This window comes from Eubalaena glacialis, chromosome 9 (assembly GCF_028564815.1).
Source record: "Eubalaena glacialis isolate mEubGla1 chromosome 9, mEubGla1.1.hap2.+ XY, whole genome shotgun sequence".
Taxonomy (NCBI): domain Eukaryota; kingdom Metazoa; phylum Chordata; class Mammalia; order Artiodactyla; family Balaenidae; genus Eubalaena; species Eubalaena glacialis.
In genome coordinates this window covers 24,002,387-24,074,475 of record NC_083724.1, presented here as the reverse complement: position 1 = coordinate 24,074,475, position 72,089 = coordinate 24,002,387, and the positions used below count along the sequence as shown (strand labels likewise).

The 72,089-nt window shown below is 41.1% G+C and overlaps 2 protein-coding genes across 3 annotated transcripts in view; both read right to left on the bottom strand.

Annotated features, from left to right (window-relative positions):
* TXN (thioredoxin) overlaps window positions 1-6,004 on the bottom strand; it is a 21,774-nt gene extending 15,770 nt beyond the window's left edge. Inside the window, exon 1 of the mRNA XM_061201056.1 lies at window positions 5,809-6,004. Coding sequence (XP_061057039.1) covers window positions 5,809-5,832 — 24 coding nt within the window. The 5' untranslated portion in view covers window positions 5,833-6,004. The remainder of the gene's footprint in view (window positions 1-5,808) is intronic.
* A 33,353-nt stretch (window positions 6,005-39,357) lies between these two features.
* LOC133098282 (thioredoxin domain-containing protein 8-like) lies at window positions 39,358-70,732 on the bottom strand. 2 transcript variants are annotated; one of them, XM_061201054.1, is made up of 6 exons: window positions 70,709-70,732; window positions 67,815-67,919; window positions 61,862-61,921; window positions 59,146-59,211; window positions 40,343-40,408; window positions 39,358-39,420 (listed from the first exon to the last, which is right to left on the bottom strand). In XM_061201054.1, exons 1-6 carry the CDS (start codon window positions 70,730-70,732, stop codon window positions 39,358-39,360), a joined length of 384 nt encoding a protein of 127 aa, XP_061057037.1. The 2 variants fall into 2 exon arrangements, with proteins under 2 accessions (XP_061057037.1, XP_061057038.1); XM_061201055.1 differs by lacking the exon at window positions 39,358-39,420 and adding an exon at window positions 39,509-39,532.
* Between the last annotated feature and the right edge of the window lie 1,357 nt (window positions 70,733-72,089).

Sequence of the window (72,089 nt, the reverse complement as noted above, 5' to 3'; positions counted from 1 at the left end):
TTCCTCTAAGATCAGGAACGAGACAAGGATGTCCACTCTCACCACTATTATTCAACATAGTTCTGGAAGTCCTAGCCACGGCAATCAGAGAAGAAAAAGAAATAAAAGGAATACAAATTGGAAAAGAAGAAGTAAAACTGTCACTGTTTGCAGATGACATGATACTATACATAGAGAATCCTAAAACTGCCACCAGAAAACTGCTAGAGCTAATTAATGAATATGGTAAAGTGGCAGGATACAAAATTAATGCACAGAAATCTCTTGCATTCCTATACACTAATGGTGAAAAATCTGAAAGAGAAATTATGGAAACACTCCCATTTACCATTGCAACAAAAAGAATAAAATACCTAGGAATAAACCTACCTAGGGAGACAAAAGACCTGTATGCAGAAAACTATAAGACACTGATGAAAGAAATTAAAGATGATACCAACAGATGGAGAGATATACCATGTTCTTGGATTGGAAGAATCAACATTGTGAAAATGGCTATACTACCCAAAGCAATCTACAGATTCAATGCAATCCCTATCAAATTACCAATGGCATTTTTTACGGAGCTAGAAAAAATCATCTTAAAATTTGTATGGAGACACAAAAGACCCCGAATAGCCAAAGCAGTCTTGAGGGAAAAAAACGGAGCTGGAGGAATCAGACTCCCTGACTTCAGACTATACTACAAAGCTACAGTAATCAAGACAATATGGTACTGGCACAAAAACAGAAACATAGATCAATGGAACAAGATAGAAAGCCCAGAGATAAACCCACGCACCTATGGTCGACTAATCTATGACAAAGGAGGCAAAGATATACGATGGAGAAAAGACAGTCTCTTCAATAAGTGGTGCTGGGAAAACTGGACAGCTACATGCAAAAGAATGAAATTAGAATACTCCCTAACACCATACACAAAAATAAACTCAAAATGGATTACAGACCTAAATGTAAGACTGGACACTATAAAACTCTTAGAGGAAAACATAGGAAGAACACTCTTTGACATAAATCACAGCAAGATCTTTTTTGATCCACCTCCTAGAGTAATGGAAATAAAAACAAAAATAAACAAATGGGACCTAATGAAACTTCAAAGCTTTTGCACAGCAAAGGAAACCATAAACAAGACGAAAAGACAACCCTCAGAATGGGAGAAAATATTTGCAAACGAATCAACGGACAAAGGATTAATCTCCAAAATATATAAACAGCTCATTCAGCTCAATATTAAAGAAACAAACACCCCAATCCAAAAATGGGCAGAAGACCTAAATAGACATTTCTCCAAAGAAGACATACAGACGGCCACGAAGCACATGAAAAGATGCTCAACATCACTAATTATTAGAGAAATGCAAATCAAAACTACAATGAGGTATCACCTCACACCGGTTAGAATGGGCATCATCAGAAAATCTACAAACAACAAATGCTGGAGAGGGTGTGGAGAAAAGGGAACCCTCTTGCACTGTTGGTGGGAATGTAAATTGATACAGCCACTATGGAGAGCAATATGGAGGTTCCTTAAAAAACTAAAAATAGAATTACCATATGACCCAGCAATCCCACTACTGGGCATATACCCAGAGAAAACCGTAATTCAAAAAGACACATGCACCCGAATGTTCATTGCAACACTATGTACAATAGCCAGGTCATGGAAGCAACCTAAATGCCCATCAACAGACGAATGGATAAAGAAGTTGTGGTACATATATACAATGGAATATTACTCAGCCATAAAAAGGAACGAAATTGAGTCATTTGTTGAGACGTGGATGAATCTAGAGACTGTCATACAGAGTGAAGTAAGTCAGAAAGAGAAAAACAAATATCGTATATTAACGCATGTATGTGGAACCTAGAAAAATGGTACAGATGAGCCGGTTTGCAGGGCAGAAGTTGAGACACAGATGTAGAGAACAGACATATGGACACCAAGGGGGGAAAACTGCGGTGGGGCGGGGATAGTGGTGTGCTGAATTGGGCGATTGGGATTGACATGTATACACTGATGTGTATAAAATGGATGACTAATAAGAACCTGCAGTATAAACAAACAAACAAAACAACTAATACTAAACTTTCATTGGGTTATTTGTATGGAAATATGTTAATATAAATGTTTCAGACATTACATGAAATTTCTAAAAATCTTATATGTTCTGGTATAATGTTATAAGTCATAATCCTAGTTATTACTTTAAAATGTATATCTCAGAAATAACTAATTTTCTTGTCAACTGCATTATTATGAACCTTCATCAAATCTTTAACCGTGGTCATTTTTAAGTCTTTTGTCATTTACAGACAGTTCTGGGTGTACTCTGATGCTTTTGTAAATATGTTCCTATAAAAGGGTTTCATCTTCAGGAAATTCATGGAAAAGACTCTGACAAGTACAGGTTTCTGGTACCTGACTGGACTGCTGAACTGAATGAATAAGCATTTTCAGAACTCTAATGAAAAACTGATGAGCTCATAAAAGTGCTAACAAAAGATCAAGATGAAAAAAAAAAATTAATTACATGGGACTGAGTGAACTGATGAGGATGAGTATAATTTTTGTGACTTTCTGGTTGAATTTAAAAAAAGAAAAAATCCCACAGGAACTCAGAGGCAAAGAATATACAAATCAATTTTCACTGCAAAGTAAAGGAGCTGTTACAGTGGAGGATTACTGGACTGAATGTCAATATTATGACATAGTATGAGTGTGTTTCATGTTTGGTAATTGCAATCATTGTTGCTTTTGTTGTGGTCATCCATGTACAATGCTTGGTGTCAGTCTATTTATCTCTTGTAAAAATAAAATACAGTGTGTGTGAAAAAAAAAAAAAAAAAAGACACATGCACCCCAATGTTCATTGCAGCACTATTTACAATAGGCATGTCATGGAAGCAACCTAAATGCCCATCGACAGACGAATGGATAAAGAAGTTGTGGTACATATATGCAATGGAATATTACTCAGCCATAAAAAGGAACGAAATTGGGTCATTTGTTGAGACATGGATGGATCTAGAGACTGTCATACAGAGTGAAGTAAGTCAGAAAGAGAAAAACAAATATCGTATATTAACGCATGTATGTGGAACCTAGAAAAATCGTACAGATGAACCGGTTTGCAGGGCCGAAGTTGAGACACAGATGGAGAGAACAAACGTATGGACACCAAGGGGGGAAAACCGTGGGGGGGTGGGGATGGTGGTGTGGTGAATTGGGCGATTGGGATTGACATGTATACACTGATGTGTATAAAATTGATGACTAATAAGAACCTGCTGTATAAAAAAATAAATAAAATAAAATTTAAAAATTTTTTAAAAAAAGAAGAAAAGAAATGGCAGTGGCCATTCTTAAAAAAACTGTTGACTTCTTCCTCCTCACTTTTATAGTCCATTAACCCACTTGGAGCTGAAATGGATCCCAGTGGCTCTAAACTACCAAAACCTCAGAGTTGTCTTGGATGGCCCACGGCACCAAGTCCATCAGGATGAAAATCTAAAGTGTACTCAATATTTACAAGAAACATTAGCTTAGCTTTTGATTGACTCTGGATCATAGTTTTGAAGATCAACTGATTATCAGGGATTTGGGCCGCAGGCCATAGTGCTTTTCTGGGTAATGAATTTCCTGTCACCCTTGTACATCTTGGTACTGATGAGGGGAGGAGGGTGCCACAATTACGACAACTAAAATAGGGAAAGACCGAAATGTGCTCCAGGAACCAATTTTCTGCTTGTAGTGTTTGGATTCTGAGACAATTCATATAGACCAAAGATTTCTCACTCCTTTCATAGGTTTTCACATGTTCTACTGATGAGGTCACCAGACTCTGCAGAAGACCACCTGCTCCTCCCCTCATAGACTGTTGTTTGTCACTCAGTAGACACTGAATAAAAATATGTGGAAAAAACTCAATATTAAGGCTCTCTCTTTTCTTTTCTTCTTTTTTTATAAATTTATTTATTTTTGGCTGCATTGGGTTTTCGTTGCTGCACATGGGCTTCTCTCTAGTTGCGGCGAGCGGGGACTACTCTTCGTTGTGGTGCACAGGCTTCTCATTGCGGTGGCTTCTCTTGTTGCAGAGCATGGGCTCTAGGCGCGCGGGCTTCAGTAGTTGTGGCACGCGGGCTCAGTAGTTGTGGCACACAGGCTTAGTTGCTCCATGGCATGTGGGATCTTCCCCGACCAGTGCTCGAACCCGTGTCTCCTGCACTGGCAGGCGGATTCTCAACCACTGCGCCACCAGGGAAGCCCAAGGCGCTCTCTTTTCAACCAATGAAAAGGTTGTTAATAAGTCATAAAAGGTTCACATCCCTTGACCCTGCACTGAAGACCCTAACCTGAGAAAACAGCCTGAACTCTGTATAAAGCCTCAGGAACAGAAACATTCACTGAAGCGTGGAAAACTGCCTAAATGTCCAGCAATGTCTTCAGATATTGAAATGATTACAAAAAGCTTCTAATTACACGGAAAGTGTTCAGGCTAAATTAGACGACAAACACACAGCTCGGAAATAAAAATAACCTCAACTATTTTGTGGTTGCGTCTAGGAAATTGAAGATCTCTCTTCCCAAACCTTCTACAACGATCTTTATGTTTTCTGGTTGTAAAAGGAACAAAAAGATAAGGAACCATTAACAGACAAACTTCCATTTCCAAAGCTAACCCCAGCACCTAAACCAGGTCGGGGCACTCGACCCGCCTTTCTCCTGCTTTACTGGGGTGGGCGGTATCGCAGGGTAAACGGTTTCGTCCCACTGTTTGAGTAACATCAGTTTTCTCCCACTCAGTTTTGTGCCTCTGCATTTAACATCCACTTCTTGAGGGGCCACAGTACACCAGACACTGTTAGGCTCTGAGTTTTCCGAGCAGGAGGGTATTAAGTTTGCAATAACTCTCGACATGTAACACTTTTTGTCTTGGGCATTCCTAAAAGGACAGAACGGCCGTCTGGGTACCCGAAAGCCGACGAGCACACAGCGGGGCGCGGCCGCTCTCAGGGGCACTCCTGGCTCCAGCGAAACCCACCGACCACGAAATTCACCGTGGGTGAATCACAGATAGGGCAGTGAAGGTCCCTGGGCCCAGCCTTGGGGGCTGAGTCATTCCAAAGCCAGAGCTGCCGGAAACACGCCCTGCGCCGCAGGAGGAGGAGTCCCGAGGGCGCGGTCCGGACTTCACCTCCTTGCCGCCACCTGGGCCCCTAGAGCCGGACTTGTACAAGCGAAGGGGTTCGGGGGGTGTCTCCAGCCCGGAACCGCTCCCTTCGCGCGGATGCAGCACGCGTCAGCTCTGCGGCCGGGCAGTGCTGGAGGCAGCCGGGGGTGTCCGGCCTAGATCCACGTCCCAGGGAGCTCACTGCACCCAGCGCGGGTGGATCACGCCGCTCCCCGGGGAAAGAGTGGCAGCCAGCAAGCCCGGGCTTTCTCCAAGGAGCCCTCCACCTCCTTGCCCGGGCCCGTGTCGGGGCCAAAGGCAGACTCCCTCCATCCTTTACCCAATCGCGGTTTCCAGGCTGGGGTGGGGAGGGGGCGGAGGCGCAGTGGAGGACTCCAGGGCGCTCCCCACGCGCGTGCATCCCCCGAGCGCATAGGTTACGCGGACCTAGCCCTCCAGGGCACGCTCCACCGCCCCGGGAGCGCCCAGGCCCGGGCTTCTCGCAGTCCCAGGCCGAGTCGCCGCGTCCCCTTCCTCCAGGGATGCGAAGGGGCGGCCTGCCCACCTCCGGCCCACCGCCTACCCCACCTGCCGGGGCTGCGCGCCGCGCCCTGGCCGGCCCCGGAACGCTTACCTTGCTCTCAATCTGCTTCACCATCTTGGCTGCTGGGGTCTGACTAGCGACCTTACACTGGAATATACGTAAGCGGATCCAAGGCGCCACACGAAGCTTGGAAAGCGCGCAGCCCGCTTTCCCTTTATAGCAACGGTGGGCGGGGCGGGCGGGCGTGCGCGGCGTAAGTGTGGCGAGGGCGCGCCCGCTGGGGCCTCCCGGGCCCGCCAAGGCGTCTGGGCTACGCCCCGCCTCCCGGATGCGGCCGGACGGGGGCGGGACCGCCGACAGGGGCAGGGCTGGGGCAGGGCTGGGGCGGGCGTGGGGCGGAGCTCCTGGGAGTCCTCTGGGCTGGAGACCTTCGGCGCCTCCCACCTGTACCCCACCTGGGAGTGGGGCTGCGTGACGTGAAGGGCGCCTGCACTGTCCATGGCGGGCGGAGGCCACCCCCAGAGCTACAGGGTCACCTGGGAAGGGGCCAGCCAGGCCTTAATCGGACGTGCCCAGGCTCGAGAAGAGGCCACCTGCGATTCCTCGGAAAGGCCCGTCGCACCCCTGCCCGCCAGCCCCGCGAACCCCGCAAAATGCTGAGTAACGATAACCAGGAAGTGTTTCTGCGTGTGCACCTCCGCCTCCTTTCCGGAATTTATCGCGAAGGTTCTCTTCTCTTCCCTCCTTCCTGTTTTTTCACTTTAACGGGGAACCTGCTGCTCCAGCGTGACACAGCAGTTTAGTGCGGTAGTGACGGCCGGGAAGTGGCTGGGACCCTGCGAAGCAGACAGCTAATGTGGGTTGAAAGTCCCGCCAGAGTGACGCAGTTGTGACCCTGAGCAGGCGTTGACCTCCCGGTGCCTCAGCTTTCCTTTCTGTAAAATGAGAATCATGATGGTCCCTAACTCCTGGCGGTGGTGTTTTGAGGATTAAATAAAGTGCTTGTAAAGTGATTAAAAGAGTGCTTGGCACATGGTAGGCACTCAGAAAGTAGTTATAATTAAAGCAGTTGTGAGCACTAATTAGTCGTGCTTGGTGTCATGTGTTGGCAGGACTGGGGATTGTGGAAGGCGAGTATGTTAGCTGGCATTGTGAAGCCAGGAGGGAAGCTGGAAGTGGAAATGGGCAAGTTGTTGAGCTGGAATGAGAGCCAGGAGGCTGGAAAGGAGTGGGATGCTGTTGGGGTAAGAGGGCGGAGCATGAATTTTCAGGTGGAGGCACTCTGGATGCAGCTCATCTAGGTGTGATTGGCTGGGATGGTGAAACTGCTCCCTGGCTTCCTTCTGTCTGCTCCTTCAAACAGAGAGGAGGGAAGGAAAACAGAGGTTTTGAACCTCTTGTGCAAAGTTTCTAGAAGGTTGAGGAACACAGTCCATGCGTAAGGATATAGACAAGGGACACATTCTAAAGACAGTCCTAGACAGAGGGAGGATGGGCTGGCCTGAATGCAGCAACCTTCCTGTAGAGAATAAGGACTAGTGGGGCAGAGAAGAGGCCTTACGGGGTACCAGGAGCACAATACAAAATTTGCTTTGCTACTGCTGTGTCTTCAGCCCAACTTACATCCCAGCTTCTGGGCCTATTAGTTGGTACATTTACATGGGAGATGACAATAAATATTTGAGCTGTAGGAAGTGGAGGTACAGATCTCCATTGGCCATCCAAACCACCCTCAGCTGACATCTCCTCTTCAAGGACCTTCCAAATGTCCAGGACCAATGTAGAGGGGGGATTATGGGGGATGCTACAATTACAGGGAACAGGGAACTGGCAGGCGAGCATGTGTATTAAGAGCCTGGACTCTGCAATTAGATTCCCTGTCCTCATACCCACTCTACCACTTAGTGTCTGGGTAGCTCTAGACAAGTCTAAACAGCCTTCCTATGCCTCAGTTTCCTCACCTATAAAATGGGGATAATAATACCCTGTGCTACTAGAAGGGTCGAGTGAGCTAAAATATATGTAAAGTGCTTAGAACCATGCCTGGTACACAGTAAGTGCTACATAAACTATGTTTACAGGCTATTAATAAGATGGTGACATCCCTGTGGAATGATGGCAGAGGTGGAAGGGGAGACTGTAAAACAGGTGTCAAAGTCCTAAGTGAATTAAGTTATCAGGAAGTTCGTAATGAACAGTGAGCTCGGTAACATAATCTCAAAGGAAAAGGATTTTTCCCCCCCTCAGAGGGTGAAAGAAAACTGGGCTAGACTTGGCCCTACCCAAAGAGGATGGTCCCCTGCTTACAGGGACATGGGAAACTCAAGTCCCTAGGATTTCAGTTGGGGCAAGGAGGTAACATTCTGTGGGGAGAGTGAGATGCAGGGGAATCGCTGGGACAGCCCAGTGAGGGAGGATCTGTTTGTGCAGAAAGGTAGGGGTGAGAAGAGAGAGAGGGGGTGATATAAAGGCCTTTCTTTGGGGGGTTGGTTCTGTGTATTAGTCAGAACTCTCAGTTGTAAGGAGAAATTCCAGCTCAAACGGACTTAAACCAAAAAGAATTAGTAACTTACACAAGTAGGAACTCCAGGGGCCTAAAGCTGTCACAGGAGCACCATAGTTACTGTTTCATTCTCAGCGGGTTCTCCACCTAATGCAAGACTAGCCCCTCCAGGCTTAGGTCCCTACCATTTTAGTATCCCCGAAGAAAGGGCACTCTTCTCCCCTGCTCTAGTAAGTGCCCTGGAGGCTGACCTTCATTGACTTGAGTTGGGGGTAGAGGAGGGAATCAGCCTTGCTTGAACCATTTATTTCAACTAGGAGTGAGCAAATTCCAGGGGGTTACCAGAGAAAGGGGAAATGCATTTTGGACAGACTAAAATGGTATTTCTATGTTGTCAAGAAAAGCAGAAATGAGGAGCTTGGGTGATGAGGTTGCTTCAAGTTTCTGGGTCAGCTCAGTCTGAGGGGCTCCCTGAGGGACTGGAAAACTAGGTTTGCTGTCTTTGTTCAGGTTCGAATTTGAAGAAGATGCAGCTCTAGGGCTTCTGAGCAAGCTTCTCTCAGATCACACATTTCTCTAAGTATGAACCCTGACCGCCTCATTCAGCATAGCTGAAGGTATGTGATGATACCACAGACTCCTGGACAACACCCAGGATCACAATCTTTTGAGGTATATCCCTGGACTCTACATTTTAAAGCAGCATCCCAGGTGATTAGATACACTAAGATTTGATAAACTTGGCCTTGGGATCTCCAAAGGGAGGCCAACAATTAGTGAAGCTTAAAGATTGTCTAGCAAGAGAGTTGAGATGATGACACAAAAGTGAACATGTAAGTGATATGAAATTGGGAGCTCAAAATACAATGGTAAAGAAGATGGAGCTCAAAATACAATGGTAAAGAAGGAAAAGGAACAAATACAAGTGTCAAACAGTCATTCAGTGCCAGGCCTGGAGCTGGGTATATTGCATCATTCTTCTCAACATCCCCTAGGAGATAGATTTAATTCTTCCCATTCTACAGAGAGAATGAAGGGGAGAAAGTGCCAGCACAGTTTTCAAGCCAGCCCATCTACATGTCTTGAATTTCCTCATGCCACCAGTGACAAATATCTAACATTCCTTATACTAATTTATGAACTCTATAAGAATATTTGAATAGTTTGCAGAAACTCCCTCTAGAACATCAGTTCCTATTTGGGGATTTTCAGATGCTGATTTAAACACCCCAGGAGTAGACTCCTGATTAGGTACTTAAACTGTTAACTGTTTAGATTTTAAAAACTAATACACATATAAATACATTCCACAATTTCAGTGCTAAGTATTTTAATGTAAACTTCAGTATAATAACCCCTGTGAGTAGCCTGCACACCACTGCTCTTTACCTCCCTTCATCTGGTGCAATCGCCCCCCTCCCTGCCCCCTCAAACCCTTTCACTGTGTACCTTGCTGAAACTAGCTGGATTCAGCAGCACCGATATATTGTTAGCCTCTTCTCAGATGTTTCTTTTACCTTATCTGAAACTTCTGCTCTTCTCAAGTGTGGGCTCCATGTACACCAGGGCCCAGGAAGTCAGGCAAACCCCTCCTCTTGCTGCTTCCAGATTCCTTCTCCTTTTCCAAGAAGCCCATGGATGGCTCTATTTAAAAAAAAAAAAAAGAAGGAAGAAACTTGACCCTTACCTCACGCCATACAACAAAATAACTCAAAATTTACTATACAACTTCTAGAAGAAGATGTTGGAAATAAATCTTTGCAACCTTGGGGCAAATATTTCTTAGGCAGGACACTGAAATTACTAACTATAAAAGAAAAACCTAATAAATTTCACTTCATTAAAATTTGAAACCTCTACTCTTTGAAAAACAATGTTAAACAACTGGTAAAGACATGGCAATAACTGGAACACACACTTCTCAAAAGAAGATATCTGAGTGACCAATAAGTGTGCAAACAGAAAAATGCTCGACATCATTAGGCATCAGGGAGTTTCAAAACCACAGTGAGATACCACTTTGTCCCCACTAGACTGGTAAAATTAAAAAGACTGGTAACACCAAATGGTGAGATTGTAGATTAACTGGAAGTAATTTTGATACATTGCTGATAGGAGTGTAAAATTGGAAAACAGTTTGGTAAATTTGTTTTGTTTTCCTTTTTTTGAAAGTAAAGTTAAACATACATTTAACATATGGTCCAGTAATTCCACTTCTAGATATTTACCCAAAGGAAATTAAAACACAAATCCACACAAAGACTTGCATATGAATGTTCATAGCAACTTTATTCACAGTAGCCCCAAACTAAACCCAAATGTTCATCAACAGGTGAAAACTATTACTAATACCACGAATGGAAGTGATATATCCAGATGATAGAATACTTCTGAGCAACAAAGAGAACTACTATATATACAATAAAATGGATGAATATCAAAAATACTATGCTGAGTTGGAAGAAACCAGACAGAAAAGACTACATACTGCAAAAATCTATTCATATGAAGTTCTAGAACAGCTAAGACCAATCTGTAGCGACAGAAAGCAAATCAGCAGTTTCATGATGCTGGGGTGAGGGGACTGCTGAGAGGATTGGGAAACTTTTTGGTGATTATATAGATCTACACATTTTTTACAATTTATGGAACCATGCACTAAAGATGGGTACATTTTATTTATTATGGGTGCAAACTATATCTGCAATAAAGTTGATTTAAACAGCTAAACTGTAGTCTCTGAATAATCCTTTCTGGTCACAGAAGCCATCCTTAAGAAATTAAAATACTCACAAAGCAACAGAGATGGGATAAATTGAAGCATTTAGGCAGTGCTCTAATTTGCACCACGTAAGTTGTAAGCATGGCTAACCAAGACAGTGCATGCAAAAGTAGATATCCTTTTATATGAAGTAGGCTTCATATAGGATATAAGATGTTAAACATATACAATCTAATTGGTGTGACATACCCTACTTACTCTAAATCCAGAGACATGGAGAACCACTGAGGGAAAAATACAAGTAAAACCTGGTGGACTCTTTATAAAGGGCCACCTTGGGAGAGTCTGAGCCATCCACAGTGAAGAAAGCACATAGTTAAGAAAGGTAGGGTAAGACTCCTCACACCCCCAAATGAGGTAAAAAACAAGGACGTCCACTCTCACCACGTCTAGTCACCATTGTACTGCAGGTTCTAGCCAGAGCAATTAGGCAAGGAAAAAAAAAGCATCCAGATTGGAAAGGAAGAACTAAAGCTATCTCTATTTGCAAATGACATGATCTTGTATACAGAAAATCCTAAAGATCCTAAAAACTATCAGAATAAGCAAGTTCAGCAAGGATGCAGGATATAGGCTCAGTATATAAAATTCAAAAAGAATGAATTACTTGGACATAATTTAATAAGAAGTGTGACACCTGTACAGTGAAAACTGCAAAACCTCATTGAAAGAAATTAAAGAGTTAAACAAATGAAAAGACATCCCATGTTCATGGATTGGAAGACAATATTATTAAGATGTCAATACTTCCCAATTGATCTATAGATTCAGTACAATCCCTATCAAAATCCCAACTGCGCTTTTTGGCTGAAGTTGACAAGCTGATCCTAAAATTGATATGGAAATGCAAAGGAAACACAGAATAGCTAAAAGAATCTTGAAAAATAAGAGCAAAGTTGGAGGACTCACACTTTCTAATTTTAAAACTTACTACAAAAGCTACAGTATTCAAAACAGTGTGGTACTAGCATAAGGATAGACATATAGATCAGTAGGACAAAATTGAGAGTCCAGAAATAAACCCATAAATTTATGGTCAACTGACTTTCAACAAGGGTGCAAGACCATTATGGGGAAAGGACAGTATCTTCAGCAAATGGTGCTGGGACAATTGGATATCCACATGCAAAAGAATGAGATTGGACCCATACCATTGACAAAAATGAACTCAAAATGGATCAAAGACCTAAATGTGAGAGCTAAAACTATTAAACTCTTAGAGGAAAACATAGGTATACATTTCTGTGACCTTGGATTAGGCAATGATTTCTTAGAGATGACAGCAAAAGAACAAGCAACCAAGTAAAAAATAGACAAATTGGACTTCTTCAAAATTAAAATTTTTTTCTCCAAAGCACACCATCAAGAAAGTGAAAAGACACACAGTGGGAGAAAATATTTGTAAATTACATATTTGATATGAGACTTGTATCTAGAATACATAAAGAACTCTTAAAACTCAACAGTAAAAAGACAACTCATTAAAAAAAAAATTGGCAAAGGATTTGAATAGACATTTCTCCAAAGAAGATAGACCAATGGCCAAGAAGCACATGAAAATATGTTCAACATTGTTAATCATTACAGAAATGCAAATCAAAACCACAATGAGATACTACTTCACACCCACTAAGATGGCTATAATAAGATTAAAACAAGTGTTGGTGAGGATGTGGAGAAATTGGAATGCTGATGCACTGCTGGTAGAAATGAAAAATGGTGCAGCTGCTGTGAAAAACAGTTTGGCAGTTCCTCAATAAATTAAACATAGAGTTACTATATAATCTAGCAATTCTGCTCCTAGGTATATACCCAAAAAAGTTGATAATATATACATACACACAAAAAAACTTGCACGTGAATGTTCATAGCAGCATTATTCTTAAGAGCAAAAATGTAGCAATAACCCAAATATCCACCAATTAATGAATGAATAACAAAATGTGGCATAGCCATACAACAGAATATTTTTTGGCCATAAAATGGAATGAAGTTATGATACATGCCACAATAAAGATGACCCTTGAAGACATGCTAAGTGAAAGAAGCCAGACAGAAAAGGCCACGTAGTATATGATTCCATTTATCTGAAATGACCAGAACAGGCAAATCCATAGAGTCCATTAGTGGTTCCAGGGAGTGGGGGGAGTAGGAGATGGGGAGTGGCTACTAATGGATATGGAGTTCATTTTTTTTTAAAATTTAATTAATTAATTAATTAATTTTTTGCTGTGTTGGGTCTTCGTTGCTGCATGCGGGCCCTCCCCAGCTGTGGTGAGCAGGGGCCACTCTTCACCACGGTGCACGGGCCTCTCATTGCAGTGGCCTCTCCTGCTGAGGAGCACTGGCTCCAGGCGTGCGGGCCTCAGCAGCTGCAACACGTGGGCTCAGTACTTGTGGCTCGCAGGCTTAGTTGCTCCGCGGCATGTGGGATCCTCCTGGAACGGGGCTCTAACCCGTGTCCCCCGCACTGGCAGGAGGACTCCCAACCACTGTGTCACCAGGGAAGTCCTGGAGTTCCTTTCTGAGGTCTTGAAAATGTTCTGAAGTTAGATAATGGTGATGATTATACAACTTTGTGAATATGTTAAAAACCATTTAACTATAAAACAAAAATGGGATAAAGATATCTATTGTGCCTTCACCAAATCATCTAATATAAATAAATATGCTCTGCAGATTATAGAAGAAGAAATGAAAACCCTTCCTACAGAAGCTGGCTGAGTCCAGTTCCTCTAATTGTACTTTGGAAATTTTATTTCTCCAGAAGGTAGAGAGATAAAATGTGGGTAGATTATCTTTGCCCAGTGCCATTAACAACTGGTCTAGAGGTAAAAGTGACCCTGACTCTTGTGGGGAGGACAACTTGCTTATCTGTAACCACCAGTCAATCAGGAGTACATATTTTCGATTATCTGCTCCTTACCTACATGGCTGCTGGTGTGCTACACCGTTCATTGGAACTCTATTAATCCAACTATGCACAAGTATCCTTACCAGCAGATAACCTTTAAGGGAAAGAGGCTGATGCCATAAAAGAATTTTACTTGGCTGGAGCCTTAAGACGTAAAAGAAGTAAGGCTTCATTTGAAATACATGATTGTCTAGGATGTCTAATCCTAGAACTATTTAGAAATCACTTTACAAAAAAGTAATTCAGTGGTCCAACAAGTGCATTCAAGATTATTCCTGATGTTGGCAACTTTGAGGGTACAGTCAAGGTGTCACAAGCAAAGATGTAAACACATTATTGTTTGGATTTTTCTGTTATATTGGCCTTTACCTTTTGTTTATCTTTGTCACTTGGCATATGTTTGTGAGGCCTGTGTTCTCTCATGATTCTCCTCCTAGAAAAATAGTGTTAGTCTTTAATTAGAATCTTTATCAGCAAAGGGAATTGAAGAGACAACAATATTTAAAAATGAATCAGGGCTTCCCTGGTGGCGCAGTGGTTAAGAATCCTCCTGCCAATGCAGGGGACACGGGTTCAAGCCCTGGTCTGGGAAGATCCTACATGCTGTGGAGTGATTAAGCCCGTGAGCCACAACTACTGAGCCCCTGTGCCACAACTACTGAAGCCCCCGCACCTAGAGCCCGTGCTCCACAACAAGAGAAGCCACCACAATGAGAAGCCTGCGCACTGCAGCAAAGAGTAGCCCCCGCTCGCCACAGCCAGAGAAAATGCCACGCACAGCAATGAAGACCCAACGCAGCCAAAAATAAACTTATGAAAAAAACCAAAGAATCATTGTAGTAACTTTTACTGGATTCACGTGAGGTCATCTTTGTTTTGCTCATAAAGGATATCTTTACTCCAATAAAGCACTTGGCATTTCCTCATTTCTACTTCACTGCTACTGTCCTGGTTCAGACCACTTCATCTCTTACCTGGACCACAGCCATACCCTCGTGACTCATCCCCCTTCTACCATGCTTGCTCCACTATGATCCATTCTCTACACATCAGTACGTACATCTGATGTACACGTCACACCTCTGCTTGAAACCAACCCTTCAATGATCTTTTCATTGCTCCCTGAATAGAACGCAAATACTGCCCACGGTCACAAGAATGGAAAACAGACTTAGATGTGCAGCTCTGATCAGACCTTGCCAGGAACCAAAATTCCTTGTAGAAATACAAGGACTGAGGAATAGGGGTTTTATCTGTACTTACTTCAAATCCCCTTTTGTTTTCTTTTTTGATTGCAGAAACTAATAAATACTTTGTCCAATAACAAAATGGCCTGTTTTATGGTACCAGTTTCCATGGTAACACAATTCACAAACAGTGGTAGAAACACTGAGCCTTTTCTCCCCTTCAATGTATCCCTCTCGCAATTTACAGGAAGTTTATTTTAGTGTTACTCACACTTAGTCATTTTTTCTGGAAACACATTTAGAAAATCATTCGTTTTTCTAGTGAAATCTGATAACTGAAACATATAATCTAGCACAGCCCCATCTGCCGACCCCAAACCAAACAAACCAGTGTGTCAATACCATTTAATCTTTTTTTTTCACACCTTTATTGGAGAATGAATGTTTTGTTAGCTTCTGCTGTACAACAAAGTGAATCAGCTACATATATACATATATCCCCATATCCGCTCCCTCTTGAGCCTCCCTCCCACCCTCCCTATCCCATCCCTCTAGGTAGTCACAAAGCATTGAGTTGATCTTGTGCTATGCAGCAGCTTCCCACTAGCCAACCATTTTACATTTAGTAGTGTATATATGTCAATGCTACTCTCTCACTTCATCCCAGCTTCCCCTTCCCTCCCTGTGCCCTCAAGTCCGTTCTATACGTCTGCATCTTTATTCCTGCCCTGCCACTAGGTTCATCAGTACTGCTTTTTAAAATTCCACATATATGTGTTAGCATATGGTATTTGTTTTTCTCTTTCTGACTTAATTCACTCTGTATGACAGCTTCTAGGTCCACCCACATCACTACAAATAACTCAATTTCGTTCCTTTTTATGGCTGAGTAATATTCCATTGTATACATGTGCCACACCTTCTTTATCCATTCATCTGTTGATGGACATTTAGGTTGCTTCCACGTCCTGGCTATTGTAAATAGTGCTGCAATGAAAATAGAACTACCATATGCCCCAGCAATCCCACTACTCAGCATATACCCTGAGAAAACCATAATTCAATACCATTTGATCTTGAGTTGAGGGCAGGGTTTTGTGAAATAACACTTTCCGAACATTTTATCAAAATTATTCATAGATCTCAAACAGATAACAATTATATTTAACTTTTAATCATTCCCACCTAAAAACAAGCCATGAACTCTTAGCAGAAATGTGGTCTGACCACCAAACACTTAAATATGAAGCGAAAAATGAACTGCAAGATGACTGAATTAAAAGGCACTTGAGGGACTTCCCTGCCGCACAAGTGGTTAGGACTCCCCACTTCCACTGCAGGGGTACGGGTTCAATCCCTGATTGGGGAACTAAGATCCCGCAAGCTGTGCAGCGCAGCCAAAACTAAAAAAATTTAAAAAATTAAAAAATAAAAGGCAGTTGATCTTGTAAATTCTCTGATTTTGGAAGAAATTATGCCCTTCAGGAAAAACAAAAACACAAAGAAGTATGGTTCCAGAGTTGCTTCGTTTGGTAAAGCTTCCCAGATTGCTTGGAAAGCAAATACAATATTATAATATTAGAACAAAATAATATTGTAGCCTTTCCATATTTGTTGCTTCCATATTGCTCTTCCCACAATGGCCACATGAGTCTCTAGGGCAAATAGGAACATTCCTTTGATGGGGAGGAGACAGAGACAGGTGAGGTGATTTGCCTGAAGTTACAGCAGGAGACCCTGGATGAGACTCCACCCAACAGTGATCCAGAGATCCAAGGCCTTGGTCCGAGGCCTGGCTGTGACTATTCTTCATGCTGGACAGTCTCACACTTGCATGTGGAGGGAAAACCAATTGTATCACTTCAGCTCTGTCCCGAGTGACAGGAACACTCTGACCTTAGAAAAGGGAATTTGGCAATTCCAGGGGTAGGTCTGGCTTCAGTTATGACTTGCTGAAGAAGGTCAAGTGATGTTGCCAGGACCTAGTTTCTCTTTGATCTTCTGGCCTCTGATTTGCCCTACTTTCAGAAAAGCCTCTTCACTGTGGTAGCAGTTTGGTTGCTACAGTTCCAAACCTAACTTTCTAGCACTTCAAATCCAGTGAAAAAGAGCAAAAATGTTTTTTTCTCAGGAGTCCCAATCCAGGTTTTGTTGTGTCCGGTTGGCTCTGATTGAGTGGACCAGTCAACATGGCCACGTATTGGGCCAGGCTGAGGTCACATCCTCTACCCCTTTGGCTAGGCTGGGACATGAAGGAGTACAATCCTATGGAAGGAGCCTTCAGGGACCCCCTCAGCTTCTTCAGTAGAATGGCAGCCTTTGGTTTCACTGTGTCTCTTAGATTTCACATCATGTGGGAGCAATACTTTTCTATGTAGGAATCAGGGGATGTCAGAAAAAAAGGAATGGCTGCTGGATGTGAAAAAAAAGCCACCACCCCTATGTTTCAGGAGCCTGTTCATGTTTGGAACTGTCAATTGTTAAGAGAATGTTTGCTTCATATTTGGCTTCCAGAGCCATGCCAGCTGTCCCAGTTGTGAGGGAGTGAAGCGGAAAAAGGCTGGAGAGGCTGTGCCCAGCTTATAAGCACCATGTTCAACCTCAGCAAACAACCTATATCATCACTTAATAAGCCAGTAGCCCAAGCACCCCAGTGTCCCCTGGCATGTATGCAGGGTAGCCAATGTCACCACCTAGAACCAAGACGCTTCTTTCATGATCTAGAGAAGGAAGGAGGGCAGTGTTTCCAGCCTATAACTATTAGTGTAATTAAATTGCTTTATTATACTACCCAATGACAACTGGTAAATTAGCATCAGCCCCCAATCCAAACAGAATCCAGACCATGAATATGTCTTATTCTGGGGACATAAGAAGGTTAATAGGAATACAGTTTAACTTAGGAGCCAGAAAGTATTAATAACGTTTTTCATGCTACAGGTGTTCATTGTATCCTTATTGCTAAACGTAGTAGTAGTGAGATTATGACATATGAAAATAGTTTCGTTTTATTAGTCAGGATAGGCTAAAAGATTGGAAAAGTCCTAGTAAGGGACTTTTGTCTGCCAGAATTTTGTTATCCTTAATTTTAAAGTCATTGAACATTCCAGAATTGTTTCTATTTTACCCTTAGGTTAGTTGAAGCAGGAGGCATTGTTGGGAAATTCCTTAAGCCACTGACAAAGAAGAAGCTTGCCAAGCATCGTGTTCTAAGACCCAGACTTCAAAAGGCAGTATCATGCTACTTCTGCTTTAAAAATGTTCCATTCTCCCTTTGTGTTTCGTACTGACATCAACGCCAAAGGACAGGTTCACATTTTTGTAGTGGATGTCGAGGTTTGTATTACCAGGGTTCAGAGTTGCGAGCAACCAAAGCTTACATGGTATGATTTATTTGCACAGAATTTCTGGTCATAATGCAGAACTAGGCTTGGAAACTGAGCAGGAGCCAGGGAGGGAGATAGCAGGCTGGACCACAACCCCAAAGAAGCCACAAAACCAGTCTGGTGAGGACCCTTCTGCCATTGCCACTGAACACGTGGTTGCCCCTGGAAACTGGATGCCATTGGATTAGGGCTGTGGGATAAACGTAGGATGCCTAGTTAAAGTTGAATTTTAAATAAACAGTGCATAATTTTTTAAGTATAAGTATGTCCTATGCAATATTTGGGACACACACTAAAAAAAAATTATACTAAAAACTGTTTTTTTTAAATCTGAAATTTGAATTTAACTGGGTCTCTTGTATTTTCATTTGCTAAACGTGGCAACCCTACACTGGATGTACCATTGCTGGGGCCACTGATGTCCCTGGAAGCCTGCTACCACCTGCCATTCAAATGGATTTTCTAGGAGGTGCCTGGCTCTCCGCCTCAAGGTTCTGAAAAGAACCTGAGACAGTTCTGTGTGATCAGTGGAGCCTCAGTTACATGTCCCTGCTCTTGCCGAGAGAGAGTCAGAAAGCTGATGGTGTCTCCAACATTAACACGAAGTGGCCTCTGTCTTCCGTTAAATCTTGTTTTTCTTTTTTTAGAAGAAGGTGTCATTTTATTTGTATTTATTTTTGGCTGTGTTGGGTCTTCGTTGCTGCGTGTGGGCTTTCTCTAGTTGCAGTGAGCTGGGGCTACACTTCGTTGCGGTGCGTGGGCTTCTCATTGCGGTGGCTTCTCTTGTGGCAGAGGACGGGCTTTAGGTGCGTGGGCTTCAGTAGTCGTGGCTCGTGGGCTCAGTAGTTGTGGCACGCGGGCTCAGTAGTTGTGGCACGTGGGCTTAGTTGCACGGTGGCATGTGGGATCTTCCCGGACCAGGGCTCGAACCCGTGTCCCCTGCATTGGCAGGCGGATTCTTAACTACTGTGCCACCAGGGAAGCCCTCCATTAAATCTTAAATTTCTCAGACATAGGGGTGGGGCAGCAGTGAGGTTCAGATATTGGGGGAGAAAAAAAAGATAAATGCCTACCCTATTTTCTTTTTAACATACGTTCCTTCTTTTTCTCATCTAGTGGCCTGTGAGTTGGGAACCAGGCATGATAATATAATTCCCTTTGCCAGTTTGACTGGTTCAAGAACCCAGGTCTAAGCCAGTTAGCAGATGGAATCTGCTTGACTACCAGGGTCATTTCAGGATTGGGAATGTGACCCAATCTGGGCTAAGGAGATGAGAGGAAAGTTTGCTAGAAGATTCTGGGGAAAGTTACATTATTCCTGAGAGCTGCATTAAGCAATGATCTCATTTTCCCTCCAGATACTGTTTTTTGTAGTCTTGAGGCCTGGAAATTCTGAGCCATCTTGCTTCCAGCCTTAGATGAAGAACATGGGGAGAAAACAGGGCAGAAAGCATCATGGTAACTGCAGAGGAGAGGGCTAGAACCACTGGATGAAATCCCTCCCCATCACTGACACCTCTCCTGCATCTGGACATTCAGTCATGTGCATCAATACATTTTTGTCTGGCTTAAGCAACTTCAAGTTGGATGTTCTAGCACTTATAGCCAAAAACAACCCGACTGGGGAAAAGATTCATGAATATGTGAGCCATTTTTGTAAGCGTATCATCTGTTGAATTCTGAGAGTTTAGTATAATGTGTTTTGATTGAACTAGGAATTGTTGCTCTTATGAAATTGTGAGGCAAAGATGAGATTTAAATTAATGCAACATAAACAACTAGAGATCTGCTTCATTAGGCCAGGGAAAGAAGTAGTTTATGATTATTGCCAGATTCTTGCTCTTTTTGCATGAATGCCCCGAGAGGATGAGCCAGCCTCTCAGGGAGAGAGATACATTTAAATTCCTGGAAAGGCCTCCGGGACAAACATAAATAGTATTTTAGGAAACATTACCCTCCCTCCTTCTTCTTTCTTCATGGAGGAGACAGCTGCTGCTTTGGCCTGCCTAGCAACCCTCCCCATTTCTTTGGGTAACGACACCCTGCTCTTCCTCTGGATAACTCTCTCTCCTCCATTTCCTGTAATCCTGTTAGGACCTGCCCCTACCACTAGGCCCAAGGGTGGGCAGCTGACTTCAGGCCAATCAAACTCTCTTAGAAGAGCTCAGCTCTCAAGGGGAGTGATGCAAGAGGGAAAATCATTGGAGTCATTCCTAAACGGATTCCCCTTGGGTCCCTGCTCCTGAGATCCCTGTAAATGCCTGATTCCTGTCCTTCTTGAGGCTTGATTCTGGAGGCCTCCCCATTTGCTTAAGGTAGCCAGCGTGAATCTCTCTGGCAGGCTGACCCTCTCCACCCAGTCAATCCTTGAACACAACCCAGCCTTCATTTAGGAGTTACACTTTTAATTTTTACTAGGCATGTGTAAATATAAGCCTGTTTATAACAACTTCGATCATATGCCTAAATTATCAGATAATCAATTATTAACAAAATCTTTACTGGGAACTAAAGTGTTAGAAATTCAAGTAGTTTTATGATTAAAGGAACATATATAGCACTTACTGTGTCCAAGGCGTTGTTTATTTGTTTAATCGTCATTATAATCGAGTGATGTAAATACCATCGTTATCCCCATTTTACAGATTTTGAAACTGGAGCACAGAAAATTTAAGTAATGTGCTCAAGGTCACACAGCTAGTAAATGTAGAACTGCAGTTCAAACTCTTAACAGTCTGACTCCAGTCCGCCCGCTGTGTAAACTCTGGCATCAATAGAATGCTGAGACTTTAACTACAAAATCAACCTCTAATGAATAACATTAGTAATATGCAAAAGCATCTTAATGGTAGAATGTCTTCCAGTCCAGAAGCAAGAGAGAGAAACAGAGTTGGCTGAAGCCCCTGGGTTCCGACTCTCAATTTTGGAGCCAAATGAAAACTGCTCAGGGTTTCCAGGGAAAAAAATCCTCATCTAATTAGTTAGCAAGCACAAACTAAGTCCAAACACCTGCTACTGTTTTTCTTTCATTGTTGCCAGGTGCTCCATAAGCAGCCTTGGATCAATAAGTAATTATAACTGAAGCTGAGTATAACTAATTACATAACTTTAACTTATTAAGTTTATCTCCATTAAAATGCCCCAAAAAACTGGGATATTTTAAAGGCTGTTATAGAAAAGGGGAGACTATAGGATTAAAGCCTGTTTCACATTTGACTCAGCTGTGAGTCATCTCCTCCCCAGTGTGAATTCTCTCATCTCACTATTATTAACTCTTGTAAATATCTGTGGAGTTATTCACACAATCATTCAACTAAGTGTGTTGAGTACCTGCTAGGTGCCCAGCCCTGTCCCAGGCACTGGGATGATGGTGGTTAGCAAGCAGACGAAAATCCTTGCCCTCATGGTACTGGTGTTCTAGTGGGAGTTGTAATTTCCCAGCTGCACAGTTGAAAAAGCCTGAATTTCTCCCAGCTCCTGATTGTTTCCATTACTATAATGAATGAAAGAATGAGTTCATCTGAGGGCTGTGCCTTGTCTGTGCAACGTCAGCTGGCCTGGTCCTTCCAGCGGTGTCCAAGGAAGGACACTGAGGCTAAAGGCTGCCTGGCAGAGGCGGTCATATCTGCCAGGAGATAATGATGATTCATTATTGTGCACCCAGAATTTTAGATGAATAAACCATGCACTTGGAATTTTTGAACACAATTCTCACAACAACCTAAGATCTAAACGCAGTAGCATTTAGACCTCTGCCTTGGGCTCATGCTCTCTTCTTTTGGCCCCCTTCCCTACACCCCACATCTTGGACGTGAACTTCTTGCCTGAGGACTTGTGAAGACTAACTCGTTTGAAAACGGAAAACCAAGAACCAACAGATTCTTCCCAAATACCAAAACAGTCTGTTATTTCAGAGGAGTTAATTTCAGAAGGACAACAGATCAAGCTTGAAAAAACTTACCTGGATCCTACTGGTAAAATAGGCACTTGGGAGACGGTGAAGCAGACAACCAGGAAAGGACAGTGGCAGTTTTCCCTGAGCTGCAAAGAAGTCTTCATTATAAGTGCATCGTCCTGGCGAAGGAAGCAGTTCCGACCACCAATGGGAGGCTAATGCCTAGAATTCTCTGCAGGTGTCGCAGATGGTAATGAAAGCCCAGAAGCAGCTGCTCTTCGGGAGCTTGAGGAAGAAACTGGCTCTAAAGGTGATGGAATGTTACTCAGCCATAGAAAAGAATGAAATAATGCCATTTGCAGCAACATGGATGGACCTAGAGATTATCATACTAAGTGAAGTAAGTCAGACAGAGAAAGACAAATATCAATATGATATCACTTATATGTGGAATCTAAAGAAAAATGATACAAATGAACTTATTTACAAAATAGAAACAGACACACAGACTTTGAAAACAAACTTGTGGTTACCAAAAGGGAAACATGGTGGGGGAAGAGGGATAAATTAGGAGTTTGGGAATAACATATACACACTACTATATATAAAATAGGTAATCAACAAGGACCAACTGTAGAGCGCAGGGAACTCTACTCAATATTCAATATTCTGTAATAACCTATATGGGAAAGAATCTGAAAAAGAATGGATATATGTATATGCATAACTGAATCACTTAGCTGTACACCTGAAACTAACACAACATTGTAAATCAACTATACTCCAATATAAAATAAAAATTAAATTAAAAAGAATTCCACAGACTGGGTAGCTTGCAAACAACAGAAATTTCTTTCTCATAGTTCTGGAGGCTGGAAGTCCAAGATCAGGGTGCAGACGCAGTCGGGTGAGGGACCTCTTCTGGGCTGCAGACTTCTTTGTGTCCTCACGTGGCAGAAGAAAGCTCTGTGGAATCTCTTCTTATTAGACCGTTAATCCCTTTGATGAGGGCCCCACCATCAGGACACAATCATCCCCCAAAGGCCCTATCTCCTAATAACATTACCTTTGGGGGTTAGGATTTCAACATATGAACTGGGGGCGGGGGTGGGGCTGGAACAGACATTCAGACCACGGCAATGGTTCTCTAGATTTGTAAATTATTATGTATAAAAAGATAGTTGAAACAAAGTTTATTTGCCTTTATATAAACATGTGGCATAGAGAGATGTATGCAATGGAGCGAGATCATACATATTAAACATACCTTAATTAACTCAAAGATGCATATTTTTTTCACTGAAATTAGGGTATGTCTTAGAACTGAAGCATATCCCATATTAAGTGTCAGCATTTTTTTCTTTCTTGGTGATACATAATAACCTTACCATTGGTAGTGTCTCAGAATGAATGAAGTAAAGGGCACAAGTTCCTAGACAGGTATTGGGGTTTATACAATTTATTGAGGGTGCTCTATTCAAAAAAGCCTGTAAGGGAGAGAATCAAGCAGGAGAGGGACAAGGACAGAGCCAAACAAAATCTTAGGTCAGGACTAGCCTCTGGCGGATCCATAGGAAGTGGGCTCTGGAGTGCAAGCCCCACCATAGTTTTACTCCCAAATTACTTACTGACTATGGGTTGCCTTTAGAGGGGTCATAACCACCTGGGCAAAGGGCTCCCATCAGCCAAGGATAATTCTCAGGAGAAGTGGGGCAGCTGGTAGCCACTATCAGCTAATAACCACAACAACTGGGGTTTGGGGACATCCACTTGGTGTAGGGGGTCTGGGGGGACATTACAGCATCTGCTATAGGACTCCTGCTCAGTTTCATGGTTCATAGGGCCCAGAGAGTCAAAACCAGCTTCTCTCAAGAATAATCATCATCCTCCTGTTACAGCGTGATTTTATAGGTCCTCAGTAATATCCTCAGAGTTGACTCCTCACCGAAGGTACTAGGGCTGTTTCTGCCAGGTCTCCTGAGGACAGGGCAACCAGACGCTGTCAGAAGCCACACATGCCACAGGCACAGAGCTCTTCTGATGTATGTGTGACAGACCCAGCTCCTAAGGGACTCCACAAACTGTTAATATCTGGGGTGGAGGAGGGGCAGTAGCCCAGAGGTGAAACCATGAAGTAAGTGGGGCATATCTTCTCTGTCGCCTACCCCACCTTTCTAGAATCTTGTCCCCCATCTCAGCATCCTTTTCTCTTACCCACTTCACCAACACTCTTCCTCTAGCTGATCTCTAACTTTAAACTGTTCTCAGGATATTTCTTTCTTTTTTTCCCCCCAAAGAACTTACCTTAAAAAAAGTGTTAGGAATTTGATGTCTTACCACCTGGGTATATCCACATTTTAAAGACCACTGGGAGAGGATACTGTTTACCATAAGGAAATGAATAACTACTGGTGTAACTGAAGGCATCTGGAGTCCTTTAAGTCATTCAGTATGGACAAGCTCCTCATACAAACTACACACATGGGGTGACTGAATAAGAAAACAGAGAAAAGTTGGGAAATATCGAATTCTGCTCTCATCAATCTAGGCTGTTACTCTTAGCTGATTCTTCCTCTCCTTTCCTGTATCTTGGCTCTCTCTGCACAAAAGAGCAGCTGGGTGGGCATTCCCATGCTCAATCAAGGGCATAGACAAGGATGGAATAATTCCAATATATTAATTTTCCCCATTGCAGTGATAACAACAGTAACAGCAATGACACAATCAACAATTACTGTATGTTTCCTAGGTGTCGGGCCCCTTTCAATCTCCAAGCCTTGTGAAAGAAGTTGTCAGTGGACTTCCTGGTTAATAAGAGGTAAACCTCAATCTTGGGATGCTTTGTTACCTGGATCACTGTGAGTACACATTAGAGCTGATCTAGAAATGAATGTGAAAATGATGAGAAAAAAATAATTTGACCAATGCATTCTTTCACAGACTTAGACTCAGCATGGCGGGTGGGGGGGTGGGACTCCGGATCAACTAAAGGAGATGCAGTGACAAAACAGAAGGCTAGGATCCTAAGGATACAGAGCTAAAAGGGAGCTTAGAGACCACACCATTCCAACTTTCTTATTGTACAGGTGAAAAAATTCTATCCCAGGTAAACTGTTCAAAGCCACAGAATTCCAAGAAGATGACTGTGTGTGTGTGTGTGTGTGTGTGTGTGTGTGTGTGTGTGTGTGTGAGAGACATGGTTATAAAGGCAGGTGTCAATGAGGAATTTGCTAGGTTTAAGTCAAGGTACCTTAATATGGAGATACAAATTTAATGATAGCTGTAGTTAAATGAAGCTAGGAATGAATAAGAACTAAGATTGGAGAAGGCATGGAGAAAAGTATGGAAGTTCCTTAAAAAACTAAAAATAGAACTACCATATGATCCAGCAATCCCACTACTGGGCATATACCCTGAGAAAACCATAATTCAAAAAGACACATGCACCCCAATGTTCATTGCAGCACTATTTACAATAGCCAGGTCATGGAAGCAACCTAAATGCCCATCAACAGACAAATGGATAAAGAAGATGTGGTACACATATACAATGGACTATTACTCAGCCATAAAAAGGAATGAAATTGGGTCATTTGTAGAGACGTGGATGGATCTAGAGACTGTCATACAGAGTGAAGTAAGTCAGAAAGAGAAAAACAAATATTGTATATTAACACATATATGTGAAACCTAGAAAAATGGTACAGATGATCTGGTTTGCAGGGCAGAAATACAGACACAGATGTAGAGAACAAACATATGGACACCAAGGGGGGAAAGTGGCAGGGGTGGTGGTGGTGGTGTGATGAATTGGGAGATCGGGATTGACATATATACACTAATATGTATAAAATAGATAACTAATAAGAACCTGCTGTATAAAAAAAAAATAAAATTCAAAAATTCAAAAAAAATAAAACTAAAGAAAATTGAAACCAAAAAAAAGAAAAAAAGAAAAAAAAAAGAGTCATGTATCACAATGTTCACTGCAGCACTATTTACAATAGCCAGGTCATGGAAGCAACCTAGATGCCCATCAACAGACGAATGGATAAAGAAGATGTGGCACATATATACAATGGAATATTACTCAGCCATAAAAAGAAACGAAATTGAGTTATTTGCAGTGAGGTGGATGGACCTGGAATCTGTCATACAGAGTGAAATAAGAAAGAGAAAAACAAATACCGTATGGTAACACATATATATGGAATCTAAAAAAAAAAAATGGTTCTGAAGAACCTAGGGGCAGGACAGGAATAAAGATGCAGACGTAGAGAATGGACTTGAGGACACGGGGAGGGGGAAGGGTAAGCTGGGACGAAGTGAGAGAGTGGCATGTACATATGTACACTACCAAATGTAAAATAGCTAGCTAGTGGGAAGCAGCCGCATAGCACAGGGAGATCAGCTCGGTGCTTTGTGACCACCTAGAGGGGTGGGATAGGGAGGGTGGGAGGGAGACGCAAGAGGGAGGGGATATGGGGATATATGTATACGTATAGCTGATTCACTTTGTTATACAGCAGAAACTAACACAACAATGTAAAGCAATTATACTCCAATAAAGATGTTAAAAAAAAAAGAAAAAAAAAGATTGGAGAAGGCCTTCTAAATGGTGAGTATTCATTTGCTGAGAGTAGATTATCAATCATTCTGAACTTGAGCAGCTGGTGAGAAGGGCAACCATCACCTCGTGGAGGTGTGTTCCAGATGGTGGGTACCTGTGATTAGGGCACACATCCAATAGAACATCTTGGCAGGAAATGTGAGAATGGCAGTTTTTATGCCAAAACTGTTCTTTACTAATTTAAGAAGGACATGCCTACTTCTTTACTTCTCTAGTATTTCTTATCTGCCCAGACTTAGTCTATCAAGGATTTATGAAAGACGATGTGCAGTCCACGAGTCACCTACAAAGGTTAATTTTTGGCCCTACTCTACCCTACTGTGGTTAAATACTGTCAGATTTCTGAAAGGCCCTAAAACACTGAACATTTTAAAAACTTTGGTCTCTTTTGACGTCTCTAGGGTGAAAAATCTTTATTGCATATGGTACTAGAGGCTGTTGGACCATATAAAAAAAAGTGAAAATAAATAAATCAGTTCATATGTTCAAAGAGATTCCATTCTGGCTGGAACAGTAGAAATAAAAACACCATCATCTTTATCCCCATCATCACTGGAACACTTGCTGTGAACAGGTCCCATACAGTCGCTTCAAGTACATTATTCCATTTAATACTCACATCGACCTTTTGGAGGTATCCATGATAGCCCAGTTTACAGATGAGAAAACTGAGCCCCAGAGAGGCCTCTGGCCTGGCAGTGGCTGAGTCATAACTGCAAATCCAGGTTTATCTGACTTTAGAGCCTGTGATTTCTTCCATCACCACACACTGCCCTCACAGGAAGGCTTGAAAGCAAAACATGGTGATTCATTGCCTACCTGAGTAATAGGGACAGAACTGGCCCTAACATGGAGTAGATATGTTCTTGGCTGTGGCTACTATTTATCATGCCTGGCTTTGGATTCAGTAGACCAAGTTCTCACCCTCATAATGTGATCCGTGTGGGAGCCGACTGTAGACTTGTAAAGTCTACAGAAACCAAGCAGTCTGTGACTTGTTATTACATGTGTTAAAGACAAGCTAGAGAACAATGTAGACAGCTTTGCTCCTTCTAGTTTGTAGATTATGAATGTATTAGATTTGAGCACATCATCTTTCCCTCCTCCAAACCTGCATTTCTAGGCAGGAATAGAAATGTATTCCTGGCCTTATTTGCAATCTTAGGGTTTCCTGTGTGAGTTTGGGCAGAAGTCATTCATGCCGCCATTTCTCCATCTAATAGTTACCAAGCTTCTACTAAGTGCTTGGTAATGTCCTTGGTACTGCATGCACAGGGATGGAAAGCTACCACCCTTTTCTTAGGAAGCTAAGTCTCACGGGAGACAAACACAGGGTTGCTAGGTTTAGCAAATAAAAAATACAGGACACCCAGTTAAATACTACATGGGACATACTTATACTAAAAATTATCCTTTGTTTACCTGAAAGTCAAATTTTACTAGGCACCATGTATTTTATCTAGTACCCTAGGCAGATGTAAAAATCCACCACACCCCACAAAAGATGGTGGCTCTAATGGTTGTGCACACACAGCTCCACAGACACCCAAGAGAAAGAATGCTCTCCCTGTCTGGGATAGCCGAGGGAGGCTTCACATGGCTGTGTGGGCCCATTTGAAGGAATGGTGTGTGTGCTGGGTGATCTTGAAGAAGATTTGACAGGCAGAGATGTGGGGAAGAAATTCCAGATGCAGGGAAGAGTACAGAGTTTGACATAATGATAATGCCTGGGGTCTGTGGGCAATGGGAGGAGGGCAAACATGAACATGAGGGCCAGATCATGAAGGGCTTTGGCAGAAAGATGAATGATTCACAACTTCATTCTGCCATCAATAGGAAACCATCCCATCTCTACTTTTTCTTCTTATTTTTTCATATAATCAGACTTTGGCTACATTTTCACAAAATGGAGGCCATGGACCCATGTGACCATGAGAGGTAATTTCAGGTAGTAATTTCTGATGATTTGGGGTAGTATGGGGAATGCAGCATTAAATAGCCTTGACTCATGCAGGGAGAATGTTAGTTCTTTTTGTTGTTGTTCAATTTAAAACTCTTAATTTTATTTTTATGAGTACACTTAAAAAAATTAATAGGCTTTTTCCTTAGAGTTTTAAGTTTAAGAGATATTGAGCAGAAAGTACAGGGAGTTTCCATATACCCCCTCTTGATACCTTTTTTATTCTCTTTCAATACAGATCACTCAAGAAGAAAGTCTTAATTTGGTGCTATTCTATCTTTAACACCTCTCTAATAGTTGTTCATCCTGTTGGAAGAGAGAAAGAAAAGAGAGGAGGAGAGGGGAGGGGAAAGGAGGAGAGGGGAGGGGAGGGGAGAGTAAGAACAATACTGGTCTTCTATTTCAGGTATGTTGACATTGACAGATGGATAGAAAATGGATAATGGATAAAGAAGATGTGGTACGTAATACACAATGGAATACTACTCAGCCATAAAAAAGAAGGAAATATTGCCATTTGCAGCAACATGGATGGACCTAGAGATTATCATACTAAGTGAAGTAAATCAGACAGAGAAAGACAAATACCATATGATATCACTTATATGTGGAATCCAAAAAAATGATACAAACGAACTTATTTACAAAATGGAAATAGACTCACAGACATAGAAAACAAACTTATGGTTACCAAAGGGAAACGGGTGGGGGAGGGATAAATTAGGAGTTTGGGATTAAAATATACACACACACACATATATATATATATACAGATATATAATAGATAACCAACAAGGACCTACTGTATAGCACAGGGAGCTATACTCAATATCTTGTAATAAATAACGTATAATGGAAAAGAATCTAAAAATGAATATATATATGTGTGTGTGTGTGTGTGTGTATATATATCTGAATCACTGTGCTGTATACCTGAAACTAATATAAATCAACTATTTTTCAATAATAATTTTAGAAAAAGGTGTGTTGATAAAAAGATTTGTTGCAAAATAAATGTATTCATATACAACAAGTGAACAGGAGAAGTAAATGATAATAAAATTGGCAGGCAAATGACAAAAGCTTGGAAATTTTAGGGTTAAGGAATCCTGGTTGAGGTTGCATTCTTACCTGGTGACAAGTTCCCACCCAGCCTTTTCAACATTGATGGAGGAGTTTTCTGGAGAAAAGCCCCATCGTTTTTAGGAGAATGAATAAGGCTCACCTGGGGGAGCAGTGGCTTTATAGAAATCCAGTACAGTCGGCCCTTCATATTCATGGGTTCTGCATCCGCAGATCAAACCAAATGCATATAGAAAATATTAAAAAAAAATTCCATAAAGTTCCAAACAGCAAAACTTGAATTTGCTGCATGAAAGCAACTATTTACACAGCATTTATATTGTATTTACATCTATTTATATAATTTACATTGTTTTAGGTAATATAAGTAATCTAGACATGATCTAAAGTATCCAGGAGAATGTCTGCAGGTTATATACAAAGTCCATGCTATTTTATATAAGGGACTTGAGCATCCATGGATTTTGGTATCTGAGGGAGGTGTTGGAATGAATCCTCCATGGATACCAAGGGGGCTGTTACTGATATCATAGGTTTGCTTGAGGATTAAATGAGATAGTGTGTGAAATTAATAAGCCTCATTACTGATCATAAGAGTTGCAAACTGTTTTTGTCATTCCTCTTTGGTTCTAATGCCTCACTGATGGTTTGTTTGTTTGTTTTTAGTGTTTCCTTGCTTTATTTAAAAACCCTCAGGCTTCCCTGGTGGCGCAGTGGTTAAGGATCCGCCTGCCAGTGCAGGGAACACAGGTTCGAGCCCTGTTCCGGGAAGATCCCGCATGCCGCGGAGCAACTAAGCCCGTGCGCCACAACTGCTGAGCCCGCTCTCTAGAGCCCGTGAGCCACAACTACTGAGCCCGCATGCCTAGAGCCCATGCTCCGCAACAAGAGAAGCCACCTTAGTGAGAAGTCCGCGCACACAATGAAGAGCAGCCCCCGCTTGCCGCAACTAGAGAAAGCCCACGCGCAGCAATGAAGACCCAACGCAGCCAAAACTAATAAATAAATAAATAAATAAATAAATAAATTTAAAAAAATAAAAAAATAAAAACCCTCAGAGCAGGAACTTCCCTTGTGGTCCAGTGGTTAAGAATCTACCTTCCAATGCAAGGGACGCAGGTTTGATCCCTGGTCGGGGAACTAAGATCCCACATGCCGTGGGGTAACTGCGTGCTCGCGCTCCACAACTAGAGAGCCCACACACCACGACTAGAGAGAAGCCCGCGCACTGCAACTAAGATCTGACGCAGCCAAATAAATAAATATAAAAAAACCCCCAAAAAACCATCACAGCAAACAAACAACAGGCTCAATATCCCTTGGTTCTACAGTGACCATGGGTTTCCATTGAAATGCAGTTTAAATTTAGCAAAGTCATTTTGGTGTCCATCAGGTTAAAACAGAATTTCACAGTTATCTTACAAGCTTGCTTTAAGGCTTAATTTGCATTTATAAAAAAGTTTGAAAGCTTCCCATGAATGTTTGTGAAGTGATAAGAATTCTATTTAACAAGATATTGTTGCCCACTTGGTACTGCATGGTTTTGCTTAGCTTAATATTAAGAATCAATTAAAACCCAATTATTATCCAAGCAGGGACAATCCTAGGTTTTTCAGAGAGAAAAACGAGGATAAAAACATCAGCCTTCTCTGCCTCACAAGGTTATTTTTGGAAAGAAATGAAGTAATGCTGTGAACGGCTGCACAAAAACATTACTGTGCTGTACAAAGTTTGATTATTACCTTCACTGTAGAGTTGGGCCTCCCTCATGTTTGTAAAACAATCCTTTGATGGACCTTATCAGTGGTGCTCAAATGTGAGCGTGCATCAGAATAATCTGGATTCCTCAGGCTACCAACGAGGTGGGAAGGCCTAGGCAAGATGCAGAGGAGTCAACATAAGTAACTCAGTGTCATTTCAAGGGTGCTGCTTCAAGGTGGGGATTTGCCTTCTGGGCTAAGAACAAGACTGCAGATTACTGCTGGTCTCCATGGTCAATGAGGTTAGCTAAATGTGATGCATTTAGTATGCGTACACCTTCTTGCAACAGCTAGTTAATTAAATACAAAGTAGAAAATAAAAAGAATCATCTGGGTTCCTCCCATGACCGCCCCCCAACCTCATGCAGCTTTTGATTCAGGGTACCTAGAGGCGGGTGGGGGGTGTCTGAGAATGTGCATTTCTACCAAGTTCCCAGGTGATACTCCTGGTCCCAGAACCTCACTTTGAGAACCCCTATACCTAGTCATCCCTGACAAAGATGAAACCCTTATAGCAATGGCTTTCAGTCATGACTCACCAGAACCCATGGTGAGAAATATATTTTACATTGTGACCCTAGTGTAAACACACATATAACTAAACGCGTTTCATGAAATAATACTCACCATCAATCCAGTAAATGTACTCCGATATTTTTTGTTTGGTTTTAAGAAAATGCCTACTACATTGCATTTTATGAACCATCACTGGGTCCCATCTCAGCTAGAAAACAGTTAGTGCTTGATAAATAAATATGGCACTGGTAAAAATGCACAGTGCAGCATTAGACAACGTGGCAGAAATTAAGTGATGTCCCATTCTCTATTCCTCTCAAAATAGAAAGGCCATTATCAAAGTATGGACCCTTCTTCTACTCTTAAACAAGAGAAATTATGTTGAGACCTTGGCTGCTGAAAGTGAGATGGAGAAGACTTTGGTTTCCAGGGAATTCTCTGGGACTCTGACATGTATCCTCTTTTACTGCTGACATGGAAGGCAGGACTGAAATAACAATGAAGAAAATGAAACATCTTCTTGCTCCATCACATAGACAGATGCTACAGAATGTAAAACGCTGGAGGCTGTCTGGGTGATTCCATCCATGGCACATCTGGGCATGGAATTCATTCTCCATCCTGCTTCTCTTCTCCAAAGACAATTTTGGGGGTGCTCTTTCCAGAGACCAGTGACTTGCACAAGTTGACTGGTTACAGGTGGTCCTTGACTTTCGTTGCTCTAATGTGCACACATTCCATGTTCATGCACAGAACTCTATCTTTGCATTGCCACCAGCCATGTAATGATTTCCCAGCCATCTTCCCTACAGTAGCCTGTGCTCTGGGGATGGGCGGAGGCCTTAGCCAGGTGATGGGAATGAGATAGGCTGGGACCTGGGACCTTTTACTGGAGTTCTTGCACCTGGATAAACCTCTCCTTGAGCAACAAAATACAAAGAAACTATAAATAATTGCACGCATGCGCAGTTGGGGTAATTATGAACAATAAGGTACAGAAAGGCCACAAACCAACTGCCGTTTCTGAGGTGCGGAGAACAAAAGCAGGGTACTTCGCATCATGCCTGCACACAGTACCACCACGGAGGCAGGCAGACCGCCCAAGCTACCCCTCCTGCCCAACCCACCTTTCCGCCCCTACCCTCACTCCATTTAAGGAAACAGCTTTCTACCCACTCCCAAGGGCACCTGTTTCTTATTTTTACTCCCTCGTGCTGCAGCATGAGTCCCAGTAAAGCCTTGCCTGAATTTCTCATCTGGCCTCATCAATTTCTATTGATTAAAGAGTCCAAGGACCCAGGTCCGTAACAGGAATATTCACTCTCCTGTACTAGCGCCAGTGCTGGTCTAGGCACAAGGGCCTCAGTCTGGCCCACAGCTCCCTGGCCACACTCTTTGACCTTCCAGCAGCCCGGCCCTTTAGAGCGGGCTAGCTCCAAGCTGAGATCCCTGGCATGGAAATCTCGTCTGGCCCAGCCTCTGTCTAAGCCTTACTCACATATCACCTGGGCTCCATACAATGGCATGTCTGGGGAAGGCGGGAGAGTGACAGCTTCAGGCCCCACCAGGCTCTTGCTTTGGTGGAGAGAAGAACTCCTCTTCCTCTGTCCTGGTATATCTGGGCCCAAAGATTTAAAGATTAGGAGCCATAAAACCTTCCATCCTGGGCTTCCCTGGTGGCGCAGTGGTTGAGAATCTGCCTGCCAATGCCGGGGACACGGGTTTGAGCCCTGGTCTGGGAAGATCCCACATGCCGCGGAGCACCTAGACCCGTGAGCCACAATTACTGAGCCTGTGCGTCTGGAGCCTGTGCTCCGCAACAAGAGAGGCCGCGACAGTGAGAGGCCCGCGCACCGCGATGAAGAGTGGCCCCCGCTCGCCGCAACTAGAGAAAGCCCTCGCACAGAAACAAAGACCCAACACAGCCATAAATAAATAAATAAATAAATAAAAAATAAAAAAAAAACTTTAAGAGATAAAACAATAAAATGTTTAAGAACATCGAAGAGAGTTATTTAAAAAAACAAACAAACAAAAAAAACCTTCCATCCTCGCCCCGGTGGTGAGGTCAGGCTAGTGGGAAACAGAAATGCCAGGCTTGATTTTGTTCAGGCAGACAAGCAGTGAGACCTGCCCCCAACCTCAAACAAGCCTTCACGAAGGCTTCCATCTGCCCCAGTGAGGCGGGGTCTGGGCTGGAAAGTGGCGGCACTGTTACCAAAACAACCGGGTTAGCTGCCAAGAGACACAACCAAACGAAAGAGCAGGAGAAGGAAGGATTTCTTGCTTGCAGCAAGTCAGGAGAACACTGGGGATCTTTCCCAAAGCAGTGTCTCCCCAACTGCAAAATTGGGAAAGTTTTAAGCTAAGGGTACATGCATATTTATGAAGGGGCTTGAGCTGAAGAGAAGTCAACATAGAATTGGGGCAAAGGTTGACAGAGTCCAAGCTTTAGTTGAGTGAAGTCAGGAGGGTCGGCAAAGGTCACCGTCATCTTTCCTTAGGCCGCAACCAATCTGGTTGTTACGATCCTCCACCTGGGTAGGGGTCTTAATTCCTGCAGAACTCAAAGATCTGTATCAGATTGTGATGTATATCCCTTGAGGAGGAACTAGGACTCTATTTTATCTCTGAACTATTGTTTCTTGACTGCTTTTCATTCCTTCGTTCCCTTAAGATCATTAATTACTGAGATCTGGTCAAGGGCAAGCATTATGGCCAGGCTTAGATCACAAAATGGCTTAGGCCTAAAATGGCTTCTCTTATGTCAAAAAGCTGTATCTGTATACTATATCTCCCTACTGTATTGCACAGGGAACTAGATTCAATATCCTGTGACAAACCATAATGGAAAAGAACATGAAAAAGAATGTATATACACGTATAACTGAATCACTTTGCTTGTACAGCAGAAATTACACAACATTGTAAATGAGCTATACTTCAATAAAATAAATTAAAAAAAAGCTATATCTGGTTCTTTTCCTTTGGGGACCCCCTACTCTGCCTAAGGCATCACTAGCAATAATTAAGATTTTTTAGTCAAAAAGAAAAAAAAAAAACTTTTTTGGAATCAAAACGATCTTCTAATCTCCAAGTCCCAGGCTTTTTAACTTTGTAACCTGTGATTTTCATAAAACACTTCCTCATTTTTAAAACATCAGGTCAACAGTCATTTCACGGGAGAGCACTCCCTAACTTCCGGCCTAGGTCAAATCATGGTCAAATAGGGATAACACGTGCTCACAAAACACTAGTGCTTCTCCTCTATAGCCATGTTAGGGAGGCATCTTTAAAAAATAAACTTTATATTTTGGAATAATTTTGGATTTACAGGAAAGTTGCAGAGAGAGTAAAGAGAGTTCCCATATACCTCTCACCCAGTCCCCTGATGTTAATAAATTATCATAGTATATGTCAAAACTAAGAAACCAACACTGGTATGTTACTGAGGACTAAACACCAGATTTTACTTGCACTTCACCATTTTTTTCCACTTATGCCCCTTTCTGCTCTAGGTTCCCATTCAGGGTTCCATATTGAATTTAGTTTCGTGTCTTCTGGATCTCCTCTGGTCTGTGCATTGGGCTGAATACCAGCGAATCAGAGATGAGAAAGAGAACATGCTCCCATCCTATGAGAGTGTTTCAGCTTAAACATCCTAAGGGTCAAGATAAGCAACTCAAGGTTAAAGAAAGGTCAAGAGAGCTGTACCCCTCCCTGCTCCCTGCTGGAGTCCTCCTCTGTTTGTCCTTTCCTTAGTGAGGCAAACATTGATTAACTGATACTTGCATTTCAAGGGACTGAGATCAATTTATCATTCAGAAGAAGTACAACAGCCTTTTTGTGACAGTTTGCTTTTAACCTTTTGCTCTTGAGCTAACATTTAATTGTGAGATCAAGGAGCTTGAATACTCCAGGTGCACATTATTTCACATTTTAACATCTTTGAAATGGAGATGCCCCTGACAAGGAGTGGCATCTCACAATCACAGTGGACCAGGTGGCAGGTCTGACTTGGTTGTCACTGTCTGTGTGTGCACAGACTCGGCCGAAGCTATTCATGTGTGGTCACCTGAATCAATTTAGGAGCCTTGTTGATGCCCTATAGGTTGAGTTTAAAGTGTCTTTTAAAAGAATACACTGTCAGTATTGAAATGAAAAGTTACTGTGGATGCAGAAAGGCCTGAACACACAGCAGGAGGATATACATTTGGGACAGGTAAAGGGACTAGTCATTGTTGGAGGCAAGACTGCAAATCCCTGTTTTCTCGGAATGCAGCAACCCAGTGCTTACAGGACCCAGGAAAGGAAGTTGTATTACATTGTGTTACTGAGATACATGTAAATGAGACATTTCACCACATGCCAGGGCAGTGCTCCTGAAGGGAGAAGAAATTCCTATAAATCCCCTAGAAGAGATGAAGGAAATTTCAAAGCACTGGATTCTTCTGGGAAAATTTGGGCAAGTCATTTTGAAACAGGATGGAAGGGGGCAGGGCACAACCTTTAAAAGAATGACATAGCCCGAGGACATGACATAAACTGATTAGAACCAAATGGGTCCAAGATGGCAGACGAGTCGATTTCCACTAGACCTTGCGCCTCAGTATATGCACATTGTAACACATCAGCAAGCTAAATGACATACCCACAGGCACCATGACAATTCCAAGGCCAACCATAAGGGTCAAAAAGTGGGCGGTGGCCCAATTCCTGAAAATCCCAATCCCTTCCCCAAAATAGTTGGAATACTCCTGCCACTCACTAGCCTACGAAATTACCCACACCTATAAAAACTGACAACCCCACACCCTGGTGCCTTTCTCACCCTCTGAGACGGCCCACACTCTGTCTGCGGAGTGTGTTTCTCTCTAAATAAATCCACTTCTTACCTATCACTTTGTCTCTCACTGAATTCTTTCTGCGATGAGACATCAAGAGCCTGAAATTCATTAAGTTCTGAGGCCAGGTGTGTGATCTCAGTTAAAAGAACATGGGCTTAAGTCCCAATCTGGGTTTTGGCTGGGTTTGAGTCCTGGCCCGTGGGTTCAATTCCCAATCTGAGTTGCACGGTTTCAATTTAACTAGATTGTGTCTTCTATTCTCTGTAAGAAGAGAGGGATAAAAGTAGTAGTACCTCATTTGTAGGTACTGGTGTCCTGGATCTAAATCTTAAGCAGCTCACAAGAGCCTATTAGGCACATCTTTTCCCAGCTCCCTGTTTAGTGACATCATTTGGTAGCTTGAAATCTACCAAGTATTTACACCAACGAAATTGGCAATCACTACAAACTGGAACTTTTTTCTTCCCAGAGAGCCAATTAAACATTTATTAGTACATGGCTACTTACAGGATTGTTGCAAAGGTTAAACAGGGTGATGGATGCAAAAGGCTTGAAACCAAGCAGGATCCTGTGGGCCTCCTGGGCACAAAAGCCTTTCTGTGTCCCCTGTTTCTTGTTTGTAGGAAATACGCTTCATTCAGCCTCCATGACCGTCCCTGAGTTCCAAGGGGCAGGTTCAAATAGTTGCTAATCAGGGAAGGGAGGTGATGTGGAGACAAGGGAGGAACAGTCAAGAAACAATAGTGCAGCCTTGGGACGAGGTCCCGGTTCCCCCTCAAGGGATACACATAACAATATCTGTGAGCTGTTTTGCAGATACAATAAGTCCCCTCCATACGAATGAGTTCCATTCCGAGAGTGTGTTCCTAAGTCCAATTTTGTTCATAAGTCCAACAAAGTTGGCCTTGGTACCCAACTAACACAATCGGCTTTAGAATACTGTACTGTAATAGGTTTATAATACTTTTCACACAAATAGTACATAACAAACAAACACAAAAATAAAGAAAACATGTTTAATCTTACAGTACAGTACATTGAAAATTACAGTAGTACCAGCTACATCACCGCTGCTTTTATGCTTGCTTCTGGACATCCTGGGCTTGAAGTAAAGATACTGTACTACTGTACTCTATACAGTACTGTAAAGTACACAAAAGCACAACCACTTGTAGAGGATGCATGCACGTGACAATGTACGCCAGACACGTGAACTTACGTGATTGGACATGCGAACTCATGTTTGCATCTTTGAAAGTTCACAACTTGAAGGTTCGTATGTAAGGGACTTACTGTACTGAAACTGCCACCAGGTGGAAGAAGTTTACTGTATGCTGCCCACAAGCATGTAGACCCCAGAGCAGTTGGAATCAGAAGGTTGATGATACTGGCTCCCAGTTACCTCACCACCAACCAGTCAGAAGAATGTCCACAAGCTCATCACGCCCTCTTTGAACCATTTACTATAAAACTCCTCACTACCCCTTCCAGGTCAGGACACACAGTTTTGAGGGCATTAGCCCACTGTGGCCCCCTTTGCCCAGCAAAGCAGTAAAGCAATTCTTTTCTACTTCATCCAAAACTGTCTCCAAAATTCCATTCAGTATCAGTGTACAGAGGCCGAATTTCGGCTACAGGCTTGCCATATTGCCTAGCATGTAATAAGTTTTTATATATGTAAGCATGGCTATTTATATGTGCTTTTATCCAATGACACATTTCTAATACAAGGTGATACACTGGAGAAGAATTTTGTACTACAAACAAGGACTCAATTGGGAAGATGCCTCTATGTCTTTGGAGTGCACCAGGCCAATAAGACATTTATTTGTTTCTTGATTGCTGCGATGGATCCCATCTTCCACAATCTCTGGAAAACTTTCTCATTGAGCTGGTATTACTTAGCTTGTGCAGGGCCTCTGCTGTGAAGGACGCTGCCTAAGGAATGTGCTCAGAGTAAGTGGAAAGGCCAAGTGAGAGAATGCAAATGACACAATCTCTGATAGCACAAGAGTTCCAACGATTTTTGCAGTGAGATTGCAATATGGAATACCACCTGTAAAGCATTAGGAGAGAGATCAATAGAACACCACAATGTTTGCTGGAAATAAAAACACAAACACATTCACGGTGGCCTTTTAAAACGTTGCAAGTGTATTTTGTCTTGGAGATCAGCTTACATTAGTTCTCGAATCTTTTCTTCCAGTTTTTCAGCATCAGTTCCACAAAGTTCAAAAATCTGTTCACAGATACACAAAGGTGAAATATTTATTGGTTCAAATATGGCAAAGATGAAGCTTTGAGGAATTTTGTTCCTGTTTATAAACTTATCCTCTACTCATTTCCATCATCTGCAAGATACTTTAAACACACATTAAACACATTAAATTTCTGATGTTTTAATTATTTGGCACCTTTTCAAAATTGTTTATGTTAATATTTTGCCAGATTTATATAATTCTCCACGATGTTCCTCTAAACTAAGATCTAGAACATATCACATTGTTGGAAATGAGGAAACCCAATCATTGAAACTTCTCAGAGCGTTTATACACTGATCTTGAGGGCTTGTTAATTCATATACATGATCCCCTGAAATCAAATGGCTTGTGATTTCCCATGCCCTGACTTTAGCCCAGGTAATAGTAGTTTAATTAATTGATTCATAGAAGCACATTTTCTTTTCAAATTCTCACATCTCTGAATCAGGATGCATTTCACAGGGGATGGTATATTTTATTTGGAACACTTTTCAGTAGGAGATAAAATAATGGTGCATCTGTCAATGCGCATCTTATGTTTGATGAAATATGGAAGTTAGAGACCCTTAACTATTCATGATCAGTTTAGTACCAGTTGTATGAGGTGGTTGGAGAGAAGGAAGAGTGTGGGTAAAATGAGGCTGAGATTGGGTGAAGACTTGAGTTTCCAGTGAGGGAGGTTTCAGCAGCTAGAAATGGTGTTAGGACTTTGGGGGCAGGGGTTAGAAAAGTCTAGAACTAACTTCAGCGCTCAGTGTGCAGCAGAGAAGAAACTATGCCCACATCTAATGATTCTGCTTCCCCTTATAGCAGCATGCTACCTGTGGGCATCATGGTTCATTCTATTCCTTGAAAGTAAACCCCACTCTTGTGCCTCTGTCTTGATCCCGTTTCACTTACCGGCTCGCTCAGGGATCCACTTCTATAACAGCAAATTGCTCTTTTGATTCTTGAGAATAGGGTTACCTAAGTGTGGGTGCAGAATTTCATGATTTATCTGGGTTGTCTGGTTTGTAGCCATCTCCTCTATAAATAGTCCTCTTGGCCTTGGCCACCAGGGGAGGAAGGTGTCAGAAAGGATCTGCAAAAGGCTCTTTCTTAAGAGTCAGTGGCAGCTGGATGGTGCCTCTAGGGCATGAAGGGAGTTTCATACTCCTCTCAGGCTAGAGCAGGTACCAAGACAAGAAGTCCTGGCAATAACATAGGCAGGGCTTGGCCACCTGAATGACCAGACTTGGCTGGGGACAGGAAAAGGATGCTAAGCTTAGCCAACTGACCAAATTACTGAACCCATTGCCAAGAAACTCCTGACCAAGGTGAGGCAAAGGAAGACTCGGCATCCTCCATGAGGCTGGAGGTTGGGAGCTTGGGCATACTTTTTTCACTTGGGGGTATTAGGACTTTCTAGACAGCTCAGTCTGGTTGGAAAGGAACTCTGTCCCTTGTCTCTAACCAATGCTGGGGTGGAATGCAGGGTGGGAGAGGCTTGGGGTTCACCCCAGTCTCAGTCTGTCTTTCTCCATGGGAGCTGGAAAGGTACTATGTTTGCAGTGGCTCCCGCTTATCCTTCCTTGTGTCCTCTGTCCAAGATTCCTCCTGAGTCTCTATCCTCTACCCCTCTGCTTCAGGCGTGGCTTGACTCCAGTGAAGGGCACACGTACTAGCTGAGCAGAAGAAAGGCACTGGCAAAGAAGGGATGAGAAGTTCCCAAGGTGTGTCTGTTCCCCACGACCACCGCCATGTAATTCCAGACAGTCCCCCACACCCCCAGTGGTCTAGAAGATGATATTTTTGTCATTCTTACGGCAATAACTCTAGTGGATCTGATTATGACTCCTTATCTTAGGATCTCCCCCACTGCCAAAAAGCAGTGTGAAGCCAAAGAGAGTTTGGGGGCCCCTAAAGATGGGTATCTCTTCTTGGAGGACACTGCCCTGCATGGAGGGGTGGCACAATCTATAAGTGTATTAGAAATAGGAAGGCACAGGCCTGAAGGGAGATTTCCAGGGAGGGGTGATTTCCATGACCATGGGGATGTGGCATGCCTGTGCTGTGACACGGGCAGCCAGAAGCCACAAGTGCACTAAGAGCCTTGGCTACTGTTGAATGTGACTCCTCTTCCTTCTAGATACATTGAGCCTAGTACAGGGCACCATCACCCACCCTCGTACCTGAGCCAGGAAACTGAGGTCACTTAAAACATTCATATATATTCAGAACATTGCACACATGTCAGCATACAGTTTGGGGAGTTATTACAAAAGAGAGCCCACTTGTGTAACCATGTCCAGATCAAGATGCAGATATAGCTTTAGTTCCTCGCTCCCAATCATTACCCTGTGCCCAAAGCCAAACACTATTCTGGATTTTTCACCATAAATGAGCTTAGTCTGTTTTTGAACTTTTATAAATGGAATTCTACAGTATGTTGTGTGTATTCTTCTGTGTCTGGCTTCTTTCACGCAACATGATGTTTCTGATATTTATCTGTGTAATGGCCATACATTCATTTTTCAGTGTTGTTTTTTAGTATTCTATTGTACGACTATAACACAGTTTATCCATTTTGGCTATGACCAAGAGTGCTGCTAGGAACATCCTTTTCCACAACTTTGTGGGGACATCTCTGGGGGCAAATGAGCACCCACTCTTGTTGGGTTCTGTTGTCTACCTGAAAGGGGGATTACTGAGTTCAGCTTTAGTAGGAGATACCCAACAGTTTTTCAAAGTGATTGCATCAATGTACACTCCACCGGCAGGGGATGAGGGTTCTGGTGGTTCCACATGCTTGACAACACTTGGTATTGCCAGTCTTTTTCATGCTAGGCATTCGGGTGGCTTTAGGTGACATTAAATTTGTCTCTGAATTCCATGGATTTTACCCCATCAACTTCCCCGTGGGTTTTAGCAACAGCTTACAATTTGTTTCTCTTTCTCCAGTCTGTGCCCCTGAGGTCTCTTCTCCCCCTTGAAGCTCAAAAACACACATCCCATCATGCTTTCTTTGTGAAATTCTTGAGTGTTTCTCCATCATCATAAAATCCAAGCTTTTTACCAGAATTCCTCGACCTTGTCCTTTCTAGCTCCACTGTCACTCTCTACCGTAAACTCTGGACTCTAGCAACACTTTATAGTTGGATTTATTTATTCATTTAATAAATACTTAGTGAGTGCCTACCATGAGCCAGACATATGGTGAACAAAACAAGACAAAAGCCCCTCACAGAGCTCACATTCTAGTGATAATTTTACAATTTTATACTATTGGTGTATGATTATCAAATAATTCCTGACCCGTACCTGTGACATTTTTTAACTCTCTGCTTCTTCCCAGCTTTAAATCACTTGCTAATCTTAAGCATCCTTTAAGATTTATCTCATGAAGACTTCCCTGAAGTCTTTCTCTGTCATCTCATAGTATCCACTATTCTAGTGCATTCCACGATTAAAGAGTTGATTTTGTTATCTGTCTTCCCCACTAGATCAAGGATGGGGACTGTACTTTATTTTCCCACCCATAGTTTTAGTATCCAGCCCAGAACCTTACCCAGAGTAGGTGCTCTATTAATGGTGTTAGGCCTGAAATGAGTTGAACTAAGCTGATTTCTGGTCACTGAGGTCCGGGTCCAAGACTCTGTGTTAAGTTTCGGGGATTAGGTGTTATCTATTTTATTCTTTCTTTGTCCAATTTGCCAAAGACAAATTTTATATTTGTGTCTCCCTGTCTAGCATGGGCCTTTGCATACAGGAGTTTAATAAAAGTAGTTAATAAATGAGGAGCAGCTTACTGATAAGAGCTTATCTTATAAGTAACTTTCTTTTGAAAGGATATATATGCAAGGCCATTAACATATCATTTCTGCTCAAAATATTTTCTCATTTTAACCTGAATGTTTGGCTGTACCTCTCAAGGGCATGCTCCACTCTGAAGCATTAGGAAGCAGTGTTTACCTTGTTCTTCTCAATGCCTTCATTTTTCATGTATGGCTGCCACCCTAGCAATGACTGCTAATGAAAATTACAAGCTCCAGTTTGCAAAGACCAGTGGGATATGGAGTGGCTGTTCTTGCATTAGAGAACCAACTATAGCCAACAATCAGTTAAAAAAAAAAACCCTGAAGTTTTATTATGGACATTTTCAAACATACACAAAAACAGAATAATAAAGTGAACCCCATCCTCTCATTACCCACCAGCCAGGTGCAACCAGAGGCAGTTCTGTATGCCAAAGACATTCAATCACCTACCAAGAGTTTATTCCTGCAGCTGGGAAAATGCAAAGGGGCTGGAGAGACAGTGACTTCTGAGAACATAAATTAAGGAGTCTGGCTAGTGATGTCCTCATAGGATAACTATAAAATGCGTTGGCCAGTTGACATGCAATTTAGTTGAGTCAACACTGAAGTTATATTTGGACCAGCTGTATGAAAGCTCAACAATTTTCAGACCTCTGTAGTGAGTTAAAAACAACAACAACAGCAACAAAATTCTCCAAGCAACAGCAACAATCACAACACGAACCAAAAAGCCCAACAACCAACCCACACAAGATACTTCTTGGAGGATGGCTGTGGAAGTATTTGTATGTACGAGTTTATAATTTGAAATAGTATGATGTTCTTTTTCTTTAGGAAGGGTTTATTAAGACATTAAAACTGATGAATAAGATGAAAAGGATATGTCCAACAAGAGAACGTTTAAAAGTCCCTCAACCTTCTGTTGAGAGGTGGACAGTTTAATCACCGTTTGTTCCTATCTTGGCTTCTTTCTCTGACTCCTCCCACACCCGTTCCTTCCCTAGAACCATCTGCATCACATTGCAGGTATTTGTACACCTCCTCTTTGACTTTCACAACACCCAGGGCAGACTCTGCAAATGCAAGGAGGTCAGTTAAGGTTTTTGGAGTTGAGCAAAATCCAACCAAGATGACACAGTCCCTTCGAAATAGTCTGTTTCAAACAGCTTGAATTTGTATGTACTTGCATTCAAGAAAAGAGCATATAAAGCAATCTGTTCACTCACTTTTCCCTAATCTATGCTGGCCTTTTTCTCAACTTGTTCCAGTTGTGAGATTTCAGTAACATACTAATTCATTTTCATTTTCCTGCAGCAGATTTAGAAACTGCCTATGCATCTGTTTCTTAGCTCACTGGTAGCATAAATAATGACTAAAGTGCTTTTTTCTTCTATGTTAGGAGTTGACAAACTTTTTTTGTAAGGGGCCTGATAATACCCACTTTAGGTTTTGCAGGCCATATCGTTTCTGTCAAAGCTACTCAAATCAACTCTCTGTACTATCTGCAACTTTTACGTAAATCTAAATTTTTTCTAGATAAGTCTATAAATTATATAATAATATTAAAAATATAGTCCATTTTTTATAATGATAATGCAGCCATAAACTTCCTTTTATAAAAAAAAAAAAAAAAAAGGCTACCCAAGTTGTTAGGGGAACCACTGACCAAAACCGCCCGTCCTGGCCAGGCACGACGGTAACCACTTGCATGAGTTATCTTACAACAGGACGTCCTGGTAAGGAACGTGGAACTAACAAGCTACCACCAACTGGAAGAATTCGGGAAAGGTCGAAAGGAGAGAGGAGACACCAGTCCGTATGTGCTACCAACCTTCCAGAATCCTTCTCGCTGGAATCCATCTTGGCTGAGCGATGTGCACATCACCAGGAAGGACCCTCAGTCAGAATGATTGGCCAGAGACAATCGGGAAACTAACCCCATTACCATAAAGCCTGAGACTGTGAGCCACGTGGCAGAGCAGTTCTCCTGGGTTCTCTTACCCTGCTGCTCTCCACCCGGGCTCCCCTTCCCAATAAAGTCTCTTGCTTTGTCAGCACATGTGTCTCCTTGGACAATTCATTTCCGAGTGTTAGACAAGAGCCCACTCTCGGGCCCTGGAAGGGGTCCGCCTTCCTGCAACAAAATCAGCTATTGTAGTGCGAAGGCAGCTGCAGGTGATTAGTTAAACAAATGGGCATGTCTGTGTCCCAGTAAAACTGAGGGTCAGATTTGGCCCCGGGGCCATAGTTTGCCAACCTTTATTCTATGCCATCAACTAAAGCTGCCTGAGAGTTAGTCACTCAGGACGATGTGGCTTTCTGTTGAAGGGAATAAGAGGCATGAGTCTAATGTTGTGGGAATTCATCTCAAGCTACACTGAGAATAGAACAAGTGATTTTGGACTCTGGCCAGGTTAGATGTCATCCTGCCCGTTACTGGAAGTGTGGGATGGAATTTTGTTCTTCGGGATAAAAATACTTTTGGAGCCATTCCTTTCAATGGCACATACTCTTGTTCTCATGTTTCCATTAGACCATCTGCTCAACTGTCCATTATTGGGAAAATATACCTGTTTCCTATATCCCTTAACTTCTCCCCAAGTTCAAAGGCGAGCTTATCAGCTGAGCCTAGACAAAGGTATGAGCTCATGCCTATCCTCCTCTCCCTTTTTGGGAGTGTTTGCTCAAGATACAGGTCTGTTCTTCTGGAAAGCACATTTGAAGTGAGCCTAACATCTGCCTTCTAAAGATAGCTCTGGAAAGCTATCACCCTCTGTCCTCCCTTTTGGGGGCTAAATAGTTATGAAAAGCAGCAGTATCTCCTCCACCTGGGTGGGGAAGTTTGTCCTCTGCAGCCCCAGATTCTACCATAGCGGGGGTCATCTCAGGGTCTAGGCTACAAGGGACTAGTGAGAAATCTTTTGACATGGATCCAAGCCATGTTCTTCAATTACCACAATTTAGCACTACTGCTACTTTTAATAAAGGTGACATTTTGATTTTCCACATGAATCCATGTGAGAAAAAAGTTAATGTAGCAGGTCTGGTTGCTTACTCCTGGCATGTCTCCAAGAGAACCATGATTGATCCTTCACCAATCCCTGGGTAATGTGGTCCTCCAAGTGTTCCTTGTGTTAGTGATGGATGATTTTGTTATATATATCTGGAGCAATGGACTATGCCATTGCTGGCTTGTCAAGTTGTTTTGCATAAATGTCAATAATGATGATGTGCACCTAGTTTTATTGTTGGGGTCCTGAGTTTCCATTGTCATGGCTGGTTGTGCAGCAATGGTTGCTTAGCAAGATATGTCTATGTGACCAGTCCCCACATAAAAAACTCAGACCCAGAGAATCAAAAAGGCATCCCTAGTCAGAGACATTCCACACATGTCCCTGAAGTTCACTGCTAGGGAGAACACTCTCCTAAGTATCCCTGGACAAGGAAGAACACCAGAATTCTGTGCTGGACCTTTCTAGACTCCAACAACACCCTTCTTTTTTCCCTGCTGCTTTAACTCAGTGTTTATTGCTGTAATAAATCTTAGCTATGAATATAACATGCTGTTGAGTCTTGTTAATCCTTCTGTGAATCACTGAATGAAACACTCCTGTACTTCAACAATTTAAAATTCAGAGAAGAACAGGGCTGGGACTAGGGTGGAAAATTTAAGGGATGCCAAAAACTTAGTAATTAAGATAAATAATATCTTAATAAATATTTTAAAAAGTATTAAAATCTAATGCAAAAAACCCATGATAAACGAAACATCAAAAATTCAAATAAAGACAGGTTTCCACCCTACACCTGCAATATCTTGCCTCACTTGCCTCACCCAAATCCCTGCCCTGGAGAAAAGAGGTACACAAGTAATTACTGCCTTTACGTTGCTAAAGCTGAGAGCTGCATCTTTAGCAATGGTGCTAAAGGTTGCTAAGTGGTGATAAATAGTTGCTGTACTTCTCTGATTTTCCCTTCATGTCACTTAGTTCTTGCCTCCTCCAGTCAATTAATCTCTGATAATGTATCAGCTGCTTATGGGGCTGATATGCAACCCCTTTTAGGGATCTGCACCCCTCAGAGCCCTGAAGACTATATGAGAATTCTTTTCTTTTCCTCCTCATGCAGAAGCCCTCTGTAACTAAAACAATCCATTAAGGTTGAATACCATTGGTAGGTAACTCCTGAATGCTAAGATAACTTAGCTTAAATGCATACTGTAGTTACTCAAAAGAGCTTTGGAGGTCTCTGGTAACCTTCATTTCTAAATTTCTATTTACCCATACATTTTCAGGAAGATAGGTGCACAGTTAGATCCTGGGGCTCTAATAATAGCTACATTTTATAGTATGTACAAAGACTAGTGCTGGGCACTTTATTTATATTATCACAAATTTTTATGACAATAGTTCAAAGACACATGACACTGTATTTCACAAAGAATGAAACTGAGCCTTAAGGTGGTTAAGACACATTCCCAAGGTCCCCCACTAATAAGAAACAGACCTGGAATTCAACCTACAATCATCTGACTCCAGAGATGGCAAAAGCCAGCCGCAGACACTCTTTTGCGGGGGTGTGTGTGTGTGTGTGTGTGTGTGTGTGAAACACTGTTTTTTATGAACTTGAACAATGAGCATTTGGGAGGGTGATTCTCCAGGGACCGCCATCCTCCTCACTTCCTACTGTGTCACCTATTGTCCCTGCCTGGCCCTTGAAGACACTGCGTATGGGACCCCTGCTTCCAAGCCTATCCTCTTTCTAGCACTTGATGGTGCCACCTACTTTGGATTCTTTTTACCTCTGTACCAACTTCAAGGAGGGTGCTTGCTGGAAATGACTTCCATGACCTCAGCTGGAGCCCTGCGATTCACACACATAAGGGCAAGAGCTTCTTCTCACTCCATATGAGAGCTCAGTTCTTCTGAGTTATTCATTTGTGAATAACTCATTTATTAGCATCTATGTACTCATATCCCATCACTCCCATCTTTCCTAACTGCTTTAGGAAACCATCTTACTCTCATATCAAAAAATGAAAAGAGGGAGGCAACTTTTGAGAGTTGGCCCATATTTAAGCAGTTGGCCAAGACCTGCTAAATCTTTTTTAGTCCTCCTTTCCTCTACTCCATAGACTTTTACAAACTTTAGCTAGAAGCAATGTAATGCACATAGGGGATCTACTGATGGGCTTCAGAGGCTCATTGAATACCCTAGGCATTACATGCACATTTCAGTTTAGGTGCATACGTATATTTTTCTGGAGCGAGAGAGAGTTCATAGTCTCCACTGGATTTTAAGAGGGTCTACAGATTTTAAGAGGGTCTATAAACCAAATTTATGAACTACTCATAATAGAATACAGTGTATTATTCTGGTTACAAAAATCAGCCAAGGTTTTGGATTCCCCATCTGACAGACACCACAGGAATGCACATTTTGTTTTCTTTTTCTTTTGTTTTCTTTTTTTAACCACAATGAATCTTACTGGAACATGCTGTGATGTCCTAGATGAAAACACTAAGGAACACAGCAGGAAGGAACAAACCCACCTTATTTATTACCTAGAATTTGTTTTGGCTGTCCTTTGCCCTAAAACTGTGAAATAATTATAGCTGTTGTTTATAGTGCATCCCAGCCAGATGTTCATCTAACCTCTGCATGAAAACTTCCAGCACCAGGGAAGGCCCATCATCCACCATGACCCTAGGTCATGATTATGTAGCTTCATTTGTTTTAGGTTTTTAATGTTTTATTTTGTTTATAGTCTATGCATTTTGCGAATATTTGAAATGAGCCAGACTCAAGGCCAAGATAAAATAACAGAACCATTAAAGGATGATCCAGTGTGGAGATGGCAGTTAGGAAATGCCAGGAAACTGTAGGTAAGGGGGGCTATTGTATTTGAGTAGAGGAGGTAATCCTGAGATTTTTGGCAGCAATGGAAACAGAAACCCAAGGGATTCCCTAAGTCTTCTGATCTAATGAGAGGAAGCTGATCATATTTTCAAGGGAGGCAAACATTCTCCTAACTCTATGTCCTATAAGGAATTATCATAAGGCTTTTTATACAGTGCACATTTTTTTTTTTTTTTTTTTTTTTAAACATCTTTATTGAAGTATAATTGCTTTACAATGGTGTGCTAGCTTCTGCTTTACAACAAAGTGAATCAGTTACACATATACATATGTTGCCATATCTCTTCCCTCTTGCATCTCCCTCCCTCCCACCCTCCCTATCCCACCCCTCTAGGTGGTCACAAAGCACCGAGCTGATCTCCCTGTGCTATGCGGCTGCTTCCCACTAGTTATCTATTTTACATTTGGTAGTGTATATATGTCCATGACACTCTCTCACCCTGTCACATCTCACCCCTCCCCCTCCCCACATCCTCAAGTCCATTCTCTAGTAGGTCTGTGTCTTTATTCCCATCTTGCCACTAGGTTCTTCATGACCTCTTTTTTTTTTTTTTTTTTCCCTTAGATTCCATATATATGTGTTAGCATACTGTATTTGTTTTTCTCTTTCTGACTTACTTCACTCTGTATGACAGACTCTAACTCCATCCACCTCATTACAAACACCTCCATTTCATTTCTATGTCCTATAAGGAATTATCATAAGGCTTTTTATACAGTGCACATTTTAAAAGGTATTAATGGACAGTGGCTTGTTGCCAGATGTTTTACCATAAATGTAAAGACATTTCTTATAACATTACTCCATAGAAGCTAGATTCTAGGGTTTTTTTTAATACTAGATAAATAGTATTTAACTGCTTCAATAAGCCAATTTGCAGTTGTGCCATCCCAGAAGAAAGAGAGGAGCACATTTATAGACGTGGTCTCAAAGAAGTATATTTAATTTTTCTCTATCCCCAGGAAAACAGTGAACGTCACTGGCAGCCTTCATAGTCAATTCTATTGAGAGAGGAGGGAAATTCACAGGGACTAGTCTTTTTGCCTGGCCACCCCAAACTTCCTCTGGTTCCAATGATTTTCCAGTGTAGACCACTAACAGGTAGAGCCTGAGGGGAATTTCAGAGGTCTCATAGTTTGCCTGCAGTTCTGGATGTAATGGTTAGAAATGGGGACCTTGCAGAAGCCCTATGGGGCTGCTCAGTTACCCAATGCTGTGGGTGGAGTCCAAAGAGGTAAAAGATTTGTAATACTGTGTCTTTATTACCTCTCCCACCTCCTTTTTTTGTGCCTTTGTCTTTTGCACTGTAGATTGATATTCTCTGTCAAATGGAACGACCATTACAAATCTTTTCCACAGATTTTCAAATGATATCTAAATTGATCCAGGTATGAATCCTTCTGGAGATATGATTACATATAACTACAAATGAAATTTAGAAGTAGACTCATTTGATATTATGACATAAATAATCTCAAGTTGTCTTTTTAAAAAAAAAAAATAACTCTATAACTGCCATGCTAAGTTAACGCTATTCAATGAAAAATTCCATTCTCAAGAAAATTTCTTGGGACATGGATATCCATGTCATAGTTAGAGGGTTGCTGGATGACTCTGGAATTAGACTACAGGGAGGTAGATCAGTTTAATGGACACTGTCATCAATTCAGTTGATTTTTTTTCCATTAGCTAGTTGGCATAAAATTCAAATTTGAGATCCTTAGTGATCCCTAGAATATAGGCATTTTGTTCCATTAATTCAAAAGGATCCATACCCTGTAGACACGAGTTAAGAAATACTTGATTATAGGAGGTCTCTCCACCTACAAGTGAGGGCTCTTACACCTCCAGAGAGAACTGAGACTAAGCAGGGCCAAGCCTTATCTCAAAAGCATAGCTATGGATTTGCTCGAGAGCCTAGACACATAATCAACTGAGAACACAAAGTTTTGTTTCATAAAACAGAGAACAACCTTTGAGCCATTAAGCAATATCTTCTGCAGAAAGGATGAAACCAGAAAGCTATTCTCAGCTGGACAGAAACTTCCTCTGAGTCAGATTAATATGAGGACAAAATCAGAAGGGGAGGCAAAGCTGGTGGGGGGATGCTGGGGAAAGACAGCAGGCTTCACTTGTTTGCTCATTCATTCATTTGTTCACTCCCTCATTAGTCAAACACAAAATAAGTATTTTCTATTGACGGGGGATTCTCCTAGGCCCTGGGGTTCCAAATCAGACATGAACAACTCCAAGTTCTTGGAAGAATATGAGAAAACTACATGAAGTTAAGATCTGAGTCAAACAAAAATGGGCTTGGGAAGGTAGATTGGATCAAAATTAGGGAGAAATTTTAAAGTCAGACTTGAATACAAGGGTCTAGTCTTGATTCTGAAGGCAATGGAGGGGGAGGGGTATCAACTTTTAAATAAGGGAATGACACACATGGAGCAAGGATCTATTTGGAAAAGAGAACAGAGCTTTGACGTGAACTTGGGGGAGAGGAGAGCTATTGTTTAAGTTAAAGGTATTCACAGCTAGAACTAGAAGTGGGGGTGAAATTACTAAGGGAGAGAGGTAGAATGGAAAAAGACAGAGCCTTGGGAAACACTTATATTTGAGAACAGCAGGAGACAAAGAAGCCAGAGGAGAACTTGGGGATGAATCAGCAATAGAAGCGAAAAAAGGAGGAAGTTTCCAGGATATAGAAGCTGATTAGTTAATGACACTTGTGTAATCAAGGAATAGCAGGATTGAGAAATGGCTATTTAAAGTAGGTGTTGGAAGATTCTTGGTGACTTTCAAGAGTGGGTGAGGGAATGAGTAGAAAATGAGAATTGGAAGCAGTAAATATATCCAATTCTTTCACGAATTAGACCATAAAATAAAAGAGAGCAGTCTGAGAGAACATCAGATATATTCATTAGAAATGTTTTGGTTGCAACAAGCCTCTTAGATAGCCTCATCCACCAGAGGACAGACAGCAGAAGCAAGAAGAACTACAGTCCTGCAGCCTGTGGAACAAAAACCACATTCACAGAAAGATAGACAAGATGAAAAGGCAGAGGGCTATGTACCATATGAAGGAACAAGATAAAACCCCAGAAGAACAACCAAATGAAGTGGAGATAGGCAACCTTCCAGAAAAAGAATTCAGAATAATGATAGTGAAGATGATCCAGGACCTTGGAAAAACAATGGAGGCAAAGATGGAGAAGATGCAAGAAATGCTTAACAAAGACCTAGAAGAATGAAAGAACAAACAAACAGAGATGAACAATACAATAACTGAAATGAAAACTACACTAGAAGGAATCAATAGCAGAATAACTGAGGCAGAAGAACGAATAAGTGATCTGGAAGATAGAATGGTGGAATTCACTGCTGCAGAACAGAATAAAGAAAAAAGAATGAAAAGAAATGAAGACAGCCTAAGAGACCTCTGGGACAACATTAAATGCAACAACATTTGCATTATAGGGGTCCTAGAAGGAGAAGAGAGAGAGAAAGGACCCAAGAAAATATTTGAAGAGATTATAGTAGAAAACTTTCCTAATATGGGAAAGGAAATAGCCACCCAAGTCGAGGAAGCGCAGTGAGTCCCATACAGGATAAACCCAAGGAGAAACACGCCGAAACACATAGTAATCAAATTGGCAACAATTAAAGACAAAGAAAACTTATTGAAAGCAGCAAGGGAAAAATGACAACATACAAGGGAACTCCCATAAGGTTAACAGCTGATTTCTCAGCAGAAACTCTACAAGCCAGAAGGGAGTGGCATGATATACTTCAAGTGATGAAAGGGAAGAACCTACAACCAAGATTACTCTACCTGGCAAGGATCTCATTCAGATTTGATGGAGAAATCAAAAGCTTTACAGACAAGCAAAAGCTAAGCGAATTCAGCACCACCAAGCCAGCTCTACAACAAATGCTAAAGGAACTTCTCTAAGTGGGAAACACAAGAGAACAAAAGGACCTACAAAAACAAACCCAAAACAATTAAGAAAATGGTCTCAGGAACATACATATCGATAATTACCTTAAACGTGAATGGATTAAATGCTCCAACCAAAAGACACAGGCCTGCTGAATGGATAGAAAAACAAGACCCATATATATGCTGTCTACAAGAGACGCACTTCAGACCTAGGGACACATACAGACTGAAAGTGAGGGGATGGAAAAAGATATTCCATGCAAATGGAAATCAAAAGAAAGCTGGACTACCTATACTCATATCAGATAAAATAGACTTTAAAATAAAGAATGTTACAAGAGACAAGGAAGGACACTACATAATGATCAAGGGATCAATCCAAGAAGAAGATATAACAATTATAAATATATATGCACCCAACATAGGAGCACCTCAATACATAAGGCAACTGCTAACAGCTGTAAAAGAGGAAATCGACAGTAACATAATAATAGTGGGGGACTTTAACACCTCACTTACACCAATGGACAGATCATCCAAAATGAAAATAAATAAGGAAACAGAAGCTTTAAATGACACAATAGACCAGATAGATTTAATTGATATTTATAGGACATTCCATCCAAAAACAACAGATTACACTTTCTTCTCAAGTGCGCACGGAACATTCTCCAGGATAGATCACATCTTGGGTCACAAATCAAGCCTCAGTAAATTTAAGAAAATTGAAATCATACCAAGCATCTTTTCTCACCACAATGCTATGAGATTAGAAATGAATTACAGGGGAAAAAAAGTAAAAAACACAAACACATGGAGGCTAAACACTACGTTACTAAATAACCAAGAGATCACTGAATAAATTAAAGAGGAAATCAAAAAATATCTAGAGACAAATGACAATGAAAACACGATGATCCACAACCTATGGGATGCAGCAAAAGCAGTTCTAAGAGGGAAGTTTCTAGCTATACAAGCCTACATCAAGAAACAAGAAAAATCTCAAATAAATAATCTAACCTTACACCTAAAGGAACTAGAGTAAGGAGAACAAACAAAACCCAAAGTTAGCAGAAGGAAAGAAATCATAAAGATCAGAGCAGAAATAAATGAAATAGAAACAAAGAAAACAATAGCAAAGATCGATAAAACTAAAAGCTGGTTCTTTGAGAAGATAAACAAAATTCTTAGAGGAAGAATTTTATTCTTAGAAGATAAACCATTAGCCAGACTCATCAAGAAAAAGAGGGAGAGGACTCAAATCAATAAAATTAGAAATGAAAAAGGAGAAGTTACAACAGACACCGCAAAAATACAAAGCATCCTGAGACTACTACAAGCAGCTCTATGCCAATAAAATGGACAACCTGGAAGAAATGGACAAATTCTTAGAAAGGTATAACCTCCCAAGACTGAACCAGGAAGAAATAGAAAATATGAACAGACCAATCACAAGGAATGAAAGTGAAACTGTGATTAAAAATCTTCCAACAAACAAAAGTCCAGGACCAGATGGCTTCACAGGTGAATTCAATAAATATTTAGAGAAGAGCTAACACCCATCCTTCTCAAACTCTTCCAAAAAATTGCAGAGGAAGGAACACTCCCAAACTCATTCTATGAGGCCACCATCACCCTGATACCAAAACCAGACAAAGACACTACAAAAAAAGAAAATTACAGACCAATATCACTGATGAATGTAGATGCAAAAATCCTCAACAAAATACTACCAAACAGAATCCAACAACACATTAAAAGGATCATACACCATGATCAAGTGGGATTTATCCCAGGGATGCAAGGATTCTTCAATATACGCAAATCAATCAATGTGATACACCATATTAACAAATTGAAGAAGAAAAACCATAAGATCGTCTCAATGGATGCAGAAAAAGCTTTTGACAAAATTCAACACCCATTTATGATAAAAACTCTCCAGAAAGTGGGCATAGAGGGAACCTACCTCAACATAATAAAGGCCATATAGGACAAACCCACAGAAAACATCATTCTCAATGGTGAAAAACTGAAAGCATTTCCTCTAAGATCAGGAACAAGACAAGGATGTCCACTCTCACTGCTATTATTCAACATAGTTTTGGAAGTCCTAGCCTCGGCAATCAGAGAAGAAAAAGAAATAAAAGGAATACAAATTGGAAAAGAAGAAGTAAAACTGTCACTATTTGCAGATGACATGATACTATACATAGAGAATCCTAAAGATGCCACCAGAAAACTACTAGAGCTAATCAATGAATTTGGTAAAGTTGCAGGATACATAATTAATGCACAGAAATCTCTTGCATTCCTATACACTAATGATGAAATATCTGAAAGAGAAATTAAGGAAACACTCCCATTTACCATTGCAACAAAAAGAATAAAATACCTAGGAATAAACCTACCTAAGGAGACAAAAGACCTGTATGCAGAAAACTATAAGACACTGATGAAAGAAAGTAAAGATGATACCAACAGATGGAGAGATATACCATGTTCTTGGATTGGAAGAATCAATATTGTGAGAATGACTATACTACCCAAAGCAATCTACAGATTCAATGCAATCCCTATCAAATTACCAATGGCATTTTTTACAGAACTAGAACAAAAAATCTTAAAATTTGTATGGAGACACAAAAGACCCCCGAATAGCCAAAGCAGTCTTGAAGGAAAAAAACAGAGCTGGAGGAATCAGACTCCCTGACTTCAGACTATACTACAAAGCTACAGTAATCAAGACAATATGGTACTGGCACAAAAACAGAAACATAGATCAATGGAACAAGACAGAAAGCCCAGAGGTAAACCCACACACCTATGGTCAACTCATCTATGACAAAGGAGGCAAGGATATACAATGGAGAAAAGACAGTCTCTTCAATAAGTGGTGCTGGGAAAACTGGACAGCTACATGTAAAAGAATGAAATTAGAACACTCCCTGACACCATACAGAAAAGTAAACTTAAAATGGATTAAAGACCTTAATGTAGGGCCAGACACTATAAAACTCTTAGAGGAAAACATAGGCAGAACACTCTATGACATAAATCACAGCAGGATCCTTTTTGATCCAGCTCCTAGAGAAATGGAAATAAAAACAAAAATAAACAAATGGGACCTAATGAAATTTAAAAGCTTTTGCACAGCAAAGGAAACCATAAACAAGATGAAAAGACAACGCTCAGAATGGGAGAAAATATTTGCAAATGAAGCAACTGACAAGGGATTAATCTCCAAAATTTATAAGCAGCTCATGCAGCTCAATATCAAAAAAACAAACAACCCAATACAAAAATGGGCAGAAGACCTAAATAGACATTTCTCCAAAGAAGATATACAGATTGCCAACAAACACATGAAAGAATGCTCAACATCACTAATCATTAGAGAAATACAAATCAAAACTACAATGAGGTAATCACCTCACACCAGTCAGAATGGCCATCATCAGAAAATCTACAAACAATAAATGCTGAAGAGGGTGTGGAGAAAAGGGAACCCTCTTTCACTGTTGGTGGGAAAGTAAATTGATAGAGCCACTATGGAGAACAGTATGGCAGTTCCTTAAAAACTAAAAATAGAACTACCATACAACCCAGCAATCCCACTACTGGGCATATACCCTGAGAAATCCATAATTCAAAAAGAGTCATGTACTACAATGTTCACTGCAGCTCTGTTTACAATAGCCAGCACATGGAAACAGCCTAAGTGTCCATCGACAGATGAATGGATAAAGAAGATGTGGCACATATATACAATGGAATATTATTCAGTCATAAAAAGAAACGAAATTGAGTTATTTGTAGTGAGGTGGATGCACCTAGAGTCTGTCATACAGAGTGAAGTAAGTCAGAAAGAGAAAAACAAATACCGTATGCTAACACATATACATGGAATCTAAAAAAAAAAAAAAAAAAAGAGAGAATGGACTTGAGGACACGGGGAGGAGAAAGGGTAAGCTGGGACGAAGTGAGAGAGTGGCATGGACTTATATATACTACCAAATGTAAAATAGATAGCTAGTGGGAAGCAGCTGCATAGCACAGGGGAATCAGCTGGGTGCTTTGTGACCACCTAGAGGGGTGGGATAGGGAGGGTGGGAGGGAGATGCAAGAGGGTGGAGATATGGGGATATATGTATATGTATAGCTGATTCACTTTGTTATAAAGCAGAAACTAACACAGCATTGTAAAGCAATTATACTCCAATAAAGCTGTTAAAAAAAAAAAGACTGCATATGTTAAACGGTTTCAATTTTCAAGTAAAACCTCAAGAGAGGGAATAGGTAGTGTCATTTTTTGGGGAAAAATTATTTAAATCTATTGCTTTGGGACTTCCGTGGTGGTGCAGTGGTTAAGAATCCGCCTGCCAAGGCAGGGGACATGGGTTTGATTCCTGGTCCGGGAAGATCCCACATGCCGAGGAGCAATTAAGCCTGTGTGCCACAACTACTGAGCCTGCGCTCTAGAGCCCATGAGCCACGACTACTGAGCGTGCATGTCACAACTACTGAAGCCCGCATGCCTGGTCCCCGTGCTCCGCAACAAGAGAAACCACTGCGATGAGAGGCCGCGCAACGCAACAAAGAGTAGCCCCTGCTCACAGCAACTAGAGAAAGCCCGCACGCAGCAACGAAGACCCAACGCAGCCAAAAATAAATAAAATTTAAAAAAAAAATCTATTGCTTCAATTATGTTACAGCAAATACACACAAATAGAAACCGAAGATAAAATTCTACAGCTAGCATATCAAATGCTCTCATTCTCTATACTGCAGACATATTCTTTACAAAGTTTAAGTATGAATTTTTTTACTTTACATATATTCTTCATAACTCTTTTTATTTATTTATTTATTTAATCTTTTAGCTCAATCATTTAAAAAATTTTTTTACAATTTTGAAAGGTTACTTTCCATTTATAATTATTACACAGTATTGGCTATATTCCCCGTGTTGTACCATACATCCTTGAGCCTGTCACAACCAATAGTTTGTACCTCCCACTCCCCCACCCCTATACTGCTTCCCCCGCACCAGTAGTTTGTTTTCTGAATCTGTGAATCTGCTTCTTTTCTGTCCATAACACTTTTTAATTGCATACTCTTTCATAGACTAGATGTATCATAAATCACTTAGCCACTCTACTAAAAAAAGACATTTACCTTGTTTCCATATTTTGTTAGAAATAATGCTACAATTACTAAGCACTTAGCCATTTATTTTTCCATGAGGTATTTCATTAACAAAAATTCCCAAGAATGGGATAATGTGTGAAAGGGAATGAACAGTTTGTTCCTCTTAAGTGTGTTGCAAAATCACCTTTCAAAAGGTATGCACAAGTGTCCGTGCTCCCAGCCATATATGTAATTACTAGTTTCATCACACACCAAGTACTTGAGGCATTCCATTCCATTAATATCTTCGACATCATTAACATAACATACTCATGTGTGTCAGGATGGGTCTAAAAAGTTTAGTCATGTTAATTTATTTCATTTTCACTAAGGAGGGGGAAACTTTTTACGATCCATGTTTTTACAGATAGGGAAACTAAGATACCAAGAGGTTATTAAGTAAACTGCTGGGAAGTGGAAGAACTGGTTTTTGAACCACAGAAATCTGAGCCCAGAACCTGCCTGGTCAACCACTAGGCTATTTTACCTTGTAATAGCTTTTGATTGATGTTTGCCCAAGTGTGAAAAACGTGTATATATTTATGAGAGAATTTCATCATGCTCCTTGTTATAAGGTTCTTTTTTGATGGTTCTGCCCCAGAGAGGGATAATAGTGGGGTATTTCATATGGATTTGGACACCTCAAATGGTCTGAATGGGGAGATTTATCACGATTCATGCTTTTTTTTTTTTTTTACCCCTTGCCAATATGTAAAGTTCAGAAACTAAGAATTACATTGCTAAGATTGAAAATAAATACAGTTGTTTCGTCCATCCAGGATACCCCAGGCCTTTTTTTTTAGACTCTGATGGCTCTATAATCTATTTCAATCTGCCAGTTACCATAGAAACATACCTTCTGGGCTTGTTTGAACATCTGAAATGTGGGTATTGCTTTGATGTGATAAATTTGGGCCAACTCCTGGAAAATAAAAGAAATGGCATGAAGTCACAATTTTGGTATCCTCTCTCTGGACCAACAGCGGTACTTGGTGACGTCTCAGGAGGCATGTCTGAGAGCCCAGGGACAGCTGATACATTACAGATTCTCTTGCCAAGAACTTTTCTAATATATCCTCAAAGCTTCCAGGAATGTTACAGTAGAAAAATGACTGTTTCCAGCATTCCTGAGCTTTCTCATTCAAGAGCTCTAGGAGACAGATGAGAGACATGGGGGCCAAAACAGAATGGACTGAAGGACAAAATGAGCTCTATTTAAAAGAGCTTGTGGGGCTTCCCTGGTGGCACAGTGGTTGAGAATCTGCCTGCCAATGCAGGGGACACGGGTTCAAATCCTGGTCTGAGAAGATCTCACATGCTGCGGAGCAACTAGGTCCGTGAGCCACAACTACTGAGCCTGCGCGTCTGGAGCTTGTGCTCCGCAACAAGAGAGGCTGCGACAGTGAGAGGCCCGCGCACCGCGATGAAGAGTGGCCCCCGCTCGCCGCAACTAGAGAAAGCCCTCGCACAGAAACGAAGACCCAACACAGCCAAAAAGAAATATAAATAAATAAATAAATAAATAAATAAATAAATAAAAGCATTTAAAAAAAAGAGCTTGTGAAAGACTGCAGAAGGGCGCCAGTGGAATCCAATATGGAAAGAGCATATTGTAAAAAATAAGAATGAGTAAAGGTCTCTTTATAACTCACACTTGAGACATGGGGTGATATAATGTCTTGCATTTTAAGTAAGGCTTGCATATTTCTTTCTTTTAAGCCTTACGCCTCTTCACTGCCCATCTTTGTGAAAGATTTGGAGCGAAGAGACAAGAAAATATGTTAGCATTCCAGTTGCTCTAATCCATTACAATCTGATCTCAAATACCACTTTTCGTTTATTTTGTTTGAGTCAAAAGAAAATTAGCCACCCACAGGATCAAAACCTCTCCCCTGCCACCCCCCACTACATTATAATTTTCATGACCACAGCAATGACAACAATGAATACATTACTATTAGAAAAGAAAATTGTGCATTTTGTTTCACCTTAAGAGACAAAGAGCTGTAATCAAAAAAGAAAATAATAACACATGTTGCTGAGGGTATGGAGAAATCAGAACCCTCATACATTGCTGGTGGGAATGTAAAATAGTGCAGCTGTTTCGAAGACAATTTGTCAGTTTCTCAATAAGTTTAATAAAGAGTTACCATATGACCCAACAATTCCACTTCTAGATATATAGCCAAAGGAAATGAAAATGTACACATAAATGTTTATACCAGTATTAGACATAATAGCGAAAAGTTGCAAACAACCCGAATGTCCATCGTAGGATGAATAGATAAAAAAAAGGTAATATATTATTCAGCAATAAAAGGGAATGGAGTACTGATACATGCTATATCATGGAGAATCCTGCAAACTTATGTTAAGTGAAAGAAGCCCATCACAAAAGAACACATATTCTATAATTCCATTTACATGAAATGGCCAGAATAAGCAAATCTAGAGACAATGTAGACTTACGGTTGCTTAGGGTTGAGGTGGTGGATGGAGGGATCGGGGCAGGGAGGAGACTGCTAAAGGGAACAGTGTTTCTTTCTGGGGTTGTGAACACTTTCTAAAATTGACTGTAGTGATAGGTGCACAACTCTGTGAATATGAAAAAGACAAAGAGATAATAACCCTAGCTGTGTATTTTGAATGCATAGTATATGATTCAGCTTAAAGGACAATCACACACTGTCACACTTTAATGAAAGTTGAAGGAAATGGAAAAATGGAACTTTTATTATGTTCTGGGTAGTATGTCATATATTTTGTGCCTTTTATCTTATATTCCGTTAATTATTACCTTGTTTTACATACAGAGGAAGTGAAGTTTTTGAGGTTAACTGATAAGAGGTCACAAAACCATTAAAGGGCAGGATGGGTGAATAGTAGGTTTTTTAAATTCTAAAGCTCAAATTCAATCCAATGTATGCACAGGCCACTTGTTATTGGTACTTTTCCTCATTATAAGTGAACAAATATTAGGAAGAATAATTTTGTAGACACATTGTGTGTATCAGTAAGCACATTTTGATTGAGGACACGGGCTGATTATATTTGCGGGGGGGGGTGAGGAAGAAAGGCTCTAGGGAGGTAAGGGAAGGATTTCCTGGAATTCCTTGTGGTGTTTAAAAAAACCCCACAAAAAGCATAAGCTATAGCAAGGGGAAAGCAAGTTATGTTAAAATGTCTGTAATGCATTGAGTTAGGTTTTAGAAATTGAATAATAATCTATTACAGGGGTGAAAATCATTTTTCACTTTGAGCTCAACTTCAACCAACTGGTATTGTCTGTCTAGAGCAACGCTACTGAGCAGGATTGTGGGGCAGAGTCCAGAGCAAGTGGTGAAGAATATTAGGATTGATTAGTGAATTCTGCCCTAGTATGGGAAGGCGGGGGGCAGCAGGAGAGCCACATATTTATTGTCTTTAAAAATATATATATATACAAGAACATTATGAGGGAGTTTACTACAGTTCATCACACTTTAAATTGCTTATATAATCACTGAGACAGCACTCTCAATGACATCGCATTGGATTTTACATATCTACAAGGAAGGATTTAAGATTCTTACCTGAGCATTGTCCACATCTACATTAGCAAACAGGACGTTTCGGTATTGCACAGACATTTCCTTCAAAGTAAAAGAGTAAAAATTCCTCATTAGCTTAATGTTAATATTAAATCACACACTAGCAATGTCTTTTAGCAAAAACAAAACCGAACAAAAAGGTTGATCAAGAGAGCTAAGCATCATTCTGGCGTTGCACTACTGCCTAGAACCTCAAGCACCAAAGTCAAAGGTTGGATGCTGCCAAGGTCAAGCAAAGATCAATGGCAGAACCAGAGTCTAAAGTCTGTGTTCTGCTATGTATCAAAACTAGATTTTCCAGAATCCTCTGCAGGCTGTCTTCCTGTTAGGTTCTGCCAGTGGGAAGCATTTGCAAGAAAATGGAAAATGGGAGGAGGGAAAAACAACTCTCCTGTTTCTGTTCCAGATGTTTTGCAAGCATCTTTGACAGCGGTGGTGACAGTGGTGTTGGTAATGGGTGTGGGGTAGTGGATGAAGAAGCAGCCTGTAAATGTCAGCTCCTGGGATTTTCTTTTTTCCCAACAGCTGTGTTCATTCTTTAAGGGCACTTAATAGCATATTGATTTGTTTGCATTAACGTCATATCTCAAGCATTTCCATTGACCTGTTTCAAATGAAACCTCTCTTCAATGGTGGTGTGACATGTCCAGAGTTTGGCCAAGTGGAGACAACGACAGATGGAGCTGTCACTGGTGGCTGCTCCCATGGACAAGCAGGAAGCAGCATGACACGGACCGATTAGGTGGACATTAGGTGCAGAGTTCTGTTGTAGGGGTTCTCTCCGGTTGTTTGTCCATGGAATGTGCCCCAAGTGGGAGTTCTTTCTTCAGTGGCTCATCAAGATGACGAAATTGGGGGGAAACTCTTGGATAATAAACACGAAGGCCTTTGGCATTTTAGAGTACTTTGCAGATAAAAAAAAGATGCTGGTTTTGACTGGCTGCATCTCCATGCCTGGCAGGAAGATGGTGTTGCCCAAGAATTCTGGGGAAATTGACTTGCACTTTTCAAGTTTCAAGATACACGGGTGTTCTCCAGTAGCAGTCAGGTGGGGCAATGGGTTTGACTTATGTGGACATCTGATTTCAGGGTCAGGTTCTACTTAGGAAGTTTTCAGAGTCTCCCAAGTCTGACAGGAAATGGACAGGGTTATAGTAGTTTTGTATTGAGTAGTAGTCGGAAGACATGGTACAGATACGGGTTCCTTGCTAGACTGGGGTTCCCTTGTGAACACTGCCTTCCCTCACTATCCCACTCCATCTACCTAGGACCCTCCTCTGCCCTCAACAAAATTCTTCCTTCTGCCCTGTTCTTCCTCCCATATAATCTGTTACCATCTGGTCACCTGTTCTGTTTGCTCTTAACTCTAAACTGTCTCCTGAATTTGATCTTTCCTTTTTTTCTCCCCAAACCACTGCCTAGTTTTGGTAAACCCATCATTGACATTGTTGTTCACCTTGGGTTACCTGCCTCAGTCTTTCCAACCCATTCTTATACAACACTGCCACAAGTATTTTCCAAAAACCCACATTTGATCATGGCAACACCTTTTTAAACATTCTTCTATTTTGACTCTACAGCAACTCATTCAGTTATAACACAAGGGCCTTCTCCATCTGGGCTCAGCTTCCTTTTCAAAGCTCGTGTGTTGCTACTTCCACTGTATACACTGTAAGTTAGCCTCACAGAGTACTTGCCTTCCCATGATCACATGATGCAATTTCTCAACAAATTTATAACCTCCCCTTTTCCAGAAATGTTCTTTCTGGGGTTCTATGCCAGGTGATCCTCTTAGCCCAGAGTCATCAAACTTCGCCTTATAGACCAAATCCGGATCTCCACATGGTCTCATAAATAAAGTTTTATTGGAACATGTTTGCCCATTTGTGTATTGCCATTGCCTGCTTTTGTGCTACAACATCGAAGCTGAGTATATATGACATAGACCATATAACCTGCAAACCTGAAAATACTGACTGTCTTTAACCTTTACAGAAAAGGTTGCTGACCCCTGCTCTTAATCATCTAGGCCCAGATCAGATGGGACTGTGGAACTTACTCAAGACTTAAAGTTTTAAATCACTTCTTAAAATCCACATTTGCTTGTGATTTACTTTTTTTCTTCTTGCCATACATCCTTTAGCAGAGACTCTGGGTTGTCAACTTTTAGTTTTTGTGTGTCTGAAAAGGTCTTTTTTAAAAAAATTAATTAATTTAATTTAATTTGTTTATGGCTGTGTTGGGTCTTTGTTGCCGTGCGTGGGCTTTCTCTAGTTGCAGCGAGTGGGGGCTACTCTTCATTGCGGTGCGTGGGCTTCTCATTGCGGTGGCTTCTCTTGTTGCAGAGCACAGGCTCTAGGGTGCACCGGCTTCAGTAGTTGTGGCACGTGGGCTCTGTAGTTGTGGCTTGTGGGCTCTAGAGCGCAGGCTCAGTAGTTGTGGTGCACTGGCTTAGTTGCTCTGCGGCATGTGGGATCTTCCCAGACCAGGGCTCGAAGCCCTGTCCCCTGCATTGGCAGGCGGATTCTTAACCACTGTGCCACCAGGGAAGCCCCTGAAAATGTCTTGAATTCTTCCCCACCTAGAGTAATGGTATAGCCGGCTCACTTCCATTCCACCTTCCTGCAGAGCCTGGAAAAGGGAAAAGGTAAAGTTTCCTTGGATTCCCTTGCAGCTAGAGTTCTGGATGCAAATTGGTTTCACCAGTGAGATGCATGCAGGCAAGACTTGGAAGGCAGAAGTGAGACAGAGCTACTTTCTTTTCATCTTTGGATGTCCTGCTGGAAAGCACGACTGGGGTGTGGGAGGGTAATCGTGCTGGAGGCAGCAGCTTTGCTGAGGGATCCAGTGCCCCGACATCAGCTTCCGGATTCTGATTCTAACTCCCCGACTGCTGTTCGTGTTGTTTTTCTGTTTGTTTTTTGTTTGTTTGTTTTCTCCCAGTAGTGGCTTCCCATTTCTTCTCACATCTGATATCTGCAAAGTTAGGATCCCCTCAGGTGGGTGTGTTGTGCTTTTGAGTCATTCATGGGGTTCCAGTCTGGAGCCCATTCATCCAGTCTTCTAATGATTTTATGAGCATTTAACTCCTCGTATTAAAACCCTTTTCACTCTAATTTGGTTTCTGTTTCTACTTTGATCTCTGATAAAATGCCCTAGAGTAAGAAAAGCATTTCCTCCAACTCCATTATGTACTATGAGTTTTTAATAAATGACACATGATGAATACCTTCTCTTGAAAAAGTTCAAACGTTACAAGAAAAATAAAGCAAAGCATGAAATTTTCCCATTCTCAATCCTCCCCCAATTTTCACTCCCTCTCACAGAAAAAAAAAAAAAACTTGTTTGATATGCATCTTCTGCTCCCCTTTGTCTACATATAATATATATGTATATTGATATATACATACACACATATGTATATGTATCTCTGTTTTACATAAATGGGACCATACTGTATAAATTTTCCTATATTGTTCTCTTTTTACTTAATTCTATGTTGTCTTGGAGGTAATTCCTTCATTATGTATGGGTCTACTTGATTCTTTTTATAATCTGAATAGTATTTCACAGTGTGGATACACCCAATTTTAAAAACTGTGTGTGCATTAGTCTGGATTCCAACAGAAAATAGATGGCACATTCAAATTAGGATAATTTAGGGACGTTTATCACCAAAGGGCTAACTATAAATAACTATAAAGTTAAGGATGGGTGTGGAGGAGCTGTGAGAGTCTGGACACAACAGTGGCAGAGCCCTTACCGCCCTCAGGGCCCGAAGGTATGAAGGGAGAAAGGGGTTACCAAGCCCGAGATTAAAATGCCTCGTTGGCCATTGAAATTTGATCAGCTTTGACTTTGTGGCAGGTGAGGTAGTTATACTCCTGAAGCTAAACTTTGGAGACTCTAAGTTCTAAGTGTCTGAATAGAGGGGCCTGCCAGATATGAAGATGTTCCCTGTGGATAGTCTAAGAATTTTAGGCAGAGAATAGATGTTGAGATGTCATGTAGCCAATTTCTCTATTTGAATATGTTTCTTTTTAATTAAATATCAAAGGTTGTGATTGTGGTTAGAATGAATTCAGTTAGATTCAAGAGTTTAAGTCAAAAAAGTTGAAATGTTAGAAATCTTGCTGAAAATAAACCAGAGTATTTTCAGTTGTGTAGAGAAATACAAATTTTATATTTGAAGGAATAGATTTCATAAAATGGACCATAAATGTGAAACATCTGCGCAATAAGGAGAAATGAAAAGAAAATGCCCTGAGTTTCTTTCTGCTGCATGTTATACACCTCCCTCCCCGCCCCTCAATGGTGAAAACTCTTAAATGGGGTAATAGGAAAATTAACTAGATGAAACATTGTATAAACATGAAAATTATAATCTGGAAACTTGATAAAAACATGAACCAATGTGTATATGGAAAAAGATCTGAATACAAATATATGATTACAACTAAGTGGAAAATTTTACTAAGATATTTTATAAAGGAGATCAGATATGAAAGGAATATGTAAGACATAGGATTTGTTCTGATAATAGGGTTGAAGGATTGGGAGCAGTTTATTCTTTTATATTATAGTTAAAAACAAGTATCATGTTCATCTGTAATCTATTCCAATATTTGGAAGTTCTGAACTCTGGAACTTAGGTAAAATGTCATTATTATGAATAATCCATTCCTTTGTATAATTGTACTCTTTCGCACCTTTTGATGATCCTTGCAGAATTATCCATAGACAAGTAATATTAATCTTCTGGTGTGTGTACTAATGATCTAATTAGATCTCACTATATTATATTCAGGTTAATCAGGATGCTTCAAAAAACTATGATTCTGTGCAAAAGATTTTAAGTTTAATTAGGTCCCATTTGTTTATTTTTGTTTTTATTTTCGTTACTTTAGGAGACGGATCTAAAAAGATATTGCTGTGATTTATGTCAAACAGTGTTCTGCCTATGTTTTCCTCTAGGACTTTTATAGTATCTGGTCTTACATTTAGGTCTTTAATCTATTTTGAGTTTATTTTTGTATATGGTGCTAGCGAATGTTCTAATTTCATTCTTTTACATGTAGCTGTCCAGTTTTCCCAGCACCGTTTACTAAAAGGACTGTCTTTTCTCCGTTGTATATTCTTGCCTCCTTTGTTGTAGATTAATTGACCATAGGGGCGTGGGTTTATTTCTGGGCTTTCTATCCTGTTCGATTGATCTACATATGTCTGTTTTTGTGCCAGTACCATACTGCTTCGATTACTGTGGCTTTGTTAGTAAAGTCTGAAGTCAGGGAGCCTGATTCCTCCGACTCTGTTTTTCTTTCTCAAGATTGCTATTGGCTAGTTGTGTTTCCATACAAATTAAAAAAAAATTTGTTCTGGTTCTGTGAAAAAAGCCATTAGTAATTTGATGAGGATTGCATTGAATCTGTAGATTGCCTTGGGTAGTACAGTCATTTTAAAACAAACTTATGGCTACTAAAGGGGAAAGGGGGCTAGGGATAAATTAGGAGGTTGATATTAACACATACACACTGCTATACATAAAATAGATAACCAACAAGGACCTACTGTGTAGCACAGGGAACTATACTCAATATTTTGTAACTTATAAGGGAAAAGAATCTGAAAAAGAATATCTCTATCCCTACCAATCTATGTATCTATGTATCTATCTATGTATCTATCTATCTATCTATCCGTCCAAATCACTGTGCTGTATGCCTGAAACTAACACAACACTGTAAATCAACTATACTTAAATAAAATTGAAAAAAATTAAAAAATAATAATAAAAAAAGAAATAGGCACCAAGTGGGGGGGAAGCTATGATTCCATAATGGCTCATAAGGGCAAAACTTTTAAGATTTATTGGGAAAACTATTTGAGAACTTTAAATTCCTTCTAAAATTGTGAAATAGACACTGATGATACTTACATGAAAAAGAGGATAAATTCTTTTGCAAGGACCACACCATTTTGCTGAAAATTCAATTACTACAAGTTTGCTTTCGGCAGATTTCAAAAGTGCTTTTAATTCATCCTGAGACCAGAGCATAAATGAGGAAATGTGCACAATCACTGAATCTCATAATGTCTTGCAGGGAATAAAATGACAGCTTAGTTATGGTGCCCCACCCCATTGTTCTCCAGGGGATCCAACCTTTCCTAAATGTCCTTGAGGGCATATATATATTTATCTTTCTAAGTATACATAAGTGATGATAAACCCACACAAAAAGGTTAGGATTCTATTTACCAGATGGGTTGGTAATGGTGGTTGGTAATGGTTGGATACCTCTGGGGAGAGACTGAGATTGGACAGTGAGAGATGAGGGGTGGAGGGTGGGGATGAATGGGTGTTCAAGGTGGACATCTATATTTGATTTTTTAAACAAGGACCTAAACATGCATTAACACAGAAATCTAAAGGAGAGCTAATCTAAAACCTTGAATCATTTCTTGTTTTTGTTTTGTTTGGTTTTGGGGGGGGTGGGCTGATCATTATTAAAGATATAGTTAAAACCATACATTTAAGGATTAGACATGCTTCTTGCTGAATGTCTTAAGTGAATTTTTTCTACCAACTGTCTGTATCATCTAAGTAAAGTAAGATTTTCCCTCCTGGGACCTCAGATCATGGTATCTATGCTTGATTGCTTTGTGAACAATGTCCTACACTAGTTATTTCATGCACGGCTTGTCTTTCCAACAAGTCCCGACAGAACTCAATCCTGACTCACTTCTGTGCCTCCATGGCCCGTAACTGGCACATGGTAAGTGCTCATGGAGCATTTAGTTGATGAATGAATGATCTGCTAATACATAGTGTTCTGTTCAAGATTTATTTTTCCTATTCTCACTGGAATTCTACCAAGAGTATCTAATTTACTGTGCGCTTGGTATTCTCTTCCTTAATCTCTACAACCACCCTATGCAATGGATATTATTATTATTATCCCAATTTCACAGATGAAAAAACTAACATTTATTAACTTTCTCATGGTCAACCAGCCGGTGAGTGGTGTAGTTGGGATTGCTAACCTAGTAAGCTTGACCCCAGAGTCCATTTCCTTAACCACTATACAAAATCATCTCCTGAGTTCTTTATAGTAACGGGGCTCACTCTTCCTCTCTCTGGCCCAAATGCCATCATGCACTTATACCTGGACCACTAATTAATATGGAGGGATGGGATCACTAATTGAGTTAAATCAATCAGGGCCTATCACTGGAAATAGGGATGGGGTTTTTTCCACACAGATGGCATATACTTTATAATAGGGGAGTCTTGACAATTACACTGCCATTTGATTTACTTTCAAGAAATGAAACGGATGACTCAAAGAAGACATGCTCTTCCTTTACCAATATTCCTCCAAGAGAGGGGTGATTAACTTTTCAGAAAGCCATGCCAAGCCTCCACTTCTCACTTGCTTCTGAAGTTATAAGGTAGATGCCATCCTCAAAAGCATACATGTCTTCACTTCTCAGTAGTTGTTAGGGTGTAAAATGGACTACCTGGTCCAATGAATTTGACTTGGCTAAGTTCTCTGAAGGTAATACTCCCATGGTATGCATAGTGATCCCACATGTACCTATTGAGGCCCACTCTATGCCAGCTACTGGACACGCTGCTAGGATATAGCATGGACAAAAAAACAAAACATTCCACCCGCTGCCTTCATGGAGCTTACATTTGGTGGGGAAGCCAATGGTAAGATTAATAAGTAAAATATATAGTAAATTTGTGATCATTGCTAATAAAGAAAAAAGGAGAAGAATAAAACAGGAGGGAAGGACGGGAGCTGGATTACAATCACAGTCGGGGTGGCCAAGGTCCACCTCGATGTGACATTTGAATAAAGACATAAAGGAGACAATAGGCCCTCAGAATAGGTCTCTGAGGAGGAGATGGAGAGGGCTTCTCAGAGGATGAGTGAGACCCCAAGCTATTCTATGAGAGTCCCAGAAAACCAAAAAAAAGAAAAATTACCAAAATCATTAGCAAGTGTGTGCTATTTTTAAAACATTTTTTAATGTCAAAGGTACATGGCAATGCCTTCTTTCAATCTGGTTGCTCTCATATTTGTGATCTTACATAGAGGCACATTTGGGGAAAGTGTCAAAAGTCTAATTCTGAGGGTGCTAGTGGAGGGAAGACCCAGTCCCTACGCGTCCCCCTTCCCTCCAGCTCCTGGTCCTCCTGTAATGTGGTCACATCAGAATGTCTGGATGCTAAATGCCTGCTCTACCTCTAAATGATGTAGGCCCTTAACCACTCTTTTAGAGGCAATTTTCTTTACATAAAGAATTATCCCTGGCCCATATATGTATTGAGATTTGTTGTGGCAGTACCATTGGACAATGGATGGAAAGTGATTTTATGAAATACCACCTAAACACTTGTTAATGCCCCTGGTCCATTCTATAGGCATGTCTAGGGGTTCTGTTCTCTTTCCTGGGATAAGAGAAATATGTGGACTATTTTACTTCCATAAAATTTTCCAGGTACAACTAAGGTAAAATTGGTGGGATCAGGTACAGGATGGGTTATGTTAGGAGCTGGCCTGGATCCAGCTAGAGTCAGAGCAAGAAATGAGACAGAGGAAGGGATAAAACTCTTTTTGATCAATTTTTCTCTTGGCTACTCTCTAGAGAGTGCCATCCCTCAAGAAACAACATGAAGAACAAGCATTAAAAAATAAAAATCTCCTCTTGCTACAGAGCAATGAAGGAGTACTGGATGGAGGAAATAGTTCTTAAAGTTTATCAAATCTGCTCTCAAGATGTCTCTTTTGAAATACTCCTTGAAGCCAAATAAATACTTGCCATGTCTCTAATATTCTGCACCATGATTTACACCTGGGAATTGCTGACAAAACTCTCCTGTTGGTTCAGTTGGCTGACTGTAGCTGTCTCTTATCAACTATAGGATCCTAGCCGGAATATAAGGGTACCTTCTCTATGACATCATTGAACATGACATCTTAGAATCTGGAACTTTGCCAGACATGGAGCTAAATTCATTTTTATGCTATGACTAGTTAGTCAGTGTGTGGTCTGCCAAAAATCAGCCAACTGCTGGCCTTGTGTGCAGAATCAAAAACGTGTCTGTCTCTTGTTAATCTTCTACTACCTATTTCCATGCACCCCCTCCCTTCCCCAGCCCTGGCAACCACCAAATGAGAAATAAGCAAGGTAATATTAAATAGATGAAAGTTATTTTCATTTAGGATTTTGAAGGGATTAGTTTGCAGTTGAGAAAGATACTAAAGCCTAATCCTATAATAATGTTTCTTGTACATTTGGTTTTATGAGTCACAGATTCCCTAAACTTTGTGATTTTTGCTCCAATTATTTAGGAAGTAATGAAACTTCACTTTCATGGACTGGACCAGGGGTTGGCCAACTTTTTCTGTCAAGAACCAGATAATATTTGGGGCTTTATGGACCACATGCAGTCTTTGGTTCATATTCTTTGTTTTTAAATCTTTTAAAAATGTAAACATTTTTAGCTGCTGGGCCTTACAAAAATAGCAGCAGCTTGCCAAACTCAGCACATGATGATTTGTTATTTTTCAGAATTTAATGTCAGAAGAAAACCCAAACATGGCCATGACCAATGTTCCTCAGACCTTCCTCAGAGCAACAACCACCACCACCACCACCACAAAGTAAGAAACTGAAGAATTCTACAATAAAACAAACCCAGCAAAATCATTCTTTCTGTTTTTTCCACTCCTCCATTCAGGTCTCTCAGGAGTGAATATCTGCCTTTCTTTTTAGTGTGTGTTAGATGAAGAGCTATGAATATTTCTTGTACAGCCTCGGCCAAGTTGTTTCTTGTTGCTTCCCAGCACCCATTTCTTCCACTTTCTACCAAAAATACACGGATTTTTCTGTGGGTGAATTTATCCCTCCTCCATTTTATAGCAGCTATGCAGTTTGTATGGGATTAATCTAAATCCAGGGTTCAACCCTGATGATCTTAATCCAACCAACAATCCCATCTTTAGGCCAAGGGTTAATCACGAGAGAGCAAGAAAGCAATTCCTAGACCTTGTGACAGTTACTGAAATTTCCTCTTTCTTTATCTGGATGTAAATAAGATGCTGGCTGGCAGCTGTTATAAAACACACAGAAACCCAGTCTTTAAGACCAATGTTTCAGAAAGCAGTGAGGCGACAGAGAGGAAACCTGGGTTTTTGGT

What these genes read in the sequence shown, in the direction of transcription:
- LOC133098282 (XM_061201054.1), bottom strand. Translation starts at nt 70,732, where the DNA reads ATGGTGCAGAATATTAGAGACATG. An exon ending in TAGATGTGGACAATGCTCAG is followed by an intron (nt 59,212 to 61,861) that starts GTAAGAATCTTA and finishes TTTATTTTCCAG; the next exon opens with GAGTTGGCCCAAATTTATCA. An exon ending in GTGGATCCCTGAGCGAGCCG is followed by an intron (nt 39,421 to 40,342) that starts GTAAGTGAAACG and finishes ATCTGTGAACAG; the next exon opens with ATTTTTGAACTTTGTGGAAC.